We start from the raw sequence: 60,948 nt of genomic DNA, 5'->3' as shown, positions 1-60,948 counted from the left end.
TTCATAGATTTTACACTCACAAAAGTCGAGTACATAGCAAAACGATGTAAAGACACTTCAGGTGTACGGATTGAACAAAAGAGTTTTTTAGTGAAAGTATATATTGCGTCGCTTAAAGATCCTCTTGAAAGATGTTACCTAATTGTATATAGCCTAACCTACTTGCGCCTCAACAATTACAAATGTCCACTTGATGTATTGAAGTATTGTCTGCTAGTAATTTTAAAAGTTGAGAAATGTAACCTTTCTTCATTTCAAAGAGTGTTGCTATCATTACTAGAGTGTACGTTTTAAAACATGTCGCGCTTCTTCTGCGTGATACTGCTGGTTTATGCGTTTTTGATATATTTCCAGAGAGTCAAAGTAAGTTAACTATTAAAAATGATTTTTATAACGTATTTCGAGTGGTATTTCGAATGAATAAACAGTCAAATATAGCATAGGTTATACAAAATATTTCCGATTTTTGGTTAATTATTATCGGTAGCCCATTATCGATATCTACACAAAAATGCAGGTCTTCTCGTAGCTAAAACCCGTATATTTTAGTAAACTATTGCGATCTCATGATATTAACTGCCGAAATGTTTTGTTTTGGTACAGAGCAACGATGTTTTGCTTAATAGGAATCTTTATCCGAGATCTCGTCGGTCCCATGAGCCTGGTCACGCGCCAGATGATCATCTGGAGAAGTCTCCTCAGAATAATTTATCACCGAAGTCACCACATACAGTAATCGAAAACACGAAAGGACAACTTAACGGTCCAAATGCCCCTGATATTCCACAAGATATAAAACGCAATACTACAAGGCAAAATGATCCAATAAATAATGGAGTTGACGGATTGAATGATGTAGAAAACAAACATGAGAATATTAGTGACGATGAAGATAGAGGCGACGGACATGAAAAGGTAGTAGACAGACCACAGCGTGAAACTAGTGAACAGCAAGCTCCCCGTGATCCGTACTCTCGAAATACCGTTCCAGATACAAATCCCATTCGCCCTAATGACAGGCAACCACAGCAGGCTGCACTACCACCACGTCCTATCGGTAGACAACCAGAAAATCCACCTCAAAGACCAGAAATGCCTGATCGAACCGGCAATAGACCACCACGACAACCGCCCAGGCGACCATCTGTCCCTCTGGGACGTCCGGACAGACAACCACCAATTTTAAATCAGCGTCTTCAGCCAAAAGGGCCCGCATCTGAGAATAACCGACCTCCTGGGCGAACTCCTCAAAATTCGAGACCTGAAAATGCTAATCATCCTCAGCCACCACAAAGACCGCAACCACCTAGTTCGCGGCAACCTAATAATTCTCAAAGACGTATGCCAAAACCCCGCCAGCCAAATATGCCTACAATTCCACGAGAAAGCCAAAATCCACCTGATCCACCGAAAAGACGGCCGCAGCCTGCGCAGAGAGAAAGACCACGGCCGCTGCCTGCGTCAAGAGAAAGACCACGGCCGCCTGAAAACAACCGACAAAATCCGCGATCCGACATCACCGTACCGAAAGCGAAGAATCATTCGATAGGTTCACCAGTCTCGAAAAATGGAGACGTTTCGGAATCTGGTGGCGAACAAAAAAGATCCCCCCAGAGGCCCAGAGGTGAGATAACAGGATAGTAGCTTCGGTATTGGATTGTATGTCAAGAAGTTAAAACATAATTACGTACGAATATTATTTCAGGCCAAGTTGATACAAGAAATACCGTCTGTGAAACTGTATGTAATTGCCAACGAGCTGCAGCACAATGCAATGCAGGAAATATAAGGTAATGAATTATAAGTGTCTCGTTTTAAGCAAATCGTGTGTGTTGAATCGTGTGTTCTCTGATTGAACAATTTCCATACTTGGCCTATCTTCTATGCCTTCATAGGAACCCACGTTATTCGGGCCTTGATACCGCGCCCGTCAAATTGTAAATCAGTATGCCGAACGATAAATAAACTATGTATAGGGTCATTGTGATCGTAAACCACATTAATTTCTTCAACTCATTCGAATTTATATTGATATATGATACTACGATACATTATTTGAAATAATAGGATTTTAATAATCGTAATAATTAATTGTAATAAATCATAAAATATATTTTGTTCATTGGTGATTTGGGTAAAACACATTGCTATTCATTTCAGAACAATTCCACAGCCGTTCCCGCAAGGACTTGATACGATAACAATCAAAAATAACCCACTGGACAAAATAGCCTCAAATGATTTCTCAAGACAAGAATTTTCTTCGGTGACTATTTTGAAGCTTGATCAAAACAAAATACGGAAAATAGAGGTTTGTTGGCAATTGGCATTAGTGTTACGAGCTAAATGGATACTCCCGAAGTATGTGAACCAAGATGCGGACAATGGAACGTATAGTATGTCTACCAGTTTAGGGTTAAGCCATAATTTTAAGTACAAATACTACGAAAGCCACTCGACTAGTCCTCGAACTCGTAATAGAACTAAAATAAAAAAAAGTTCGAATAAAATTATGGCCTAGCCCTAACCTGGTACATATACTACGTTCTGGTGTCCGCCATCTTGGTTCACATACTTCGGAAGTACCGCTCAATGTATGTAAACTCATGCCTATGACACACAGCTAGCTTGTGCGAAACGAACAACGCTCAAGATCAATATTCTGAATTTTTTGGTCCTGCAACTACTAGAAAGCCTATGTTAAATATAGATGCAGACCGCGGTTTCACCCAGTTATGTGAAGTTGTGTCCCTTCTGTATAAAAGGTGGCACACCCCTGATTCTGATACTTGATTCGAACCTGCTTTTCAACATGAGTGGTCTTATTATTTATATTTTAGGGTAAAGCTTTCACGGGAATGTCTGGATTACGAGAATTATCAATAAAGAACAATCGTTTGACGACAATTGCTGACAGTGCTTTTTCAGGATTATCGAACCTTCAAACTCTCTCATTGTCATCCAACAATTTGAAAAAACTAAATGTGGTAAGTCTTCTAACTTCTAAGCAATAAAATTACTTTTGATCGAGATCAGAATTTTATCGTTCATTTAAAAATATTTTTAATGGAGTTTATTGAGCAAAGTAGATAATCACAATAAACAAAGTCTGGAAGTAATGGTCGATCTATTCTATACTATGGGAAAATAATATATATTTAAAGAAACCTGTGTATCGGCTTCTGAAATTGAAAATATATAAAAAAAAATGTTTACTATCGGACAGGAGGCATTTAGCAAAAAAATGAACATACGTAGTATCGATTTGTACGGCAATCAGTTGGAGACTTTACCCTCAGAAATTTTTGACACAATGACGTCATTGGAAACATTATCTTTAGGAGGAAATCCGTGGGACTGCGACTGCAAGTAAGAACAAATAATAAGAATTTCACCACATAGTCTACAACCGGCCATTAAGATGCCTTAACGTAAATCTTTAGCAATGTAGGTATTATAGGGAACAGATTTTTAGAGACTACAAAACGTTTGGTAAATTATTCTGTAATCTCAGCTCTCCTTTTCAGATAATTTCGTGCTTATATGTAAAACATTCTGTGGTGAGACAAGTTGATTGTTAACATGGCAAAACTTATCGTAATCGTAATGTTCCATCGTAATGTATTGCAAATTTTGTTATATTAAGGCTACTCGGGCTATTTGTGTGGCAGCAATCGCCGAACTCCCAGCTTCAAGAACCGATTGCAAAATGTTTCAAACCAAAGAAACACGAAGGAAAAAATCTAAACGCCTTTTCTACAAAAGGTAAGTGTAATTAACATGAAAGACAATAATTATTAGTAACAGTAACTTGAGCACCATGTGATGGTTGACCTAATTCCTCCCACTTTCAACACTTCATACAAATCTCAAGTCCACATCCTTACTGGAGTTCAATTCAACGATTCATCCGTCGGTTCCCATTCGGAAGTAAATTCATGCCAACAACAAATATATAAGACAGATTTGGAATTAACGAAAAGCAACAATTGTTAGACATGCAGGAAATTTGTATTGACGACAAAGGAGACGAAGAGGAAAAATCTGTGGAAGAGAAAATTGAAGAGAATTGTTCGGAACACAATTCATCTAACATTGTTAATATATGTTATATATCAGAATCTATATACACGCAGCCAGGGAAGAAAGTAAGTTGTTGGCTTTAGCTTCTTCTGATATTATTTTCAACAGCACAATAATATCACTGATACCCACCCTATTTTAAAAAGCAACCCTGTGATTGTAATAAATGAAAGCAAATTCAGGACGATCTTTCACTATTTAATGTCTTGTCGGTTGATGCTTGTATAGTAAAAGATTACAACTTTCCGAGTTCAATATAATGTACTCGTCATATTTTTAAATATTCTGAATTGATTCACTATGCACTAAATTATAATAACAATACTTAAATACAAACGGGTCAGTTTATCCATTTCTGAAAACGTGCCTGAAATTTCCCAAACTCCAAAGATTGCAAGATTTCGTTTTTATATAAACTATATTACAAGAAGGACATTTATGACATCAGATTAGCTGCAGGTTATTCAATAAAAACTCCATAACACAGAATTGATCTGAAATGGAATATGACGTAAAGCGTAGTCTTGTATTATTTTCTACTTGGTGGCTGTTGTAAAGTCCTAATTTGTATTCTTTAGGTCTGCATTCACTGTGCTGCAACAATTGATGATGAAAAAATCAAGCAACTGACATCAAATAATGGAGCCGAAGACAATTCAGGTTTAATGAACACCCAAACTAAATATACTCATATTAATCAGACGTTTGTGTTGATAGAATTACCAATTGTCTAAAATTATATTTCAGAGGATTTAACGATAGAATGGAAGATTCCTGACGTACCAAATGGAGATAATTCGACGATCAATAATGGGACGTTGTGCATTGAGCAAATACGGGTGAAGTTTTAATTCATTAACGAAACTATAGGCTACATGTATGTCACGGTCCCAAATTAATCGACAATGCTAAGCAAAGACGCAGACACGGCTGTGTAGAAAAGAATTTTCGATAAAAATATAGATTGGGGAATATCTTTGACCAGTTATGTTAATATACTGCTCATATACGGGGGTTACTGTTGGAACAACCACCGAGAGATCCGATCAAGGTTATTCTCGCTAATACACTTTGTACAATATCGATGATAAAATAATCGCTAATTTTGGTGCATTAGGCCGCGGATACTGGTGAATATACGTGTATCGCGAAGTCCGGAAATCACACCGACGAAAAATCCATCAAACTAACTGTAAATGACCTGCCAAACAAGGTAAGTAATATAAAAAAATGACCTTCGAACAAAGGAGATGGTTTGGAAGAGAGTTTTGAGAGAGAAAAAGAGTTTTATAAAAGCTGTGAAAAATCACTGGATACTAAGGGCGAAATAACGAAAACTAACTTTATCGCAAATATGCGTATGTATTAGTAGCTCATCTCACATGTCATCTATTTGCAGGTGAATAGATATAGAAACCAAATGGCTGTAACAAAAGGCGGGCCTATACTAGAAGGCCAGAGTTTCATAAAAACAACCCTCGTGGATTCATGCATATTAATGCATCCAATTGGTTAAGCCCCCAACTTTAACGTGATAACGAATATTGGTAGAAAGCAAGAGTAATATATTTTTTTTTTCAGGTGGCGATTGGTTTGGCTGTGTTCATCGCAGCTTCCATATTACTAGCTACCCTACTTTTGGTGAGATGGTGGTCGGCTGAACTGAGGGCATTAAAGCGCTGATATGAATGTCTGAACATACTGTAATAATTTGTTGTTATCGTGTAATCGTTATAACCATTATTCCTTATTTGACAAACTCATAAGTTCACACTGCCCTAGATTTTTTTAATCCAAGCAACTGGTGAAGATTGACAACCTCACCTGGTAACCGCATAGTTCACAATGTGCAAAAACGATGACACATTCACAATAAAAATTTCAGTAGTAGTATTTTGATAAAAACCTAACTATTATGGCATTGCCACAATTAATTGGCATCATGCTAATTCACAAATATGTGCTATCAACCTACCATGCCTCCCCGTTGTAATGTAATGTTAATAAATCCAATGTTTAGAATGTTAGTTATAAACTTTTGATATAATTGGGGTCCAGTCTGATCTTCTCAAGCGATATTTTGTTCACCCATGGTTGCGTTTAGCGGAGGTGCCGAAACACATTGTTTTTAGACAATGCTTAAACTTGCCTTTCGCTCTGAACAATCCGCCTCTGTTTTCAAACGATGCTTATTCATGCCTCCCGTTCCAAACAAGACCATGTACAAGCGTCACTGATATCTAGCGATATGGGTGGAGCCAGTGATTTCCCTACACCCCCCCTATAGGGGGTGAACACCCCCCCCTAAAATTTCAAACACCCCCCCTAATTTTGAGGTGCGATTTCACACTTTATTTCCTAACTCAAGTATAATTGTATTCAAATATAACGAGTATGGCATATTTATCAGTGTAGATGAGGGGTTCTAAACCGCAGTCTGCGGGCCAATTACGGCCGGCGTGACGATTTAAAATGGCCCGCCGAACTTGAGTGAAGTTCTGAAGGAATACAACATTATGCGCCATTATGATCAATTGACGCGCGTATTTCAAAATTTAATTCATTGCTTAATTCATACAAAAGTCAAACACACATGTTCAAAAAAATGTGAAATGTGTAACAAAACAAGCCATTCATACAATGCCAGATGAGCAAGTAACTTCATTAGTCACTATCAGTTGCAAATTACTTGTTGAAACCTAGTAGTATATATTTACGGTTGAAAGCCGTGCTTGTTATCTATTCCCCGGGAATTCTATCAGCTAAATATTATAATTATTGATTTCATTACATAACAAACTGCGATGTTAGGTGTATCTAAAATCAAGCTTAGAGCCTATTTTGGTGCCTATTTCTCAAAATTTTCTCAGGGCGCTAAAGCGCGCCCTGAACCCCAGCCGTGTCGTCCCGCACTTTTCCTCGCTCCCCTTTTCTGGCCCTACAATTTTATTCTGCTGTGGATTTTGGCTCGCCGTCAATCAACTTGGGGGGCCCCTCATGTACATCTTTTCTTAAATATTATTTACCACCCCCCTAAATTTCGAAACACCCCCCCTAAAATAAAAAGCTGGGGAACATACTGGGTGGAGCTACTATTTTTGGAAGAAACGATATCTTTCTGGTTCGTCATCGCCCATCCCAACGTTCGGAAAACCGCGGCTCGCGAGAGTTTTTACGCGGCTCTTCTGGACAACATTAATTATTACCCAAATTTACTAAGAAAAACTGTAGTGCAACATTTTTTTTTGAAATTTATTAAGCTGTTAATAAAGTTTTTATCAGTGATTAAGACAAGTTATGCTTTGGTATGAACATCGTTGTTGCGTGGAATTTTAAATCAGTCAAGCGACAAATCTTACATCACAATGGTCAAATGTTTGTTGCTGCGTTGGCGGTATTGCAACTCGATTGCGGTTAATCTTCGTTACAGTGCGATACGCATATTTCTGACTTGTGAATGTTGCCCACTCCTGGCTATCCAATGTATTACACCTTGGGTAAGATGGTGCGCATGGGATTTTCAACCCAAAGTTTAACTCGTGATGTCATTGATAACACAGCCAGAATTGCGCAAGAAGGCTGAAAGTAGATACAAGCCACGACTGACAGATGCCAATATGATAGTACAGACAGATTGTTTGAAATAAAAATTAGAATAATATAAATATCCATGGCAAAGCAACATTAACCAAAAATACAGAGTTAGGGACAGAAATATTTTTGAATGAAAATATTAACGAGCACCAGTCTCGGATGGAGAATACATCACTCACAATATTTTCGACTTTGTCAAAGAACAATATAATTTTGTATAAAAATGCGAATATTTGACATTGATACTTCAAAATTACCAATATTCTCTATAAATACCGTTACTAGTGAAAACCCGGTTGACCAGAGCTCATCCTTGAAAAAATGTCTAAGCCACATACCCCATAGAGCAGGGGCCGGCAACCTTTTGTCGCTCGCGGGTCAAAATTAAGGGTTGCAAGTCATTGGCGGGCCGCACATACTTGAAGAAATTTTTTTACAAAAGTGACATTTAATTAGGGTGACCATACGTCCTCATTTTGGAAGATTCGTCCTCCTTTTTCGTTGAAAATTTTGTGTTCTCGAGGACGCTCTAAAAAGTCAAAATGCCCTATTTTTTCGCGGGAACAAATATTTAAAATTCTCTTATGATATACTCAACAGTTTTTGATGTGTTAATAAAAACTTGTAATTAGCATTACACATATGACACGCATGGCGTAATTCATTGCATTGAGATAGCATACGATACCTTTAGGTCAGTGTTTTAAACGTGGGTTCGGTGGAGCTGTTCGCCGAAGGTCCTCTACAATAGTTATATATGATAAAATCTTTCTAGTACCCAGCTTACTAATGAAGAAAAAATATTGAAACTACGATAGTCCATCGAAGATATACAATCTTACATGTTTAAACAACTCGTGAAATGGCTCAGCCGCGTGTAGCTTCGCGCAGATATATTTTTTACTGGACATGTCAATGACCGTTACATCTTGAATTCAGTACATTTCATTAAAACTCATATCAAAATGGCGCTAGTTCATAATGTAGGCTATGTCAATTTCGGCAAAAATCCGTGAAAAAAAAACGCTTTAATCGGCATTCGGATGCAGTTTTGGACACGAATGACTTGAGCTACCAACATTTTTGAGGTATCATTATCATCTTTCGAATCTCCAATATGCAACTTTTATACAACAAAAGATGGTTGCTGCGACACCATTGTGACACAGCAATCACTATCTACACACACAGCGTATTAGTTAGTATCCAATTCTAAGGTTACACCACAATGATCATTTTATATAACCTTGCAAAAAATTAGCTTCCCTTTGTGAAGATCTGATTGCGATCCTAGTTTCAACCGTTGAATGTTCATTTTCGAAAACAATTGTTCGCATGCATATGTACTTGTGTGATTGTGATGTGATTTTTTTTCGAATGGTTTGTAAAATTTGGATGGTGTTTTCCATGAAGAAGATACTTTTTATAATAAAAATAAAGCAGTGATACATATCTTGAATAGAATATAAATTTATTTCCTCATTGCATTGCATCTCAAAAAATTCCATGAATATTTTCTACACCGCTGCGTTTTGTTGCCATTTGTCTAATTATAATTAAATTATAGGCTCATTAAACGAGTGATTGTGAATTATATAATAATTTAGTCTATACCTGTCTCACAATAAATTCTGTTACGTAAAGAATATAATCGCCAAAACAGCTTTTTTGTTACTATAATTCAGTGAAGCATCGCCCGGTTGCCCACCCATGCCATAGAAGCATACCATACATTTTCAAACAACTATATGTAAGGAACATATTTTGCATGCAAGATTTCATATACAGAATTATGTATAACTGTGGATATCAGAAGAGATTACTTTTAACAAAAGTGTTAACAAAACAGTTCTATAGAAAAAACGAGCACTCAACTTATACTTATAACAAACGGTACAAAAATATAGATCTAGAATTGTTCAAAAATCTTCAGTAGAATATATATTTTGGTTCAGAAATAATGGAAAGTCAAATACAATAAGCAAAAGAGTTTCACAATGAAACAAGTAGATAACGGTAGCTAGCTACCATTTTATATGAATTCCAGCTTATGTAAAAAACATATATGTATATAACAGTGGTAGATTACAAACACAAAAAAATATGCACACTTTCACAATGCCACTTTTCAAAAAGATTTAAAAAAAAGCTAGTGCTGATAAAAACTTCACACTTATAAACTACATAAGCTCAAGAACAAAATAAAACAAACTAAAAGGCACAAATACAAGACACAATATATTACGGTATGTGTAATTTTTGGAAATAGTTTTTATGGGTCAATACTGTTGCAGGATGGAATTAGTAAAATAAATATAAAGAATTTACCTCCTAAGTTATTAATCCATTTCTATGAAATCAGATAATCGAGATTATAATTTTTCCATTACTATATCCTATTTTTGCAGTGAAATCATGATTCATGTTAAACTTAACGAGGTAAGATCAATTGAAATGCAGAGAATTGCATGAAAAGATTCTACCCAGATCAAATATATAAATTCTGATCTATTTTTGTCTTCTGCTTGATGACGACATATCAGACATGTGTGAGTTCACATTGGTATTCCCTGAACTTCCTTTGGAGCCTCGCCATGATGAAGATGAGCTTGGTCTTGAACGAGGTTCGGTGTAAGAATAGGTTGGATTCAAGGGTGGTGGAGCTCCACGTGGGGTAAGGTTGGAAACATCTGGGGTACGCAAGATACGGGGTCGACTACTGAAGACAGTAGTATATTCTTTGATTCTAAATGGATATTGATATGTCATTATGTATACTGGATTTCTAAAAAGGAGTAATGATAGCGTAAAGACAAAGTTAGCGCTCTAAGAATAAAAATGAGATTGGGAACAACACACAATGCTGAATTGCATATTCTATATTTTGGCGAAACACATTACTATACGAATACTCTAATTATAAACTTAAATGGTGGCATAAAGGTAGCACAGCTAAATATTTGCAAAATCTACCATACCCTCATTCTAAACACAATCTTCGTGCATGAACCTTCTAGAAGCACAAGCTACAGACTTTGAAAAAATAATAATAACTTTTGAGGCTCATCACATCCTAATTATCAAAACCATGTTAGGTTACCAGAGTGGTCATGAGATTTCAACCTATTATCATAATATAGCCCACTAAAAAAACTCAACTCATCTCTGTTCAATTTAAACATTCAAAATATTATGTATTTAGATTACTATTTAAATACACAAGGTAATTAAAATAAATCACTATCAGGTTCCTCACCCTTCAGGATCTGTATCCATCATTACTACTGATGGCTGTGGTAAATCCTGATTGATAGGAGGAGCCACATTCCTGATGACACCAGTTCTTTCTGCCAAAATTTTACTGCTGTCCTTATCACCAGGTAGCTTTCTTATGCTTCGAGAACCCCCAGATCGTACAGATGATGTACTTGTGGGCCTGAGAGAGAAATGCAACAACATGATTCGAAGTTAACTAAATTGCACTTTATACTTTAAGTTGGGTTGCGCGAGGCCACCTCCCTATCTTTCCTCTATGCCTTTGTGCTAGTTGATCTGTATGGGTATACTGCAAGGGTGCTGTAGCTGGAATAAACATGACTATTATATTCAATTTAAGAGTCCAGCTGCACACTAACACAAATGTATTTCTGTAACGTTTCGTCTGACTTGGACAAAACGTTACAGAAATACATTTGTGTTAGTGTGCAGCTGGACTCTTAAATTGAATATACCGTAATAAAAATTATATGTGGCTCATTCATCATGGCACAAATTACCAAGTTACGAGAAAGATTCATCGTGTATATATCACAATGTCTGAGAGCCAGATTTTAATTTTGAAGCTTTTATTAGTTACATTATGAGTCCTGCAACCACTCCAGAATGACATCTTCTAACATTGGGATGCTGGCCACTAGCATATTACAACACAACTTCTTGTCCACTGCAACAAGCTGAGATTATGATTCTATGGATGAGAGATGTCGGAAAATTCCACACAAAAACCTTATGGGACAAGTCTATTGTGAACCCCAGGCTTGAAATAATCAAAAACCAAACACAGAGTCAAGAAACTACATACAGTGGACACTGTAATCACTGGCAGTTTCAAAAAAGTTATTCGCGGACAGCTAAGCACACTAATAGTCGAGGCATTTAGGAGAAACGAATAACGCCAAAATGTGACAAAGCATTAAAGGAAGTGTTCCTCACATTTTAGATTTTAGTACATACCTGCTTCCATCACCAGTATGCTTGCCAGAACTTTTAAGTCTATTTTGAGACAAAGAAGATTTTGTTCCTGTGCCCGGTCGTGATCCGGCACTGGTAGGTGGTCTAGAATCTTTCATTGTTTCACTTGCAGAAACCAGCTGACGTAAATTAAAAAACAATAACGCTTTTACTTTCAATGTTGAGAGTACAAGAAGAATGTTACATTTAGATACAATTTTGCCTAAAGCAAATTTGCAAACTATTGAAAGACAATTCACCATAAATGGCCTTAGACGTTGGCACATCGGCTGAAGGATTATGAGTACGAGTTGATAAAAAGTTAGTGATGGTTGGCTACTAAAACATTTCCTCGATGCTGTCTACTTAAATTCATTTGCCTAAAAACAATATGGTCAAACGCAAACAGTCTATAAATATATACATCAATGAATAGGCCAAATCGATTACGTAATGACCCCGTAATTGCGATATTTTTTTCACACATTTAAACCTATCATAACAACAAATTTAATCCACTCCTATTCCGAATGGGACATCGAAGTTTGGTTTTCATATTCCCGGCAGTACTACACGCCGGCGACATAGGTTAAAGACAAATATCAAGGAGTGATATTCATCGGACTCAACACAATTCTATCCCTTATCTACGGTTAATATGTACATTGGCCATGCTAGATAAGTTGATAATAGGTTAGTAAATGACGCGTTATGCCTTCCCCATCTGCGTAACAAGAGAGAGAAAAACGGCTGCGAATACCGGAACTCTAACTTCTTCTACTTAAACTTTCAATTTTTTACAATCGACGAAATTGACTGCTTTGAAGTAAGCTCGTTTCAATCGCGAAAGCGCTCGACCAATAATTACGACTTTACGTAATTCGTAACTTCGCTTCCGTAACTCAAAATAATTCCGTAAATCCGTAAATTACGTACAAGCCTATCAATGAACTCACAGTGCTAGGATATGACATGGACAAGCTCATGTTTTCGATACGTTCTTCAATTACATCCATACTACCACTGTGAAGTTGTGATGTATCCCCTCCACCTCCAGTAGTTCGATGATGACTGGGAGTCAAAGGTCGCTGCGGAATTCCTCCATCCATAGCCACTGATCGAATAGCTACACCATTGTGACACAGCAATCACTATCTACACACACAGCGTATTAGTTAGTATCCAATTCTAAGGTTACACCACAATGATCATTTTATATAACCTTGCAAAAAATTAGCTTCCCTTTGTGAAGATCTGATTGCGATCCTAGTTTCAACCGTTGAATGTTCATTTTCGAAAACAATTGTTCGCATGCATATGTACTTGTGTGATTGTGATGTGATTTTTTTTCGAATGGTTTGTAAAATTTGGATGGTGTTTTCCATGAAGAAGATACTTTTTATAATAAAAATAAAGCAGTGATACATATCTTGAATAGAATATAAATTTATTTCCTCATTGCATTGCATCTCAAAAAATTCCATGAATATTTTCTACACCGCTGCGTTTTGTTGCCATTTGTCTAATTATAATTAAATTATAGGCTCATTAAACGAGTGATTGTGAATTATATAATAATTTAGTCTATACCTGTCTCACAATAAATTCTGTTACGTAAAGAATATAATCGCCAAAACAGCTTTTTTGTTACTATAATTCAGTGAAGCATCGCCCGGTTGCCCACCCATGCCATAGAAGCATACCATACATTTTCAAACAACTATATGTAAGGAACATATTTTGCATGCAAGATTTCATATACAGAATTATGTATAACTGTGGATATCAGAAGAGATTACTTTTAACAAAAGTGTTAACAAAACAGTTCTATAGAAAAAACGAGCACTCAACTTATACTTATAACAAACGGTACAAAAATATAGATCTAGAATTGTTCAAAAATCTTCAGTAGAATATATATTTTGGTTCAGAAATAATGGAAAGTCAAATACAATAAGCAAAAGAGTTTCACAATGAAACAAGTAGATAACGGTAGCTAGCTACCATTTTATATGAATTCCAGCTTATGTAAAAAACATATATGTATATAACAGTGGTAGATTACAAACACAAAAAAATATGCACACTTTCACAATGCCACTTTTCAAAAAGATTTAAAAAAAAGCTAGTGCTGATAAAAACTTCACACTTATAAACTACATAAGCTCAAGAACAAAATAAAACAAACTAAAAGGCACAAATACAAGACACAATATATTACGGTATGTGTAATTTTTGGAAATAGTTTTTATGGGTCAATACTGTTGCAGGATGGAATTAGTAAAATAAATATAAAGAATTTACCTCCTAAGTTATTAATCCATTTCTATGAAATCAGATAATCGAGATTATAATTTTTCCATTACTATATCCTATTTTTGCAGTGAAATCATGATTCATGTTAAACTTAACGAGGTAAGATCAATTGAAATGCAGAGAATTGCATGAAAAGATTCTACCCAGATCAAATATATAAATTCTGATCTATTTTTGTCTTCTGCTTGATGACGACATATCAGACATGTGTGAGTTCACATTGGTATTCCCTGAACTTCCTTTGGAGCCTCGCCATGATGAAGATGAGCTTGGTCTTGAACGAGGTTCGGTGTAAGAATAGGTTGGATTCAAGGGTGGTGGAGCTCCACGTGGGGTAAGGTTGGAAACATCTGGGGTACGCAAGATACGGGGTCGACTACTGAAGACAGTAGTATATTCTTTGATTCTAAATGGATATTGATATGTCATTATGTATACTGGATTTCTAAAAAGGAGTAATGATAGCGTAAAGACAAAGTTAGCGCTCTAAGAATAAAAATGAGATTGGGAACAACACACAATGCTGAATTGCATATTCTATATTTTGGCGAAACACATTACTATACGAATACTCTAATTATAAACTTAAATGGTGGCATAAAGGTAGCACAGCTAAATATTTGCAAAATCTACCATACCCTCATTCTAAACACAATCTTCGTGCATGAACCTTCTAGAAGCACAAGCTACAGACTTTGAAAAAATAATAATAACTTTTGAGGCTCATCACATCCTAATTATCAAAACCATGTTAGGTTACCAGAGTGGTCATGAGATTTCAACCTATTATCATAATATAGCCCACTAAAAAAACTCAACTCATCTCTGTTCAATTTAAACATTCAAAATATTATGTATTTAGATTACTATTTAAATACACAAGGTAATTAAAATAAATCACTATCAGGTTCCTCACCCTTCAGGATCTGTATCCATCATTACTACTGATGGCTGTGGTAAATCCTGATTGATAGGAGGAGCCACATTCCTGATGACACCAGTTCTTTCTGCCAAAATTTTACTGCTGTCCTTATCACCAGGTAGCTTTCTTATGCTTCGAGAACCCCCAGATCGTACAGATGATGTACTTGTGGGCCTGAGAGAGAAATGCAACAACATGATTCGAAGTTAACTAAATTGCACTTTATACTTTAAGTTGGGTTGCGCGAGGCCACCTCCCTATCTTTCCTCTATGCCTTTGTGCTAGTTGATCTGTATGGGTATACTGCAAGGGTGCTGTAGCTGGAATAAACATGACTATTATATTCAATTTAAGAGTCCAGCTGCACACTAACACAAATGTATTTCTGTAACGTTTCGTCTGACTTGGACAAAACGTTACAGAAATACATTTGTGTTAGTGTGCAGCTGGACTCTTAAATTGAATATACCGTAATAAAAATTATATGTGGCTCATTCATCATGGCACAAATTACCAAGTTACGAGAAAGATTCATCGTGTATATATCACAATGTCTGAGAGCCAGATTTTAATTTTGAAGCTTTTATTAGTTACATTATGAGTCCTGCAACCACTCCAGAATGACATCTTCTAACATTGGGATGCTGGCCACTAGCATATTACAACACAACTTCTTGTCCACTGCAACAAGCTGAGATTATGATTCTATGGATGAGAGATGTCGGAAAATTCCACACAAAAACCTTATGGGACAAGTCTATTGTGAACCCCAGGCTTGAAATAATCAAAAACCAAACACAGAGTCAAGAAACTACATACAGTGGACACTGTAATCACTGGCAGTTTCAAAAAAGTTATTCGCGGACAGCTAAGCACACTAATAGTCGAGGCATTTAGGAGAAACGAATAACGCCAAAATGTGACAAAGCATTAAAGGAAGTGTTCCTCACATTTTAGATTTTAGTACATACCTGCTTCCATCACCAGTATGCTTGCCAGAACTTTTAAGTCTATTTTGAGACAAAGAAGATTTTGTTCCTGTGCCCGGTCGTGATCCGGCACTGGTAGGTGGTCTAGAATCTTTCATTGTTTCACTTGCAGAAACCAGCTGACGTAAATTAAAAAACAATAACGCTTTTACTTTCAATGTTGAGAGTACAAGAAGAATGTTACATTTAGATACAATTTTGCCTAAAGCAAATTTGCAAACTATTGAAAGACAATTCACCATAAATGGCCTTAGACGTTGGCACATCGGCTGAAGGATTATGAGTACGAGTTGATAAAAAGTTAGTGATGGTTGGCTACTAAAACATTTCCTCGATGCTGTCTACTTAAATTCATTTGCCTAAAAACAATATGGTCAAACGCAAACAGTCTATAAATATATACATCAATGAATAGGCCAAATCGATTACGTAATGACCCCGTAATTGCGATATTTTTTTCACACATTTAAACCTATCATAACAACAAATTTAATCCACTCCTATTCCGAATGGGACATCGAAGTTTGGTTTTCATATTCCCGGCAGTACTACACGCCGGCGACATAGGTTAAAGACAAATATCAAGGAGTGATATTCATCGGACTCAACACAATTCTATCCCTTATCTACGGTTAATATGTACATTGGCCATGCTAGATAAGTTGATAATAGGTTAGTAAATGACGCGTTATGCCTTCCCCATCTGCGTAACAAGAGAGAGAAAAACGGCTGCGAATACCGGAACTCTAACTTCTTCTACTTAAACTTTCAATTTTTTACAATCGACGAAATTGACTGCTTTGAAGTAAGCTCGTTTCAATCGCGAAAGCGCTCGACCAATAATTACGACTTTACGTAATTCGTAACTTCGCTTCCGTAACTCAAAATAATTCCGTAAATCCGTAAATTACGTACAAGCCTATCAATGAACTCACAGTGCTAGGATATGACATGGACAAGCTCATGTTTTCGATACGTTCTTCAATTACATCCATACTACCACTGTGAAGTTGTGATGTATCCCCTCCACCTCCAGTAGTTCGATGATGACTGGGAGTCAAAGGTCGCTGCGGAATTCCTCCATCCATAGCCACTGATCGAATAGCTGGGTTCAAGAAATTCTGAAATAAACAGAAAATGAATAGAATTGATAGAATTTTTTTGCATACAAAACTTATTCAAGCCTTTCACTCCAAACAAAACCTTATACAAACATCCACAGATATCTAAATATACATACCGACGGAGCTACTATCATTTAGAAGGATCGAACATGTTCCCAGTTTAGCACTGCCTACTCAATTTATTATACTTTGGGTGAGATGAGGGCATGGGATTCAAATTGAGAATTACTTGTAATTTACGTTGCCAACATCATCACGTCTAACGCTTTAACCGCTAGGGCATCGCTCCGCCCGCATTAATTTTTTTATATCAAAACTGCTACTTACTGCTGGTTGAGAGTTGGTCATAATTCCCAGATATTCTGAACATAGAAATTTTTCCCCCGACAATTCTCTAGGTCTTAATTGCAAAACTTCATCCTTGTCCAAATCAGCTTCCATGGCATCTTGGTCCTGTTAAATATAGATAAGGGTATGTAAATATATTACATCTGTCTGTCATAGGGAGTGTCTGTAATGACATTATACAGGGAACCCCAAAAACAGAATCCAGCTCATTTGTAACATATTCTAGAGAGAACGTAACTTTTGTGATAAACGTCCTAGATTACTGAAACTTTTGAGTCCAAAAATATCAAAACATAACCTCAAGTTTTGAATAAAATTACTTAATTAGGAAATTTATGGGGTCTGTTTCTAGGTCACCCTGTATTTCCATATTTCATTGGAATTTTTACTTCAAGATGAAGCAAAAACTAATGCAGCATTGGTATACTGTAACTTTATCAAAGGATTAAGCCTAAACAATTGCATTGTTAAGCAACTAGCTACCTCATCATCATCTTCATCATTATCGTCATCCGAATCATTATCAGGGTTATTGTCATTATGAGAATCACCTCCTGCATTCAATTGTCTGATTATAAATTCTAATTGTCTTTTGAATTCAGCTTGCTCTCCTTCCATCAGATCTCTATGAGAATGTAAAATTGTAAATGTAAAAGTGGAAACTCTTATAAGAAAACTTCATGAGATTCCACAAAAAACATTAAGTTAAAACATCACAGGATACATATCTTGAGTCCAAATCCTATGCCTCTCACAGTCTCACCTAATTCAGGGTATAATAAATTGGGTAGGCAATGGAAAATCAGAAAAATATCAGACCTTTCCAAAATAGTACCTGCTTACATATTGCTAAATATTAGTGGATGCTTCTAGAAAGCTTCGAAGCGAAGGGCGCAGATAAGAGTTATATAAAAAGCCTTCACTTCTCATAACATTCAAAAAATTTAAAATAAAAAAAAAGCAAATTTTGATAGCCCCAATGAAATGAGAAAGAGACCAACAAATTAAAAAACTATTTGTTCCTTATTATAACTAATTACCGGTATGTACAGAATGTTTATATTTTATGATTAACAACCTCAAGACATCTTCCAGTCCCATATCTTGTGCAACATATCGAACGACAGGATTACTCAGCACACTGTAGAGAGCCCCATTGACATATGGACGAATTTCAGAATTTTCATGAGCTAGTAATTTACTAAGAACCTGTTTCCAAAAAATACAAAACAAATAATAAAAAAAGAGTCTAAAACAATTTTACAATAAAGTATGAAGCCCAACAAAGAAGAAATACTGAAATATGTACTTTTGGCATAGAGGTGGTAATAACACTGTTTTACGCTACATTAACCAAATTTGTCGTTTTTAAAATTAACTAAAATTGTGGAAAAACGAAGACGAATAATAGTCATAGCTGCTTAGGAGTTGATCTTCAATAAGATAACTAAAAATTTAAGAGTGATTTGACCCATAGGAAGTAAATTTTACCCAACTTTAGTATTAATCTAGTAAGATGACCTATTTGGCCAGCTTGAATCGCAAAATATCCGATTTAAATTAAATATTCTAGTCTAGAGCAACAAGCAAGATTTGTTTACTAACAAGAAAAAAACCTAATTAAGATCAAAACCAGCGAGCATTCTATAGGAACTTTTTCAATTATCAACTAATTCAACAACATTCAAAAAACCATATTTTATATGAAAAACATTATCGATTCTATTTGCACTGATTACTAGACATTTCAAGCATGGTAATTCATCAGTGACCGGAACATAAATACATGATAATTTAGTGCAATTCGACATGTTGTTTGGCAAATTTTACGAGTTACAGATTATGAATTTACTGTAATTAAAACAATATTATATCATCCGAATAACTTGAAGCTTCATTCAAATGAAATTTTTATATACGGTATTCGTAAGAAACAAGATTTCTAACCCTTAAAACATCCTCAGCTAAATCACCACATTTTCGCTTCCCACTTGATCTGAGACATAAATTCATCAACAGTGCAATTGCATATTCCAACATATAGTCTGACAATGTTTCGAATCCCGATAATGTTGTAACTAACCACGCTATCAAGTCACCTGTGAAAAACACAGATTATATAATAAAAGTATAACTATTTCCAAGGTATATGATTCTTTGGGGTAATTTTCTAATTGTCCTAATTTTATTTATTATTTAACAATACTCTGAAATGTGACAACGTTAAATACAAATTTTGTCGCTTCAGAAAAAGACTGCTGGGCAATTGTTTAGACTTGCAGGTCGCATCATGGCCGCAGAAGTTAGTAGAGTGCTGTGATGTTGTGGAACGCATTGATAGCGTTCTAATGAATTCGTTACAAAATTAAAATACATCAGTTATCATTATCAGTCAAATAAATCAATGTAGGCACATTTAACTTTTAAATTCACAACAGCGAGGAAAACGCTTCAATTTTTTTCTAATCAGGAGTCATATTGCTCGCTGAGATTCTCATTAAGGGCTGAAAATCAACATCTGTCAAAGAGCATCTATACTTATTGCCGACTTTCGTGCATTCTTATTTCCTACACTAATATACGTCAGAAAAAGAAATAGAAAACATTTTCAAATCAAATTTCTTCATGCATGGAAAAATTTCAGTAGAAAGCAGCGACCTGCAGAAGTCTATGATGCTCTGCCTAAAACCAAAGAAAGTTCAGTGCATGTTTTCAATAAGGATCTGAAAAAGTTTTCTTACTTAAATACTCAAATTTGTCTCTCGATTTAATAATTATCTTGATTAAAAATCCTAAGTTTAGCTAAACACTGTGCTTTAATACTATAAATTTATCTGTTTCACATGAAAACTGTATATTGAAGATCATTGGGCTCTTTCAATTTTTGTAGAAGTATACTCAAATGTTTTCTCTTTTTTGACACAAACCATTACTCTGTACTTTATCATAGTTCACCTTAACAAAAGTCATTGCTAATGATACTTCCTATCTTTTATTTATTGTTGAATCTGTGATAATCCGATTGCCACATTATTTTCTTTGTGTATTTGAGCCCAATCCAATGAATATTTAATACAAAAACTATTTATTATAATTCATGAATAATTGTAAAAACTAATCTAAGCTGTTGATAATTGTTCTGATTCTATGGACCTGTTGGGACTCCAAACCCCACATGACCTATTAATATCACTACATGCATCTTTAACTTTAATATATTAAATTGCTGACTCACACATATATATTTTATTTCTTCATATGTTTTTATCCGTCATACATAAATAAAATATTGATTGATTTCTTATATACAGCAGTGTTAACTCTAAGCGAATTATGAGTGCGAAAGTGCTTCGCAGTCGAAAAAAAAAGTGCGAAAGTGCTTTTGCCGATTTTAACAAGTTAGGTGCCCTAGCCTTTCATATAACCCATTTAAAACGGCATAGATACTCGAAAAAGTGCTCCTCCGGGTTAATATTATGAATTAAAGAGAAGCCTTTCCGTTAACCTAGTTCCCTTTAAGCGAATTCATGTTTAATTAAAACAAGCGAATTCATCGGCAACGAAAGGACATCTGCTAACACCTGCCGCAGACAAAACTTTCATGCAATGTATCACGGTGTCAGTTGCTTACTCGCGTGAACAGCAAAGGCTTTCACATTTGTTAATCCTTCCATCTAACAGACAGCGATTGATACACGCAGGCTGGAAACCATATTAGTTACAGGGTGGATCATACACCTGCCGCGGACAAAACTTTCATGCAATGTATCACGGTGTCAGGGTGTCAGTTGCTTACTCGCGTGAACAGCAAAGGCTTTCACATTTGTTAATCCTTCCATCTAACAGACAGCGATTGATACACGCAGGCTGGAAACCATATTAGTTACAGGGTGGATCATTTGTACAAATCCCGTGCAAAATATTTCCCCCCCCCCCCAAAAAAAATATAAATAGCAATCAACTAATTAGGCTTAGGTGCGCTGGAAATTCAACTTTTCGATTTATCCCTAAACCTAATCTGATAATTATTAATTTGTGATTTTGAACCACTTTGAAAGTCGCCACCCGCTGTTTTAAAAGATTGGGCAACCTACGTTCCCTCCGAAATATTACGCAGGATACTCTCCTGTTTTAGGAGATAGGTTGACCTACTTTCCTTTCAAACTTTTTTCTCCGAAATATTACACAAGATCACTTTGAAAATCCTGGTTTCATGAGCTAGCGTGACCTAATTTCTCATTTACATTTATATTAGACTATCTCAGAGCTTACCCAAAGACAAGTAATTTTTAAATGTCGACATGCCTTGGTCATCAAATATTCGCATCACAACGCCACTTTCCATATATTTTAATTACACTAATAGGAACGATGACACCAAGGAGTTTTCTTTTGCGAAGGTACACGAAATATAACAAGGGGGATTCTTGAAAAAAAACATGAATATAAAAAATAAACGAATGATATAATAGTGGATCCCAAATAATTTTGAGAGTGTCTCGAAATACCAATCCATTAGATAAATAATTTTTATTCGACCACATGAACGCTGATATCCTGAAAATTAATGTTGAAAGAGAAGTACGCATTCTCAGATATCAGACATCCAGTCGCGATATTCAATCGTTCATATGCACAAATCTCACATTAATAGTAATTGCTACCCAAGTTTGTAAAGTTTAGAAACCAACAAACAGAAAATAACTTATCCTAAAACACAATTAAAATTCAGTCGGCAATAAATTCGTCGCCAAGACGATGCCATACAAAACAAAAAAGATTTGGTCGCGAGAGTTACGTTAGATGACTGCAAAACGACGTTGCTTTTTTAAGCAGAATGTAAAAAAAATTATATTTAATAAACGGGAGTTACGACGCCCTTAACAGATTGTGTGTATTAAACTTCCCCGGTAAGTACTTTGGTAAGTACTATTATTATTATTATAAATTAAACGAATATCAATTATAACCAAGCCTGTCAGCGTGTTTATTTTCTGTGGGCAAGAATCGTAAAATACCATCTTGAGACAAATTCACTTCTATTATAAAATCTTAATTTTCAGTTATTATCGTTATACAAATAACGTGTGGCAACTTTTTAATTTATCGTCGACCAAAAAACCGCCCCACACTCGTCCAAACGTGTGTCGAGCTTGAACGACAGGAACAGATTCATCGACGGCTTTAATTAGGGAAAATATGTATTTTATTGGGAATGCAAAATAAATGTAACAAAACGCATTTTTTTGTGATATAACTTTGTATTTTCGGAAACGGGTTGCCGTGAAAGGTAAAATTTGATCTAAATTAATCGCAAAAATGTTTTATTTTAAATGTAACAAAACACATTTTGCGATATAACCTTGTATTTTCGAAAACGGGTGTCCTGAAAAGTAAAATATGATCTAAATTAATCGCAAAAATGTTTTATTTTAAATGTAACAAAACACATTTTCGCGATATAACCTTGTATTTTCGGAAACGGGTGTCGTGAAAAGTAAAATATGATCTAAATTAATCGCAAAAATGTTTTATTTTAAATGTAACAAAACACATTTTTCGCGATACAACTGTATTTTCGGATACCGGGTGTCATGAAGAGTAAAATATGATCTGAATTAATCGTAAATAATGTTTCATTCCAAATGTATCAAAACGCATTTTTAGCGATATAACTTTGTATTTTCGTAAACGAGGCGTCACGAAAAGTATTAATCTAATGTTTTATCTATCGTCTAAATAACGTCTGGTACACATCATTTTCGGGGAGAACTCTAGCCCGCGAAACGTCATTTAATTTAAAATAGAGAATGTTTCACGCATTCCAAAACGGAAAATCACCAGTAAGTGGACAGGGATTCATTCAACCCTCCGGATTCAGTATTCTATATCCCCTGTGTCAGAACTTTCTGAAGAATGGAACAAAGAACCCGTCAAACTGCCGCGGAAGAAGGGGAGTATTTTTTGCACTAATAATTAGGGCGTGACATTATCAAAATCGTCAAGAAACTGGTGAATTTGCAAATTCCATAAATAAAATTGTGAATTGCTCGGTAACATTTTAGCTATAATTATCGCCGGGGTATTGTTTTGTTGAAAACACGTTGAAACTTGAGGGAATTAGTTACAATTAGCGACTGACCTCTATTAGGCACTCGAGCACTCGAAAAAAAAGCACTCGAGCCCAATCTTTTTAGCATTAAGTCGCATACGTAAAATATCCTGTAAAAGAAGTGCTGTTCATTAACGTCATCTCGTCTTATGACCACGCAGAAATGCCTTTATTGCAGAATTATTCAATCACTATTTTAAATCAACATTCAGGATTGGCACAATTTCAGATTTGCAAAGTTTATCACCATAGAAATACATGAGAAAGTTAATTATCGTCTTAATAAATATCTGCATCATGGTATCGACAATAATATTACCATTCGCATAAAATTGGGACGGTAACTTTATAAATCTTGATAGGTAATATTAAAGCCAACGCAAATGTTAATTTGAGTCCTCAATGTATTCAACAGCTGTTGCCGATGTGAACGAACGGGTAAACCCGAAATATAAAACTTCGATGTCAGCCGACCCGCAAGAATTCATATTTGTAAAAAAGAGAGGGCGGGAATATAGATTACCAAAACCTGGATACCGCCGCCAAAACGATCGGTGACAAGAACAATTAGCGATTACAACGGAATTAACTAGTAAAAAGGCTTTGTTGCCGATTTTTTAATGTTTCCACCGACGTTCCAAAAATATTTGTTATATGGTACTCATTAAAAATATTTGATTCAAAAAATTATTGAATTTTGCCCACCCGTACTCGCATATCAATGAAAAATAGTTGTGTAAATATCGCAAAATTCCGGAAAATGCCACGTGCTTTCAACATTGTGATTACAATAAAATGGCACTTAATGGTATTTTGTGAATTTGGTGATTTTGTAAATCTGTGACATGCTGCTAAAAGTTTCGTCTGATTTGAAAATCGTGCACTTTGGTCACAATTCATTCAAAGTGACTATAACACTTTACTAACACTTTTATAGTCATTTTGAATTCATCTATATCATTGATAGTCACATGACCACTCTTGTTCAAAGAAACGCACTGCGTAGTGCGTAGTATTCCAACATCTTTGCGGGAGAAGCAGAATTGGTGTGCTTGTATAATAATCATATTATAAACAAGAATTTTGCCGTTAATGCAAAAGCTTTATCTCATATGTCTGCATCTCATAGGTTAGAATTCCGGTAAATATCGTTATGATAATATCATATTATGCAGAATTGAGTTACAAAAGTACTAGTATGTTACTTATTTGTCAACTTAATACTCGAAAATATTTGTTAACTTTGAATTTTTATTCCATTCAAAATCGGAAAAAAGTGCTATTTCTCTTCAAAATCGGAAAAAAGTGCTATTTCGCAGTCCCTAAAAAAAGTTGCGAAAGTGCTTCGCAATTTTCGCAAAAAAGTGCGCTAATAGTGAACACTGATATACAGCATGGGCAAGGAGCCTCGGTGGCCTAACTGGTCTTGCATACTGACCCTCACAAATAATGATCTACCAATTATTTATTGTTAAATTATATTTTATTCCATGTTGCTTCAAATGTATTATAGTGTTGACATTGTCTGTGCCCTGTGGTAATAAAATCTCTCTCTCTAATGAAACTTCTCTTTCATTCTTTCGAAAAATGTAATGTTTGTAGGTAACAAAACTCCTTTTGTTCTTGATTGGTTGGAAATTACCCTCACTCATTGCAGCTTGGTGTCATAAATCTAATCTAACACAAATTTCAAATTAGCTTAAGGCTCTTGCTTGCCATACAAACTTATGTTATGGGCCACATGAGACGTGTGAGCAGTAGTTTGCCCCATACACTCGGATAATTTGACACTGTTTGGAATTGATTATACATCCAGCTTTAAAACTGTTTAACTCTTATATTTAAAATACAGCAAATACCTTCGATCATAACAGTCTGTAATGACCGTCTCAAACTCAGCTTCTGCAGACAACCAAGTAAATGTTCCTTACATAATCTATCAGTTTCATCATCTAACCTTGTTAATACTGAAAGAAGTTGTCGAACGCCCATCGGAAAACTGCAGAGATAAGATCTTCCTGTAAAAGTATGAAGAACATATTTTATGATTATACTGTAATCAGAAATAATAGAAAATTATATTTAAAGTCTATATTATAATTATCACCTGATTTTATGACCATTCTACAAGTTATCAATTAATCAAAGAAAAAAGTGTAACAATTGATGAGCACAGGCTCTCTGTTGTGCCATTCTGAATAATATTGGTCATATATTACCGTATTTATTCGATTATAACGCGCAAAATTTTGAACTGAATTTTAGGCAAAAATCAATGCTGCGCGTTATACACGAGGTCTGAGAAATGCGGTATTGAAAATGTGGTTTTAAACATCTGAAACGTGCGTGCGCTCGCGCATGCACATTCCAATGCAGGACGATTTCGTGCAAGCACACGCACATGCGACAGCTCAGCATGCGTTTGACATTCCCGCTGCGTTGAGAATATTTATTTGCCATTATCGTACTGTACTGTAGATACCCATTATATATTACCCATTATCTATTATGGCAAGACAAAAACGTTCTGCATATAGGGCTGCATTCAAACTGGAGGTTGTTGATTATGCGGAAACTCATGGAAATAGAAAAGCTTCTAGAGAATTCAATGTACCAGAGACAAATGTCAGAGATTGGAGAAAGCAGAAAGTTGTTCTAAAAGATATGAACAAAACAAAGAAAGCGCGGCGAGGGAGACAAGCCCGGTACCCAGAGTTGGAGAAGGAGCTTTATGATTGGATAGTTGATCAAAGATCTAGTGGGTACATCGTCACTTCGCTCCATATTAGACTCCGTGCACAAAAGATTTGCAAAGATTCAACCTTTAAAGCATCTAATGGTTGGGCACAAAAGTTTATGAGAAGGCATGGACTTGCACTACGCCAGAAAACAAAAATTGCACAAAAGTTGCCTCAAGATTTAGAAGTTAAGTTTTTTAAAGACGGGCATTAGCAATAGTATGGATGGTACAGAAGACGACTTGTTGTGGGATTCAAAATCAGGGTCAGAAGAAGAGGTTGAAAGTGATGTTCCCGCCGATTGGGACACTGATTTAAACATAACCCAAACAGAAATCGAACAGTTGTTTGGTGAATCAGAGACTGAATCCGATTTTGAAGAGTTTTGAATTACTGTGTGCTTTTAATAAATTTTTGTTCATGCTGTGAGTTGTTACCTTATGTGCTTACCAGTAGTTAGTAGAGAAAAAATAAAAAAAAAGAATTTTATACCAATTTTCATTCAAAATTTAAAGGTGCGCGTTATACACGAGTGCGCGTTATAATTGAATAAATACGGTAAGTCACAATCGTTATTCAAAGCAATAGTATTTGAAGTTTGAGTCAAATGAGTAATGCACATTAGAAATCTCAGACTCAAAACCAGTGGATAGGATAGGACAAACATCCAAATCATATCCCAATAGCTTAATAACATGTCTAGTTGACTGCTGATATAATATAATCCCCTGCTAGATATAGGATTGATAACTTGAAGTTGAACCAAATTCCATACAACGTACACATACTACGGGAGTACCCTACTAAATGCCTCACCTTTTTGCAAAGAAGTGATCGCATTGTACAATCTAGCCGTGTATTGTCGAACAACTGAATCAGGAGATTTCAATAAATTAATCAAAGAATATCCATTAGTTTGGGATCTACATCCAAATAAATCGTTAGCGATGAAAGCATCAACTACTGTTTCACGCTGTTCCCCAGACAAAGACCTGTGGAATCAGAACACAAAAATTAGTTTAAATGATATCACATAAAGTTGACAATGAATAACACTGCATTGCTACCATGAAAAATATTAGTTTTATTAGATTTAGAAACCTATAAATTTCAAGAATAAAATTGTAATTGATAGCTATTGACAGGGTGACTTTAAAATCAGAACAAAAATAGCCTAAAATAAAAATAGTCCAACATCTACTACCGGTATTTAAATCAATCCAAACAATGTCCATCTTAATATTTCTACATTATCATATTTCATATATGCATTGATTTGATGAAGTTCTCTGATTATCATAACCAGGGATGGGCAATTTAGAATACAGAATCCAGAGGATTCATATACCGAAGGGTCCAATTCGATTCCGCCTCTTTAGGCACCATGCAACAATTTTCATATGTGTTTAATCAGAGAGCAGGGAAGGGGAAGCCCACACAAACTCGGCAGACAATCTCAGCTTCCACATTCAGAACATGAAGAGGGCCATGAATACTTGAGGTCCGCTATTGTAACCATTACGTGTATTTCAGCTTTACTATATTCAATAGTATGCTAACTCATGTTCTCGTAGGCCAAATCATTACAAATAATTTGCAAAACCAGCAAAGATAAACTCACCTAGTCAGTCTCCATCTCAAAGCCTGTAAAAGCAATGCCTTTGTTCTGATTGGGCCAGACATGAAATCTCTCTTCAATTTTGTATAATCCAAAGAAGGAAGCAGTGCCACATCTTCAGCTTCATGGATACTATAATTGAAACAAAAAATAAATCTTGGACCAAGTAATTAATATGTACTTATTACTAACTTTGATATTTTGCAAAAAACTCATTTTTAACTCTAAACTGTGGTCAAGATGTTTATTGAAAAGTGTAAGCAGGATGAAGTAAAAATTACTGGCAAAACATTCTTTTCTCATAAAGCCATGGTTTCCCAACGGGGAGGAATTCCGCCTTAGAGAGAAATTTTCAGCTCTGTGGCCGATTTCGTATTGCATTTGCTTTAGTATTATTATTATTATATAGTACTTCAATACTTTGGTACTTATTTATAAATACATCATAAACTGAACATAAGCAGGAGTGCGATAGCGCATAACACTGGCTAATCATAGTCAAGAAGTAATGACGATTCCTAAAATAGGCGAAATAAGGAATTTAAAGAAAATGGTTGTCAAACACTGTCATAAAGTGATATACAATGATAACAAGCGACAAAAAATTACTTACTTATCAGGAGCAATTGAAGCTCTCAGGAGCGAAGAAGCAGTGCCAGGCCGTGTAAAATCCATGCTTGCTATATTTGCTGAATTTCCAACAACTTTGCTGTTGAAAAGTCTGGCACAAACGCTCTGTAGATATTCCACTGTTACCATTCTCCCATGAACTGTCTGCTCGAGTGAATCTACCAATTCTGCTGTGATGCTTATGAGTATGTGATAGTCTGACTGCATGAAATTAATTTGAAATTGAATGATAAAATATGAGAGTCAAGAATGTTGGTGATAGGCATTCAACAAGTTGGTGATAGGCTTTACCTGTAACTTATTAAATCTCTTCATGTAAACTCCACATCTCCTTTCCGCTTGTACAAGTTGCTGCTGTAATTGTGTGTTCGCTTGCGAAGAAACATCTTCATCTAATAAGAGCCTTTCTTTGTTTTTCTTGTTAAAATTAATAAAATTCAAGCATTCAGAAAGTAGAGGCAGTGTTATGGTCTAGCGCAGTGGTTCCCCCAAAAGGGTAATTTGACAATTTTTATGGGGTAATCTAGAGTCTAGACCAGCGGTTCCCAAACTATGGGTCGCGACCCACTGGTGGGTCGCAAAAGGAATCTTAGTGTCCTGTGAAAAGACGTAGTAAGCTTCGATTAATTATACTGGTTATTAGGATCGGTGGCGACTCGAATACGTAAATCTTAAAAAAAAACAAAAGAAATTAATTTGAATTTAAATTCTAATCTGTGAAAGTTTCCTTTTTACGATCTATTGTGGCTTTTTTCGCATAGCAGTTTTGTACACTGTATAGCCTTTCTTACCCTGTTTCCCCGAAATTTAGACCGGATTTAGATTTATTTTTTTTTGAAGAATAACACTATGTTTATTTTAGGAAGAGGTCTTTTGCGTTCATATATAAAAAATAAAATTACATTGTAGAAAATCACAAGATTTTTTACTAAACACTATATAAAAAAACCGACATCCATTGTTTTTATTTGTATTTCCTATACAAAAATCAAGTGACAAATATCATAATTGTGATATCACACAATCTTGAATAGTGGTGTGATCTTCACCTTACCTCAGGCCAATGAACCCTTCCTCTCCCACACATTTTGAAATTTATTTTAGGGGTAGGGTTTAATTAAAATGATTTAGTAAATTCAAATTATTATCTTATTTTCAGGCCAGGTCTTATTTTCGAGGAAACACGGTAGTTTTGCGATGATTAGCCATTGCTGTGTTCTGTCATAAAAAAACAAAAGAAAATTAAATTAGGGGCGGACACCCTTGGGGGGCGGCCGCTCCCCCCCCCCCCCCAATAATTTCGCAAAAATTTTAATACATATTGTTTCTGCCTTACAAAATTATCATTTCCGAAAAGTGCGATAGTCAAGCGCAATTAAACGGTTAATGGTTACCGATATTATAAGTGTTTTTTTACAATAATGTGGACCAGAGCGCCTTCGAAGGACCCCGGTTTTGCACAACTAATTCTTTTTTGTACAATTTAATATGGTTTTCTCATTGTCAAAATCTTTCAATAGTGTTATTGTTGGCACTTGCGAGAGAAGTGAAAGAGGCAAACTGTATTTCATTACAGCAATTAATAATTATCGCTAAAAAATTAAATAGATCTAAAGTTGTTATAAACAATTTTCACCGCTGAACGTATCTTTTCACGTTATGGATTTCGTAGAAGGCCCAGCATAATTTGCGGGCAAAGATCAAAGCATTTACTATGTCGAAACGCCTATTCGACTTTCCAGACCACAGAAACTATCTAAATAAGATACCCCCCACCCCGTGGCGCAGCCAGGGGGGGGGGGTTCGGGGTCGAAACCCCCCCTTTTGAATTTTCCGAAAAGTGAAAAAGTTGCCGATAACACGTGCAATTGCCTTCTGCTAAAATCGCCGTTCGTTTTCATCAACGCGGTATGTTATTTATTCCGTGAACGCCCCATTGGTGTTTATTCTCTTTAAATCACAAATTTGTGCCGCGGGAACGATGATAACTATTTTATTTTTGTACCCGCACGGAAATGTGAAAACTGAAAAAGCGTGCCTTCTGCCAATTGCCTTCTGCTAAAATCGCCCATGTTTTCATCAGCGTGTTATTTGGGCCGTAAACGCCCTTTCGTCGGTTTTTATTCTTTCTAAATCATAAATTTGTGCCACGATAAACAAGATAATTATTTTATTTTTGTACTTTGCACGGAGTTGTGAATTCGTGAGTTATTATACGTTCATCGGTGGCGAGGTTCTAAAGACAAAAGAAGGAGTAAAACCGCGATCTAAATTTGATTGAAAAGCGGCATTATAAAATACTGAAAATAAAACCGTAAACAATATAAGTTTTGTTGAGTTCCGCAACAGTCTAAAAACGCTTTTCTAGTCGCAAAATCGCAAAATTTCGTGTGCCTATGGCGCACATTATGTTTGGTCGCCGTTTCGGAACATACCGTCACTAAAATCGAAACACGGTTAATTGTGGGTGGGATTTGCCTTTTATCCATGACTTTAAAATTGTCGTAGAAAATTTTCGTGTTATCATTAAACAAGGTCGAAAACGCGATTTTTCCCCGGTTTGTGATGATATATAAGATAAGATAAGTATATCCATCAATTTTTATTGTACTGAAATAAATTTTACTCCATGAGAATTTACAGCAGATTTACGGATTTTTCAGGAGGTTTTATCTTTAAAAATAATCGGAGTGTCAGCATTGCGATTGAACGGAGTCAATGTTACAAGCACATCTCAAATTTGTCGAATTTGCAAAATAGAAAAAATACGGATCAAAACAATATATGATAGGCGACGGGCAGTTACCACAAATTTTTATTTTTATGTCGGCAAATGGCAGAGGTATTTTAAAATTGTGAATTGTAAAAAATTGTTTTGTTTTGTGGACGCAAACGCTGGTTAAATTGAAGACAATTAAATTAATGAAGCAAGACATTTTAAATATGCCCTTATCGGTCACGAATTGATTACTTTGCACAACAGAAAAAGCATTTTTCGTTGTAAACGTCGGCTCTTTTAACAAGTGGCGTAATCGCGGCGATGAATATGTATTTTTGATTTAACATATATTTCATACGCATTTTCATTGTACGAAATAAAATTGTACTTTTCGGGATTTTATATCAGTTATTGAGATTTTTCTAACGGCGATAACGAGTTGGCAAGATTCCAAAAATACGTATTAAAATTAAATACACCGTTTATCTCATATTTTTATGTCCACCGATGCCGTGGCATTTCAGAGAACTAATGTTTTAATTTTGACGTAAGAAGAAGCAACCGCGAGTTACGCGAGAATTCCATAAGTATCCATAAGTTGAAAAGCGGCAATATAAAATACCAGTACTAAAAATAAAACTGTAAACAATATAAGTTTTGTTGAGGCCCGCGACAGTCTAAAAACGCTTTTCTAGGCATCGAAAATCGCAAAATTTCGTGTGCCTACGGCACAAATTATGTTTGCTTGACCTTTAAAAACATTTCGTCACTAAAATCGAAACACGGTCAATTGTGAGCGGGATTTGCCTTTTTACCAATTACTTTTAAATTGACGTCGAAAATTTTAGTGTTAACATTAAACAAAGCTGAGAATGCGACTTTTTCCTGGTTTGTGATGATATATAAGATAATTAAAGTATATTCGATAAATTGTTGTATTTATTTATGTATATTTATTGTACTGAAATATCCTTTACTACGTGAGAATTGACAGAAAATTTACGGATTTTTCAAAAAGTTATATCTTTAAAAATAATCGGAGTGACAACATTGCGTGAGCGGAGCCAGTGTTACAAGAACATCTCAAATTTATCGAATTCGCAATAGCAAAAATACGGATCAAAACAATATATAAACGGGCAGTTTACCACACATTTTTATGTCCGCGGATTGCCGTGGTGTTTTAGAGTGGCTCTTGTTTTGTTGACTCAACCGCAGTTTAAATTGAAGACAATTAAATTAATGAATTAAGACATTTTGAATATGCCCATATCGGTCTTTGATTGATTACTTTGCACAAGCGAAAAATCATTTTTCGTTGAAAAAGTCGGCTCTTTTAACAAGTGGCATAATCGCGGCGACTGTTCCGCGTGGATTTCGAGGCGGTGAATTTGTATTTGTGATTTACTTGTATACTTGTTGAAGTAAAATTGTACTATATGGGATTTTGTATCAGATATAGAGATTTTTGTAACGGCGATAACGAGTTCTGAAGAGTGCAAAAATATGTATCAAAATTAAATACATCTGGCAGCTAATCTCATATTTTTATGTCCACATATCGCCGTGGTACTTTAGTTTAGTAATATTTTTATTTTGACGTAAGAAGTCGCAACCGCGAGTTACGTTGCACACAATTAAATTAATATATAAGGACAATTTAGAATCTCGTGGATGTCATGGATTGAATGCGACAGAAAAATCATTATACGCTTATTAAATAGGCGGCTCTTTTAACGAGCACGTAATCGTGATGCTTGTTGCAGACGGCAATGGGAAGTTTCGACTTTGACCCTCCCCCCCACCTTTTTTTTTTAAATCCTGGCTGCGCGCCTGAACTTGTGCATGTTTATTTTCGTATTAAATTATAAATAAAGCCCTGCAAAGTCATTGCGTGAATTCTGAATGTTATTTCGAGTTCAAATGATGATTTAATGAATCGGCAATAATGGCAATTCTACTAGTCAAATGATAATTCCTTGGTAAAATTTAGGAAAAAAATTCGCACAATAGCTTGTTACCTTGTTTTGCATTTCTAATTTTACGAAACAGCGCTAGTGCGCTTTATGCAGAACTAGGAATTGAAACAATAACCTAATACGACTCCTCAAATTTGTTATTTTCTGTTGTTAGCAAGAGCCGTGGGCTAATTCTCGCGGAATTCAAGAAATTGGTTCAGTGACGCGCAAGTCCTGTGTCCAAGCAAAGCAGCCTCGGTACTCAATATATGAGTAGCAAAATGACATTCTAATACTTAGAGAATGACATCGACAGGTTATTGTTACGTGACGATACACGGCGCAGTGTTTTTCGGTAGGCAAACCAAGTTCGCCCTCCCAAAATTATGGAAAGTGTCCGCCCCTGAATTGAAGTTAAGAGGGTCGCCATAAGCTGTGGTAATAAATAGTGGGTCCCGACTCTAAAAAGTTTGGGAACCACCGGTTTAGACCGTCTAGCCGTGATTGTTATCAAACCAGAGACAATGCAAATCACTTACCACAAGTTTTATTAAAATTGGAGGTTCAGAAGCATTCAGAGCTGCTGACAAAAATCTTTCCACTCTAGCCCGGAGCTCTGGAATCCAGTTTGGCTGAATAGAAAAGACGAGGGTAATTGGGTTGGGCTAAATTTCAGATTACTTAAAAAAAATTTGTACACATCACAGGTTACACATCTTGAGTTCAAATCCAATGCCCACCACTTCACGCAAAGTGAAATAAATTAGGTGGGCAATGCCGAACCCAAAAGATTCTGGTTATTCTAAAAGTGGAACATCCTCACATATCATTCAATATCCCTGGCAGCACATAAATGGCCTTGTTCAGAGCAAATGTTTGGGGAAAATGACACGAAAAGTTGATCTACTGGTTACCAACAAAACAAACTAATTTTAAGTGGATCTGGATTGTATTGTAGCCTATGTGACTGATGTTTACAAATACAGATCACACTAAAAAAAAGTTTTTTGTAGACTGAAACAATGACAATGATTATTAACACTAAAAATATCATTTAACATACCGTAAAGAGATCCTTGAATGAAGGATGCTGTATTGGGTTTGATACAAAAGGAAGAGCATAGAATGGTAGAAATTCTGTAGTCTGACTGAGTGAGGATCCTGTAAAAAAAAAAGATAATAAAATATTGCTTCAAAATAAAATTCAGATGGTTTGCCATATTTACTACTGATGTAAAATAGGATGTTATTATCTAACAACAGTTTGTATGTGCAGTGTCGTAGTGATTGAAGCGTCGAACTTAACTATGATGGTATTGTAGGTTAAATATCCCATACCCATCACCTCAACTAGGATGTAATTTAATTGAGTAGGCGATGACGAACCACAAAGATTCCGGTCATTCCAAAATAAAGTAGATTTTACATATCAGTAGCTACTTTGTGCAGAGCCTTGTTCAAAGTGAACAGTATATAAATATGTTGTATAAAACAGTTTATTAAAAAGAATAGGGGGGGGGGGGTATTTGAGTAGTTTTTGACATTTGAACCGGTATAAAATCTGAGTGAAATCGATTCTCCGTTAAATTATGGTTTCAGTGTAACATTCCGACTCTGTACTTCCTTGCATAACAGTTTGAGTCTTATTTAATGTATTCAAGTCACCTAAAAATGCAATTTTTTTTTGGAAGTCAGGATACTCAATTTACCTCATTTTTCGAGGATAATTGAGTATACTGACATCTACCAGTTAAATGAAATCTAAGAAACCCCTAGAACCAAATCAAACCCCTTCATGAGAAACTTGGGTACATATAGTTTATTTAAAAAAATAGTAATTACAAAAACCTTGGAACATAATTATCTGACATCACTTTAAACTTGGTATGATAGATCACGATTATGGTTTCCATAAACTTTTTACCACAAATAGGCTTTTAGTTTAAATACAAGTTCATTATGGACTAGAAATGGGTGGTTTGACTTGGTCAACAACTTCCTTGATAGAGATACTTTTTATGTTCCTATTTTGGGTTAAATCTAACACAAAATCTTTGAGCTCTTTCATACACTGGTATCATACAAAGTTCATTTTATATACATCGGTGAGGACAACTTGGCCAAGGAATTCCCTTTCCCCATATTTCAACCAGCCAATCAAGGTCTTGATTTCATTAATGTCAGAATATGCTACTTATAGTTAGTCCTCTGTTATAATCAGCTGTACTATGTGAGAATTCTGCTTCATATTCTGTCTCGTCGTCAATAAAGCCGAATCTAATTCTGACTCTGTTACTGCTTTTCTGAACTATTATTATGATCTATCCATTGTCTGTTTTTCTTTTTTCTACCAATCATATCCGTTTTAAGTCTATCCTATCAGTATAATGGTGTATACTTTCAATTGACGTTATATAGTTTTCGCCTGAATTTATTTTCTGGCACGGCTGTTTTTTCATTATTACCATTTACCACATGTTTTCGGAGATGACAGTGAATGTGATTTCGTCAACTAAAGCCTTTGTAAATGCACTAAGCTCACTGGTGGAGTAGGACTCTGTGCTTGGCTTGTCCACAGCTTACTTTTTTACTATTTTTTTAGTTACAAGAAAAAAACTGCTTTCTCAAAATCCTACAATCGCCCATTTTGAATTTACACTCATATTCATTAAAAATTGAAGCCTATATTGAAAGATGGACATGATAAAGGCTACAAAAAAGTGTTAGGGCTAAAAATAGTCACACAGAACCTCATATTCCTGTGTTATAGCAGTGGGAGAGGCCATTTATGCATATACCCCATTTACCCCACGGTAAATTTCCGACAGACTCAATTTACCTCGATTTTTTCAAACATCAATAAAACAAAAAGTCAATGAGTTACACAAAAATTATCTACTGGGGCAAAAAGAGTCTCTACTAGGGTACTAAAAGGCATCACAAAAAGTTTAAAATATACTATCAGAAAAGTGTCACGTGAAAGTTTCCAAAACAATTTTTTTCATGCACAAAAAAAATTTCACATACAAACATCTAAAACAATTTTATCATTGGTAGACAAGTGAGTTATACGCAATGAAATGGAAGCATAGGATATGAAATATTGTTGCTACAAAGTACAAACCATTCACTCAACATACAAAAAAGTTAGCGAGGTTTTTATACCTTGTACTCAATTAACCCCATATGCTCAATATACCCCCTATAACACTTACCACTTGTTTCCAAATATTTTTTAAATTTTGTCATTCCCTCATCGAGTTGATTGTTGGCCTGTGAAGTAAAATTCAAATAAATATTCTGATATATAGTCTAATTTTAATACCATAATCAAGAAAGGATAAAAATGTGAATGGGTTATCAGAAGTATATAAAAATTGAAAGAGATATCTCAAACATCAAATATATTGAAAAATATAATAAGGTTGATATAGTCATAATTATCACAGGTACTTAGATTGGCCAAAATTCAGAAATACCGTAATGCTACTATAGCCCTTCTCTCAATTTACCCTTTAGGAGTATAATCAAAATTTATGATAAGAAATTTATGTCTGAAAAATTAAATATTTTACTAATTTCATATGCACAATGACCGAACTAAAAAGATTTGATATCAAACAATGCTAATGATGTCACTATATAAACAAAAACAAACTTCTGAATAGAGATATTTGTCTATTCTGTTCTTTCAAAGAAAACAAAACACACAATTTATTTTTTAAGAATTATTTTAATTTCTGTACAGTAGTTCTAAATTTTATCCATTCACAAAGTTTCCCTAGTTTTTATACGCAGTATTTCCCTTTTTGACATTTTATATCATAGGCTATATCATGAAAAGGTCAATTTTACAGCACAATACATGATTCACTTCATAGAACTTAATAAAATTAAATGATTCTGCACAATGAACGTATTATTCTTTTGTGAAAAATTGCCATTTCGAATGTCTTACAAACAAAAGGCTTTCAACTTGGCAAATTCCATATCCTCACCTCCCCTAATGATGATATACGTATTGGATATACAGCAAAATGAATCTGTATATAAAACTCCAATCTTTGGCAAGTATAATCTTTTGTTCTGATATCAGTCGGCACATGATCTTCCCAGAGTTTCCAAAAAGGTTGATATTGACCAGCATCAAACTCCAGAAGAATGTTATTCTATCAATAAACATGTTTTATTAATAATAATTGCGAATGAATATCAGAAATTATCACTGAGTGAGACAAAGAACTTGGTCTTTATTATAGATATTCTTTTTTTACAGATTTATGGAATTCTGGCACAATTCATTACATTAATACTTAAGTTCTTCTGAACGATTCTTATTTGCATGTATGAATTCTGGAGCAATGACTATTTTACTTTCTGAATATTTCAATAGTACATACCTGGGCTGCCAGTTTTGATCCATCAGCCTGTTGAGAATTCCCAGCAGGAAGAGTTTTCCCCTTTTCTTTGCATTCATTTTGCAGAGCATATGATGTCTTCTCCATTCCGGCGAAAACCAGATATTCTCGAAGTAGAGAATGTATTTCATTTTCAAAGAAAGGAAGATCTGTGTTCATGGCTATGAATATTGAAACCCCCACTAATATAATATTAATAATAACTCCAAAATTATAATCTAAAAGGGAAAAAATTAAAGAGTTTCACAACTAAACACAAGGGAAGAGAATAAGGATTTTATTTCAAACATAAAATGGTTGGAGTTCAAAGCAACAATGCTGTTAATATGGCAGTTTTATAACCAATATCTCCAAACTTGCCAAAATCGAAAAATTTTGTTTAATTGAAGTACCAAGACATTGACGATACTGCAAACATCAGAACTATATTCATAACATGGGCTATAAATAAGGACAACATTCCTGAATTGAAATTCAGTATCAAAATATGTTCTGAAGTTTATCTTAAACAATGTTGTAAAATGACCTTCACTTAATTAATATAAGGTAATTATGATTGTTGTTTTATAGGAGATTGAGATAGTACATTAGCAACCAAAATTTATTCACAAGAACATCAGTCATTGATGAAGGAGTTTCAGTCTTGACATCTGATCTATCACCGGAACATATCAGGTATATAACAAATGACAGAGAAAAGCGACAAGGGTATAATTAGCTCTTTGCAATGCCGTAATAATAAAGATAAACGAAAATTAATATAGGATCTTGGTTTATTTTTCATGCTACTATCAATAACATGAAAAAATTCAGGCAACATACAAAATTGAGAAAAGCATAGCTCAAAAGTATTCTTTCGTGATAATGACAAATTCATCATGACATATTTGTTATTCTCTCTAGTCTACCATTGTGTCACCACATGAATGCATTATTGGCAGGTTTATGTGGACTCAAGTTTAACTTCAGTATTGTCACACAATGAAATTTTTAGAATTTTCTGCATCCTTCCTGAAGCGTTCATCAACATATGGGGTTCTATATGCAATTTTCATGACTTTCAGGATCGACAACTTTGATCATTCTGAAACTTTTTAGTTAAGTGTATAAATGTAACAAAACCGAAAAACTTCCCAAAGAACTCAATTTAGAAATTTTTTGGCATCGATTATAATTGTCTAACCCGACCAGTTACATGATATCTGATTTTACAGATACAGAATTTTATCAAGTCACATTATCCAGTTAGATCGTTACCGTCATATTTTTTTTGGTCATAAACAACTGCTGTAATTTTATTTCCGCCGAACCATCTACCATTCAAAGCGTTGACTGCTTTTTCACAATCATCACTTTTTGCAAATTCTACAAAAATTTTTACTATGATTTCAGCATCAACTTCTTCGCCTTGTTTTTCTTGATAGATTATAACTCGATTCACCCTGCCGAATTTTCCGCATTCTTCTGTGACTTCTCCTTCCAAATCATCATCCATTTCATCGGCTGTAACCATATCTCTAAGCACCATTACATTGCTTTCTGTTTTTCGCATCAATTTTTGCATGATGAGATGCCGTTGAGAACTTCCAGAAATACTTACATTCCCTTCTTGTTGGCTCAATGTCTGGTGTTGAAGTGTGTCGAGTTTGAGTAAAGGATTTTCTTTGGCGGCTGCCTGTGCTTGAAGCTGCGCCATTACTGCCGGGTTTACACTTTGTGTAGGTGTGGCTCCTGTAACAAGACCAGGCTGATTGACAGCCATAACAGCAGGAGCGGCTGCAAGTGCTGGATTCATTAAAGTAACGGGTGTTCCCAAACCAGGATGAAAATTAGGCATTGGTTTATGCATTACAACAGGTTGTGCAGTTGAAGCTACTAATCTCTGAGCAGCTAATAATGGATTTGCTGCTTCTTGTGCCATTATTTTGGAAGTTGCTGCCGCGGCTGCCACTGCAGCAGCAGGAGGTAAGGCAGATGCCGTAGCAGTAACAGCCGCAGCATTCATGGAAATATTTGGGGGCGTGATTGCACGACCTACTCGCAGAAGCTGACCACCAAGATCGAACATGTTCATACTAGATATTGCATCCAATGCAGACTGGAGTTTATCATATTCTATAAATCCATACCCTTTATGCTTTCGACTACCAGGTTCCCGTCCTAGAGAGCATGAAGTTATATTACCAAAAGCTTGAAATACTGATCGAATATCATCCTCATTCAAATCAGGATGTATTGAAGCAATGTACAATCTATTGTACTTCTTTGCTAATTCGGCAAGTTCATTTATTATTGGTGCTGCTTGACCAATGTTACTGGGTCTGCCCACTTTGATGTTTCTTCCAGCCATTTGAAATGATGACATCTGCTCGGTCGCAAGTTGTGCTGCCTCAGGAATTTCAAAATCAATGAAACAATATCCTTTATGCTTGTGAGTGATGGGATCAAATGACATATCCATACTTTTCACAGGACCGAATGGAGTGAAAGAATTCCTAACTTGTTCTTGCGTTATATCATAATAAATGGATCCAACATATACTCTGCACATAATAGCCAGAGCTCTTTGTCTTTGAGCAGCTTCTTGGAGGGAGCTTAGTTGTTGTTGTTGGTGCTGCAATGTTTGTTTGACCAGAACAGTTTTTATACTCTGTTCCATCGCATATTTTTTTGCTTTGGCAAGTGAGGCTTGCTGTTGAGAAGACAATGGTGGCAGTTTCAAGGGAGGAACAACTTCCAATTTTGCCATTCCTGTACCAATTGCAAGCTGATTTGTATATGGAAGAGCCATTAAATCCATTAGAATGATACAGTATCTAATTCAGTTTGGCTTACTACAGTCTGACAGTATTGCCAGTCATCTACGGTACATGCTTCAATTAAACAAAAAATAACCTTTAATTCAGTACGGCCAGAGAGTAGGCTAGTTGTTCAAAAAATAGTATTTCAATGTTCAGACTGTAAGGATGCGATAAAAATTTAATGCTGCCATTGGAAATCGCATAGTCTAATTCATGTTATCATAAAATCATCACTTTCAAAATAACTAACTGAATTCGCAAGTGCCTGGTTTTAGGGAGACCCCTACAGAACTACCGGTAGCCCAGCTACCAGTATTTTCATACCCGACTGCTGGACTGGTAACCGTGGGACAGGCCATGGTTAATGAGCCAGATACCGGTACGGTAATTAATCCGCCATGTATAGCAGTACCGTACCGGTATAGGCTTTCATCTTCCTCGGCATAAAAATCCTATCTCAACCCTGATATTCCATCTGCTAAATGCGGCACTGATTGACTGAAATAACCGCAAAACTGCAGAACAATGCTGGCAGTTTCTTACTTCGGGACAACCCTAAAAGGCTGAAGGCAGAAACGGATGAAGTGGAGAGAAAACTGAAGTTGGAGTGTTCCCAAAGGTGAAAAATTAAAAACACTAAAAAGCTGAACACTAAATAGAAGAAGTGGATGAAATTTCTTCCGGCGAATAAAGAGGCGGTTGAAGTCACTAAAAAGACGAACACTAAAAGGAAAAAGTGGATAAAATTTCTTCCGACGAATAATGAGGTGCTTAAAGTCACTAAAAAGCTGAACACTAAAAGAAAGAAATGGTTGAAATTTCCTCCGACGAATAGTGAGGTGGTTGAAGTCACTAAAAAGCTGAACACTAAAAGGAAGAAGCGAATGAAATTTCTTCCGCCGAATAATGAGGTGGTTGAAGTCACTAAAAAGATGAACACTAAAAGGAAGAAGTGGATGAAATTTCCTCCGACGAATAATGAGGTGGTTAAAGTCACTAAAAAGCTGAACACTAAAAGGAAGAAGCGAATGAAATTTCTTCCGCCGAATAATGAGGTGGTTGAAGTCACTAAAAAGCTGAACACTAAAAGGAAGAAGCGAATGAAATTTCTTCCACCGAATAATGAGGTGATTGAAGTCACTAAAAAGCTGAACACTAAAAGGAAGAAGCGAATGAAATTTCTTCCGCCGAATAATGAGGTGGTTGAAGTCACTAAAAAGCTGAACACTAAAAGGAAGAAGCGAATGAAATTTCTTCCGACGAATAATGAGGTGGTTAAAGTCACTAAAAAGCTGAACACTAAAAGGAAGAAGCGAATGAAATTTCTTCCGCCGAATAATGAGGTGGTTGAAGTCACTAAAAAGCTGAACACTAAAAGGAAGAAGCGAATGAAATTTCTTCCGCCGAATAATGAGGTGGTTGAAGTCACTAAAAAGCTGAACACTAAAAGGAAGAAGCGAATGAAATTTCTTCCGCCGAATAATGAGGTGGTTGAAGTCACTAAAAAGCTGAACACTAAAAGTAAGAAGCGAATGAAATTTCTTCCGCCGAATAATGAGGTGGTTGAAGTCACTAAAAAGCTGAACACTAAAAGGAAGAAGCTAATGAAATTTCTTCCGACGAATAATGAGGTGGTTAAAGTCACTAAAAAGATGAACACTAAAAGGAAGAAGTGGTTGAAATTTCTTCCGACGAATAATGAGGTGGTTAAAGTCACTAAAAAGATGAACACTAAAAGAAAGAAATGGTTGAAATTTCCTCCGACGAATAGTGAGGTGGTTGAAGTCACTAAAAAGCTGAACACTAAAAGGAAGAAGTGGATGAAATTTCTTCCGCCGAATAATGAGGTGGTTGAAGTCACTAAAAAGCTGAACACTAAAAGGAAGAAGTGGATGAAATTTCCTCCGACGAATAATGAGGTGGTTAAAGTCACTAAAAAGCTGAACACTAAAAGGAAGAAGCGAATGAAATTTCTTCCGCCGAATAATGAGGTGGTTGAAGTCACTAAAAAGCTGAACACTAAAAGGAAGAAGCGAATGAAATTTCTTCCGCCGAATAATGAGGTAGGTTGAAGTCACTAAAAAGATGAACACTAAAAGGAAGAAGTGGATGAAATTTCTTCCGACGAATAATGAGGTGGTTAAAGTCACTAAAAAGCTGAACACTAAAAGGGAGAAGTGGATGAAATTTCTTCCGACGAATAATGAGGTGATTAAAGTCACTAAAAAGCTGAACACTAAAAGGGAGAAGTGGATGAAATTTCTTCCGACAAACACTGAGGTGGTTGAAGTCACTAAAAAGCTGAACACTAAAAGAGAGAAATGGATGAAATTTCTTCCGACGAATAATAAGGTGGTTGAAGTCACTAAAAAGCTGAACACTAAAAGGGAGAAGTGAATGAAATTTCTTCCGACGAATAATAAGGTGGTTGAAGTCACTAAAAAGCTGAACACTAAAAGGAAGAAGTGGATGAAATTTCTTCCGACGAATAACGAGGTGGTTGAAGTCACTAAAAAGCTGAACACTAAAAGAAAGAAGTGGTGAAATTTCCCCCGACGAATAATGAGGTGGTTGAAGTCACTAAAAAGCTGAACGCTAGAAGGAGGAAATGTACGGTAAATGATATTTTGTCCTATCGATTTTGAGGCGGTTGAAATCACTAAATACCAAACATTAGGAGAGTTAAATAGCCTAAACATATCCCCACGGAAGAGAGATTGGACGAAGACCCTGAAAGCGGACTGATGAGTAGGCATGCCACTTTTAGATTTATGAATTGAATCGATTCAAATCGCAATTTTTTTCGAATCTGATGTACGCGATTCGAAAGAAAGAGAGCCGTTTAGCGAAGAAAAACAAACACTCCAAAAAACACCAATTGCCAGACGGGAATGTAAACGCATTTTTCGTTATTTACTTTTATTGATCTGCCTTCGTTCAATTTCAAGTTCAGCGCAACACACCCTGATCATCACTCGAGATGCTGACGTGCTGTGTGGGCAATTAATTTCCTTCAATCTGTCAGTTGAGTATTCCACTGAATGACCTAATTTTCTATCACACGCAAATTTAAATGGATCGTGTATAATTTGCAACAGCACACCTTCTCTGTGACTAAGTTATGGTACGCCTTGACATGAATTGATAAACGATCAGATACCGACTTCTAGAAAACATTTAATTTTGATTAAAATTTAATTTAAACTCCGTTGAGAGTGAAATATTTCGCGTATATATTTGAAGAGAACTATTACTGAACAAGTTCATTCGCCGGGCATGTTAATTGACGATCATGTTTTTTATCCTGACATTTACATTTATGCTATTTTATTCTCATTTGTTGTATCTCCACTTGAGTGGCGGTAAACGAAATGAGGGACCACATGGTAGAACACTTCTTGCAGCCGTAATCATAAAAGAAATGTAGTATTTTCTCCTAATTAGCGCGATACAAGCGGGGAATTAAACATTTCGGTTATATCCATCAATTATCAAAACGCACATATGGAAGTAGATAATACCTAAGGAATAGCAACTTGTGCACTGTCTTACATTAACACGCGCCAGATTTCATACCCGGCCGAGCCTAATATGCAAATGTCGTCTTACTTTAACTCCAACGACCGTGTTTGATCGAGATACAGCGTCTACCTATTATCCCTCGTCAGCACCGCGTCTATTATGTACATTTGGACTTTCGGGATTCCGAAATTAAACATAATGAAAGATAATAATGAAGCCCAAGTTTAGTAATAACAGTTTTAGCTAAAAGTATTAGTGTCTTTGATATTTATAGGAATATTTTCATTTTTTCGCAGTCGTTTTCGGTTGGAGGTTTATTTTAAATGGGTTCATTACTTTTTTGTGTTCAAGCAAATTCCTGGAAGCATTTCTTATTTATTGTAATCCAGATGCAATTAAAATGTCTTTGTCTTATTACACTAAGCTGCTAGCATAAATATATGCTCAGTATCTCCTTTTTTAGCAAGCTCTATCGCAATAATGAGCCCATATATCACAGAGATGACAAAGATCTGTGTGTACAAGTTCTCCTTTATGTATAATCCAAAGTCACAAATTATTGTACTAATATTTTGGAGATAAAAAATCTGTAATGAGCCCTAATTTAATATAACAATGAGTGAAATACCACAGTCACATATTCTGGGGTGGGACTGCTGGAACCAGTGCTGTTACTGTTGCAGCACTGTTTATGACGGTACAATAGAATTGTTTCCTGCGCTTATTTTCACAATTGAGTTGCATCAAATTGACTCAGTCCTGAGGAGATGGCCAATACCGAATAGTTCACTATTTCGAATACATTCGAAAATAAAATAAAGTAATTGGGACTTATCTATAGTATATGAAGGAATTTGCATACAATAAAATAATGGAATAACTGTTATCTACAACATGACTATATTACCATGCATTTCATGTTTGCAGATTACTGCGATATATTTTTATATATACCATGAGTTACGTTATCAGAATTAAATTAACACGGCAAGCATTTAAAATAGTGCTATCGGCCATGGATTTGAACATTTTGCGCAACACAAAATCATCCTAGTAAAAGTCCATACTTTTGAATACCAACCATTATCCAAACTATTTGCTAAAAAGCGGGATAAAGTATAAATTATATTTCTGATTTGCGACAATTTTTTCGTGAGTACGTAAATACGAATGAAAAATTAATTATATTCGGGCACTTCAATGTCTGCAAATATATATATTATATTATAACTACGAAAATATGAATCAAGAATTAATTATAATCAGGCAATTTACCACACATATAGGTACATAGATTGCCGTGGTATTGTGCTCGAATTTAATTAATATTTGATTACGTATTGATTCCGTATTCCATTCCTTGAACCTAATATCTGTATTTATAAATTTTGCAAGCAGTTCACGCACGAAGACTTTGAATAATGATGTATTAGTCAAATTGAAGTCCTGTTAGACCACTGGATCTCAACCAATGGGCCATGGCCCACTGGTAAGCCTCAGAGCCATTTTGAGGTGGGCCGCAAACATATTATAAATTACAAGGTTTGTTGATTGGAAAAATTGATTTGATAACAAAGTCAGCTTTACGCGTCTTGAAAAACAAGATATCTATTTGCAAAACATGCCTCGCCGTAACCCACCCAATGGAGCGCAACATACCCATTATACGGCAGGAACAGCTAAATATGAATATATATATATATAGCAATTTGCTTGCACATTACATCAAAATTAAAAAGAATTAAAAACGAGAATGTCATGGCCTTCAATATTCGACAGGCTCGAACTGAGCATAACATATGAAAAATTAACAAAAAACGAATCCACGAGGACATTGTCTCATAAATACGAACAGAACAAACATTAAATTACCCAATTCGTAATATATTAAATTTTCAAGTATTCCACACTATCCGTCGGAAGAAATTTCATCCACTTCTTCCTTTTAGTGTTTAGCTTTTTAGTGACCTCAGCCACCTCACCACCCGTCGTAAGAAATTTTATCCACTACTTCTTTTTAGTGTTCAGCTTTTTAGTTACTTCAACCACTTCATTATTCGTCGGAAGGAATTTCATCCACTTCTTCCTTTTAGTGTTCAGCTTTTTAGTGACTTCAACCACCTCGTTATTCGTCGGAAGAAATTTCATCCATTTCTTCCTTTTAGTGTTCAGCTTTTTAGTGACTTCAACCACCTCATTATTCGCGGAAAAAATTTCATTCACTTCTTCTTTTTAGTGTTCAGCTTTTTAGTGACTTCAACCACCTCATTATTCGTCGAAAGAATTTTTATCCGCTTTTTCCTTTTAGCGTTCAGCTTTTTAGTGGCTTCAACCACCTCATTATTCGTCGGAAGAAATTTCATCCACTTCTTCCTTTTAGTGTTCAGCTTTTCAGTGACTTCAACCACCTCATTATTCGTCGGAAAAAATTTCATCCACTTCTTCCCTTTCGTGTTCAGCTTTTCAGTGATTTCAACCACCTCATTATTCGTCGGAAGAAATTTCATCCACTTCTTCATTTTAGTGTTCAGCTTTTTAGTGACTTCAACCACCTCGTTAATCGTCGGAAGAAATTTCATCCACTTCTTCCTTTTAGTGTTCAGCTTTTCAGTGACTTCAACCACCTCATTATTCGTCGGAAGAAATTTCATCCACTCCTTCCTTTTAGTGTTCAGCTTTTCAGTGACTTCACCCACCTTATTATTCGTCGGAAAAAATTTCATCCACTTCTTCCTTTTAGTGTTCAGCTTTTTAGTGACTTCAACCACCTCGTTATTCGTCGGAAGAAATTTCATCCACTTCTCCCTTTTAGTGTTCAGCTTTTTAGTGACTTCAAACACCTCGTTATTCGTCGAAAGAAATTTCATCCACTTCTTCCTTTTAGTGTTCAGCTTTTCAGTGACTTCAACCACCTCATTATTCGTCGGAAGAAATTTCATCCACTTCTTCCTTTTAGTGTTCAGCTTTTTAGTGACTTCAACCACCTCGTTATCCGTCGCAAACAATTTCATCCACCTCTTCCTTTTAGTTTTAAGTTTTTTAGTGGCTTCAACCACCTCATTATTCGTCGGAAGAAATTTCATCCACTTCTGCCTTTTAGTCTTCAGCTTTTTAGTGACTTCAACCACCTCATTATTCGTCGGAAACAATTTCATCCACCTCTTTCTTTTAGTGTTCAGTTTTTTCGTGACTTCAGTCACCTCACCACCCGTCGGAAGGAATTTCATCCACTTCTTCCTTTTAGTGTTCAGCCTTTTAGTGTTTTTTAATTTTTCACCTTTGGGAACACTCCAACTTCCGTTTTCCCTCCACTTCATCCGTTTCTTCCTTCAGCCTTTTAGTGTTGTCCCTTACTTCGTCACTAGGAGATATGTACGCTTCATTCCGACATTAGAATGTTTTGGATACCGGTAACACAAACAGGCCTACGCGGTTTATGAATGGATTCAGATATTTTATCTCTATCATGCAAGAATCAACACAAAAATTAAAGCACGAAAAACGGTCAAAAGTGTTAAATGACAATCATAAAAAATTTAATTATACACTTAGAAACAGTGATGAGCTGGAAAAATCATAACAACCGGAACGCACCTAATTCGCAAAAATGTAATATATATATATATATATATATATTTTTTTTAATGAAAAATGTAATATGTTTACAACACGACGCGGACGTTTACAGAAAGTTTTGTCCGGCCTAATTTAGAGCCAAAGAACTACAATGAAATATAAAGAAAATATCCGAACCAGGTATATATGGGCTCTGATCTGAAGAATTTCCATGGGGTCAAAGGTCGGGGAAACACATATTTCACGTTACTAATGAGAGAGAGGGATTTATTTCCACAAACAATGAAAAAACAATATTAAATAATATCGATAATTTTTAGAGAGTTAGACTATAATGAAAACAATGAAATACAGTATAAAACAATATCGATGATTTTTATAGAAGTAGTCCAATTTACACATTGTTTTGTGTTGGCCAGTATGCAAGACCGTTGAAGGTCATCAAGGCTCCTTTTAACACTGTTATTGATTAAGAAGTCGGAATTAATTGTCACAATATAAATATAAAAAAGACGGAGAATGAGTCGGCAGATATTTTAGTTCCACGATTCAACACTAAAAGCACATTGTGATAGAGTTTAGAGGACATGTGTAAAATATATATAATACCAGTGCTACATTGTGATCTAGTACATTACAGATCGCCATAACCGAGTCGGGCTCAGTATGAAATATAAATGAACAGAATAGCACAGACACATTTGCACCATGTTATATAAATATTAAGGTAAGACAATTATTGGACACGTAGTGGACATAACGAACAATATTATGTTGTTGTTGTTTTTCGTTAACATCATAATTAAAAAAATCGCTTTACTCTTTGAATACTACCCCAAATGGCATTGAAATTTTCACTGGTTAAATATGGAATTTTTTCCAGGAGGCTATTACTTTTTTTTTTTCTCTATCACGTCATTAAAATTATGTGGCTCTACGTGTCCATATATTTGAGCATAGCTCTCTTGTTAAACAGTATAAAAATCCTGAGGAAATATACACTTATATACAATCGGAAGTTGAAGATATAATGCAAACTGAAAGAATAATAGATATTTCAATATTCAATCATATTAATGACGGATTTAAAAAAAAAAATGTTAACTAATCTGAATACATTGTTAGCAAAAGCTTTTTCATTTTCTTAGTAAAAAGAGATAGAGACACATTTTTTATTTCGCCATTATATTTTAAATATCGCTTCCCAACATCAGTGGAAACCTGTGGTGTAAAATAGGATCTATTTTTTTTGGATCTAGTACCATACTTATGTACATCTTTAAGATGAGTAAAATAGTCCTTGAAAGCAGGGGGGAGAAGCCCATTTTCATGCCGATGCATAAATTTTGCAATTTCTAAAGTATGCATCTCTGATAGCTGTAAAATTTCATTTTGACAGAAAAGTCGGATGTTTGTTATACGACTCCTCTCTGAAAATGATATACACCTAATTATTTTATTTTGTAAGACTTGGATTGGCTGTAATGAAGACTTGGCGGCTGATCCCCAACTAAGGATTCCATATTGCACTCGTGAATGAAATAAACTATAATAAACTACTTTCAGCGTTTTTAAATTCAAAATGTGTCTTAGTCTATAAAAAATACCGACGGTTTGTGATAACTTCTTGGCTAGTTGACTAATATGCGGTTTCCAGCTTAAATTATCATCTATCGTGACCCCCAAATATTTTATACTATTAGTTCGCTCAATTATTTTACTGCCTAAAGAGAGTTTGAAGTTAGTAGTATCTATTCCCTTATTACAAAAAAGCATAAATTTTGTTTTAGAATAATTTAAAGATAATTTATTTGCCTTAAGCCAAATATGAACATTTTGTATTTCAGTGTTTACCACAGTCTCAAGTTCGGACAGAGATGTAGCGGACTTCAAAAGAGAAGTATCATCTGCAAAAAGCGTGGAATAGAAAGAAGATGCAGCCGGTAGATCATTTATATAGCATAAAAAAAGCAGTGGGCCAATTGTAGAGCCCTGTGGCACTTCACATTTGATTATGCCCATTTCAGAAAAAAATTCCCCATTCTGAACATATTGCTGGCGTCCACTTAAATATGACGCAATAAGATTAAGTGATTTCCCTCTTATACCATAATGGCGTAATTTATGCAGTAAGATCGAGTGGTTAACCGTATCGAACGCTTTAGCGAGGTCCAAAAAAATTGCGCATGTTACCTTTTTGTTTGTACTATTATGCATTATCATTTCCTTAAGCCTAGCTATTGCTAATTCAGTAGAATAATTATTTCTAAAACCAAACTGAGAGAGACTTAAAGCACCTGTTTTTTCAAAAAAATATTTGATTCGATTATATAAAATATTTTCATACATTTTGGCTACTTGCGATAAGAGAGAAATAGGCCCATAATTGTTTGGGTCATATTTAATCCCCTTCTTATGGAGTGGCACAACCTTTGCTATTTTTAAAATATCTGGATATACACTTTCATGGAAACTTTTGTTAAAAATTTCAGACAAAATAGGTGACAAGACAAACTTGGCAATTTTGAAAATCTTTATGGGTATGTCATCACTACCTACAGCCTTGTGCACATCCAGTTTGTCAATTTGCTGTTCTATTTCCAGGGGAGTTGTATCACGAAGGAAAAAAGACTCTTTCGTGCTTGTCCCAAGTGTGTGCATATGGTGTGCTGCAACTGGACTCATTCGTGAAGCAAGTTTAGGACCAACTTCTAAAAAATGTTGGTTAAGAGCAGTACAAATTGCATTGCCATCATTAATTTTATTTCCATTAACTATAAGATAGGAAGGTAATTTGTTTTTCTTTGATGAAGTGCCAATAATTTCACGAATCTGAATCCATGTTTTAATGTACTAATTATTTGCATGGTGTGATGTAAACAAAAGTAGGAATCATGATATAACAAAACATAAACTAATAATTAGGTTTACCAGAGTAACTAGACTTTTTGTGCAATAGTTTTATTTTAACAACAGGAACGCAAATGCAATAAAATGTCCTACAACCGGAACGCCGTTCCGGTTAGTCTTGGCTACAGCTCAGCACTGCATAGAAAACAAGAGAGCTATGCTCAAATATATGGACACGTAGAGTCACATAATTTTGATGACGTCATAGCGAAAAAAAAGTAATAGCCTTCTGGAGAAACTTTTTATCTTTAACCACTGAAAATTTCAAAGCAATTGGTCCAGTATTCAAAGAGAAAAGCGACTTTTTAAAAACGTGTCGAAGAACAACATAATATTGAAACGATCGTTATGTCCACTACGTGTCCAAAAATTGATACATGTGAGAGATTCATAGCAATCGATAAGGGGTCGCAAAAGACTGTGACAGTTATCGGGTCAGCGACATCCGTTGGCTGAAGTTTTAGAGAGAATGACAAATGAACCTCGTTTTCATATGTAAAGTTTTATTTATTGTTTAGATATAGGGTTACCATATTTTTAGGACTTCAAATCGGGACGCCTCAAAAGACAACGACCGCTAATAGACTAATTGGTATTGGTTTTACATGCAATACGTCTGCCATCAATGGGAATCAGCGGGAAACAAACGCATTCACCTTCAGTAAGTAGGCTAGCGCTGCGCTGCACAGAAACAACAGTAACGAGAACATGTTTGTGTATTATGCTGAAAAAGCGGGACTTTTGGCTGACTTATCGGGACGGCGGGACAACACGCTGAAAAGCGGGACTGTCCCGCCTAAAGCCGGACGAATGGTAAGCCTATTTAGATATCAAATGGTAGAATATATCAATCATATATATAACCCAAATTTCTCCAACTGCGCTGCGTTGGATTATGGAAATATTTTATTAGGATAGGATATACATATTTATCCCGGGCGAAAGAAAAGCTTAATCAGTTGGCAAACCGCGGCGTCTCGTCCGGTTACCATCATGTCGGGTATGCATGGGATTAGTCACGGTAGCCAGTTATTTGTTTTCGGAGGCTTGGAGTTTAAGGTAGAGGAAGCCGTAAGCGACCATCGGTTACGTGAACCACCCTACTGCGGCGAGAAGTCCAGCAATCCTCTCGCACATAATCATCCTACATGGGAGTCGAACCCACGCAGAGTAATCAGAGGTGCGCTGGCAAGCTCATTCCTAACGCTTAGCACGATGCGCCACACGTAAGTTGAAATAGATCGGGTGAAGCAACGTCTTCTAATCTAGATGTATAGTATAGGAAAGATTTTCGGAATACGCAATTTATTTGCTTTCCTACATCGACCAAACGTAGATTATGCAATTTAAACTTGGTGGTTCAAAGAAACCACACTTCCAAATTGACAATTGGAAGCGAGCCTTCATGTTTGAGGAGCTACTATGTTTTGCTCTAGAATGGGGAATCTTTCCGGTTCGGCGCTACTTACCCGATTAATATACGCTGGGTGAGGTGGCGAGTATGGGTATGTAAACACCAGATGTGTATCTGCCGTGTCAATATATATAATGTATATATATATATATATATATATAAGTCTAACACTCTAATAACTAGGACATCGCTCGCGTATTCGTGAGTGCTTCAGTTGCATGTGGTAATGTGTACAGCTTTGGCTTTCAAGCACCAACTTTCACTTGCTATATAGGATAGGATTTACATAGGAAACCGATAAGACGGCTTAGCCGTATGGCAAGCCACGGCCTTTCGTCCGGTTACCATTTCATGTCGGGTATGGGATTAGTTAGTTATTTGTTTTCGGAAGCATGGACTTGATGGTGGAGGTAGCTTTAGCCGATTAGCGCTTACGTGAACCATCCAACGGCGGCGAGGAGTCCAGCAATCCTATCGCACATAACCATTCCTGCATGGATTCCGAACTCACGCAGAGTAATCAGAGATGTGGTGGCGAGCGTATTCCTAACGCTTAGCACGACGACACCGCCGCGTCGTTACTCGTTGTAAAAATGAAGATGCAACACGAGGATATCGATATCATCGGCATCAGAAATAACATTATCAACTGGAATGGCAGCCGATGAATAACAAGAGAGCTACGCCCAAATATATGGACACGTCTATCGCAGTACAGTACGGTTTATCGTACCGTCAGATCACAGTCTACAAATATATTCACACCAAGCGAAGCAGCACAGTAGGACACAAAATGGCGTCCGATGTCCGCTGAACGTTTAATGACGTCATAGCGAACAAAAACAAATCTAACAGAGCTATCAGAAATATTTAAAATGAATAAAAGTAATAGCCTTCTGGGGAAAAATTTTATCTTCAACCACTGAAAATTTCAAAGCAATTGGTCCAGTATTCGAAGAGAAAAGCGATTTTTTTAAAAATGATGGCGACAAATAACAATAATTTATCGCAGAACAGTTCTTCCCTTGCAAATTTTATTTTCAGTAGAACTGTAATAAAAAACAAAAAGGTGAAAGCGAAATTCACTGCGGTACCTAATGTAGGCACGCTACTGAGTTAGCAGTCAGCCAGCATCTTACCTGTACACTGTAGGCCATATAATTGATCACAGAACAGTTCTTCCCTTGCAAATTTTACGTTGTTTTCAGTAGAACTGTAACAAAGAGCAAAGAGATGAGAGCTGAATACACGGCGGTACCGGTACCTAACGTAGGTGCGGTACTGAGTTAGCAGTCAGCCAGCATCTTACCTGTACACTGTAGGCCATATACGGTAATTGATCACAGAACAGTTGTTCCCTTGCAAATTTTATGTTGTTTACACTTTAGGACAGATAATTGATCACAGAACAATTCTTCCCTTTCAAATTTTATGTTGTTTCCAGTAGACTCTCATCAAAATAAACAAATATAGTAGGCTACAAGTGCTACAACGCTTGCATTACTGCACTGGTAGGACCGTGAAAGAATAAGTTACGGTAATTTCATTGTGGTAAGACACCGGTACCGGCACCAGTACCAGTATCGTACTTACGTACTGAGCTACCAGTACCGGTACCGAACCTGTAGGTCTGATATTCCGTTCCGCATACGATAGGCTATAAAACTTGCATTGCAGCATTAGTAATACCGCGGAAGGAATAAGTCAAATTCACTGCGTTACGGTACCGGTATGGCAACTTACCAGTACAGACCTACAGTAGCTGTAGTACTGAGCAAGACAATCGATCGCGAAACCGCTTGAAATAAGTGTAAAACAGTGTTCCCATGAGTAAAAATAAATACCGCGAAATTTTGTATGAAATATCATATCTCATAGGATTCATATAAAATTTAAGAATAAATAAAAGTAATAGCCTTCTGGGGAAAAATATAATCTTTACTCACTGAAAATTTCAAAGCAATTGGTCCAGTAATCAACGAGAAAAGCGATTTTTTCATAACGATACCAAGAAGAAGACAAATAAGAACAAGAACAACAAAAATACCAAAACGATCGTTATGTCCACTAACGTGTCCAATAATATTTTCCGTTACATCATGTGTCGTTTTGATGTATGATATGCCTCTAATCATTTCGCACGTGTTATTCATTGATAAATATACTCAGCCTGAAACGAAAAGTTTGCGATCTCGGCTGATGTGATAAATTGTTTTCGAACATATATTCCATCACCTGATTAATGAATTACATATTATAGAAGGTTACGCTTGATATATATATGACATTTTGTGGTAAGCGGGCTTTTGAACAATCCGGCAATTGGATGTATCGCGTGTGGCCTTTTAAGGAATAGCAACAATACATCAGTGGGCGATTGCTGTATAGTATCAGTGTATATCGATTCCAGATAATATGATGCCTACCTGGCATAGCTCAAGTGATTGTCTGCACAGAAAATAGATATGTATAATCTTTTCCACATAGTGTATGTCGGAATAAAAAGTTGCACCTTGTTAAAGTGTTGATATATATATCTCGGAAATATTCACGTGGGTGTGGGAGTTGCAACCTTGAGCGTTATTTACAGAGTGTAATACATAAAAGTGTTTTAGTCAAATCTAAGGCAAAATTTAGGTCCTAGTTCACTTCCCAACGGATTTCTCATTCTAATTTCGGATTTTAATGCGATGACCCAAGGGACGAGTTATTTATGATAGAGGGGCGCTTATTAATTAACTCTCTTGGGATCGGCCTTTCGCATATCAACACGTTTGGATTTTCTGTCTGCATTATTGAGAATCCCTCTCGTCTTAGAGAGGCGGAATCAATCGACATTTCAACCATCATTCTTCAAGTTTCACGTTTTCTCTTTTTGTTGAAGTGTATGTATCTTCGTCCGCGCGATTCCAACCCAGTCCGCAAGATGGAATTTACGTTTCTTTCCGCGTTACATGATAAAGCGTCTCGTTGCCAATATACTCGTCATACACTGGAGCCGTTCCCCGCGTATGTCCATAGGCTGACGCTAGTCCATTATTGGTACCTATAGCCCTTTCACTACTTTTGCATTATTTCTTGTAAATAGGTTTCAGTACAACTAATACCAAACTGTTTTTGCAATAAACTCTGTAGATGCGTCCATGGGTGAAAACCTTCATTCGCGAATGGACATGTCTGCAATGGGATAACAGAATACGCTGCATTTTTTCTTTCATTTCTCTTGACGTATGAGTGTTTTTCTCTCTTCCTTGTCTGGTAGCGCTTCAGGAGTGGCCCACGCGCCAGTTTCATTGGGTGTAAAGGCCATTTCAAGCAAAAACAAACGAGACAATCCATCCGAAGTGAATACCTCATTTGTAGATCGATGTATAACCTTAGTTATTTGGAAACCTGATAAATGGTTTAGCCATTGTTCTATGAACATGCGTGGGCTAGGATTCTTTGCATTGTCTTTCATTCTTTTCAATAAACCACACACCCCGGTATTATCCGTTATAACTGTAAATGGGATGGTATGCAATACTGTTTGCCACTTGTCCACTGATTCTTTCAGCGCTTTTAGTTCCTTTGTGCACGGATCATACGATCTTGCTGCGGGAGAGTTCCACTTCTGACTATAGTAAGCTATCGGATATACTTTGTTGAAAGGTGGCTCTACCCCCCTGTCTGTTTAAAATAAAATTGCTCCAAATCCACTCTCGGAATCATCTGTTTCGACAAATAATGGAAGTTCTGGGTCAATATGATACAAAATTTCCGCGCTATCCAATTGGTTTCGAGCAACCTTATGGTCTTCTAATAGCTCTTCTGTCCATAGTACTGGCGTCACTCTTCCGCGTGTGTCAGGTACATTTCCTATTAGTGCGTCAAATTTGGCCAATTTCAGGCTTAGTTTCGGAATATGGTCTGCTATATATCGTAAAGCTCCAATCCAACCGCTCAATTCATATATATTACGAGGTGGGGTCAATTCTTTTAATGCCCTTAACCTCTCTGGTTGTACCTCAATTTCTTCACCGCTCAAGGTCGCTCCCAATAGGTTAATTTGTTTTTTTTCCAATAAAGCACTTGTTTAAACTAATCGTCAGTTTTATTTTTGCTAATTGTTCGAAAGTCATTTAGAGTAACGTTAGGTGGTCCTCGACTGCTTTAGTGCTTAAGAAGATGTCGTCTATGTATGCGAAGCGTGAGTACTTCTCTTCCTTGTGCCATCTGCTTTATGTCGGGTATAAAAGAAGGTGGTATCTCAATCATTTTTATTGACGCATTCAAGGGTTGAAGGATTTGTACTACCCTCCACGTCTGGCGCCAGCCGACTTCCTGCTTTCGGCATTCATTTATTTTTTGTGGAACTACAAATATTGCCAATTTCCATTCCGCAAATCCGTCTCTATTACTACGAGGTCTAGGAAGTTCTTTACGGCTTTTTCGAGTGCTTCTGCTAGGCCTTTTCCTCTCAGGTTGTACAGTCCTGAGACAAAGGGTTCTACAGTGCGAGCTTTTAGTTCGATGTGACACGGATATTTTAGTTCTTCTTTAGACGAGAAGTGCCCCCTCAGATCTTCCAACTCTTTGGCATAAGGTTGATACACTTGCCTCCATTCTTCTTCTGTTATCACTGTGTTTTCCGGTGAATTGAGTTCAGGCGGGACGTAGGTTTCTCTAGCGAGAGCCATCGCTTCGTTGCTGAGCTTTTGCAATTTGTTTTTCACTTTGTGCGGTGTTCCCTCTTTCAACACGTATTCATTCACTGGTCCTTTTCATGACAACTCTTTTGTTTGATATTGGTATGACGGATGATTCCCCTGCATTTCGTGTTTCACCCCGGGAGTCCGACTCTTGCTTTCTACTAGCTTGTTCGGATTTTTGACCCCTGAAACTTCGTTCTCGGTCATTAGTGCTTTGCAAGCCAATACCACTGTTAGGTCTTACGCGCTGTTCCCCCGCCTCGGTACATTCCAGAGGATCGTCACCCTATGGTTCACCGACCGTCATAACTAAATTGGTCATACATGACGATGAATTGTTCATCTCCGTGACCATCGTTGCTAAGGCTTGCACCGGTCCCAACCATTTGAACCTAATTATGTTTAAAGGTATGCCACGTCCCGTTGCAAATGGAACTTTGAGCTCTCCCATGTTCATAAACATCAAGGAATTTATTTGGCAAGTTCCCCCTATTCCTCTTACATTTACTGTGAAAGGTTGGCGGTTTTTCCAACTATTGGGATATGATATTGTGGCGGTTTGCCATGTCATTAAGTTAGGCAAACTACCTGTGTCTGCTTGGAACATAGCTTCAGTTTTGATATCTCCTCAATGCATTAATTCACCTCCAAATACATCAGTAAGGCTTACACCTTCAGTTTTTTCCGGTTTCCCCAAAAAAGTGAATAGAGGTAAGGTTTCATTGTTTATGATTTTTACATATTTACAAGATACCACTTTATCCGGAAGTTGCCGCACCGGATCAGACAACTTCCGTACTAGTTTAAAGATGAGTTTAGTTTTTGTTGCATGTCATGTTCCGTCCAACCATGTTGGACATAATAGCTAGGGGCTGTTTCAGTTTGGGTAAGTGGCGAGTTCCAATGCGTCCTATTCTGCCAATAAGTTTTGTCTCGGCTTTTGGGTCTAAATCCGAAGTATAGCTCGAACAGATTTGCCCTTTTTTCTAATGTTGAGGACCCTTGAAAAATTAGGTATTTGTTTAGGTCATCAATGTCGCGCAATGGAAGTGCTAAAGGATTATTACCGCTTAGGAACTCGGACCATTTTTCCTTGCATTCTCGTCGCAAATTATCTGGCAGTTTTCTTGTTCGCGGCTTGATTACCTAACTTCCCTGGTCTTCCTTTCCCAGGACCTTATCCGTGATCCACATATCCATTTCTCGTAGTACCCCGTGTATAGCGAGCCTTTCTTTCCGGCTATAATTTAAGGCAGAGTCATTAATCACCTTTTCGTTGTTAGCGATGCCTTGTGGGTGAGTTACCGCTAACAATTTCATGACGGTCCTCTCGGCGGTTTGCTTCAATTAGCTCTATTTGTATCGCGTTGGCCAGTAGCCTATTCGGTCCCTTTTTGTGTAGCCTGGACCATGTTCGATAAATATCATCGCGTCTTCTAGCCACTTCAATAGATTTAATCTCCCAAGATTCTTCATGATAGCCATTATCTCGTCTACGATCATGGGTTTGGGAGACCCAATAATTGCCAAGGGTTGGTACAGTGGTTGTGTAATTTTGACGGAGTTCGGCTACGATGGTCTTTGAGCACGCCGTTCTTCTTCTTCGGACGACGATGATGATGAAGAAGTCTCGGTATTAGTTGATAAGTCCAAATTCGGGTCCGCTCGCAAGGATCGCTGAAACTCTAAGTCTTGTTGCAAGAACTGTTCATTGGCAAGGGATATCACGTCAAATCTAAGCCTCTTTGCAGGGAGAACTCTTGAGAACCCGGTCTTTTTCATGACAATGGCGACCGGGACAATTCAGTTCTAGTCAGCACTTCATTTTTTAGCTGCGCCCTTCATTGCTTTCCTCGAGTTAAGCGTACTGTGAGACATTTTCCGTACTCAGTCCCAACTTTATGGAGCTAAGTTCTTCAACTTTTGTATTATCGGGAGCCGGTATTCCCATTCGAGGCGTTATTATTTCTGCCTCTTGATAGGGTCCTTTCCCGTCACCTCGGGCTGTCTTTGAATTCAATCCTAACTGTCTTCTATTTATTTTTGCCGACCTTTCGTCTGCTGGGGTAGAGTAAACAGGAGGCGGTATCAGCTTTGCACTTTGTGAGTACAGCATTCTAACTCCGTAGGGATCTTCGCCCGGTGTAGTTAATAATCGACCTTGACGTATCCTTTTATCGCTGACCACATCTACACCTTCGATCCCAATCGAGTAAGCGGCCATTTCATTTTGCAACCTGGGGTACATAGTTTCTATTTCTTGATGACCCAGTCCCTTTTTTACAGCCATCATTGGTCCATTTGGGATATCTGGGTTAATCGCCCAGGAATTCATCGTGGGTGTTCTGGAAACAAGTGTGGCAGGGTATGAGGGTGGTTCTGAAGACGGTGGTGCCGACGGTTCAACAGCCACAAAATATGCTTTCCTCACTGGTAGACTTTTTGTATAACTTTCCAGCATTGTATTCGTTTTTGAGTACTCCTTAAAGTTCTTCCATTGTGATTTTTACACATTACGCGTGATTACGCGCCTCGTAAAAGTTGGAAGTCTATTGCCAAAACGAGAGAGGCTTCAAATTGTCCCTCGGAAATGAGAGAGAAGCGCACTCTATTTATTCATCTCTGTGAATGCAACCATTGATACCCTAACAATACCTTGTTACCTTGATAAGTCATCAATGATGCAACACGTTGGGGCGGCAAAATATTTGATTGACATGTCGCCGGTGAATTTCCGTATGAGTGTTGCCAGATAACATCGCAGTATAGAGAGATTTATTGCCACAAAACAAAGTCAGCACTATTATAAACGTATTACAATAACGAAAATATTTCAGCAATAATGACAGTGATTAATTATTGCGTTGTGCGGGTCGATGGTCAAGACCGATTAAAGTCATCTAGGCTCCCGAACCTTGTGTATATGCTGTATATAAGCTCATCATAGCATAAAATAGTACAATAGTCCTGCGTAGCGAAAGCGCCGTGGGCGAACTATATTCAGTTAACCATGGTACCGTACCGTAATTTTCGGATGACATAGCATGTGGGGTAAAAGACAGCGCTTGGACATTCAGTTTGAATTAGAAATGCGAAATTAGAAATTAAAATTAGTACTTGCGGTACACAATATATCTTTGTTTATATTTAATTTATTTATTATTTACATATTGAATAATCCACATTGTGGATCCATTTAAAAAAAAAATAAATTAGAAATTGAATGCGAAAATAATGTTATAAGTATAAGTTTATTTCGACTCCATAATCAGCAATAGACGATAAAAAAATAGATAAAAACAAAAGTAAAAGTAACTGATTATAGAATCGGGAAAGCGAACAAAACCTAGAGTAAGGTTTGAAACGTACAGATTTTAGATGGAAAGGTATTGATAAAAGAAGTAGTACGTGTTCGCTCACCCAAAAGTAAAAAAAAAACTAATTAAGGCACACACAATCATCGAGACATGATACAGTCGGAAGCGAAAAAAGCGAGACTTAAAAGTAAAAAGGAAGGAAAATATACAAACAAATAAAAAAAAATGAATAAATTCTTTTGACACACCAAATTAATAATTTTATGAGGATTGCCAAATTGGATACCGAATTAGTCGATGTTACGAATAGAAAAGTATTCCTCAAAAGATATCGTCAAGCTCATTATTGTTGGAGTCACGTAATGCCAAATTGCCCAATCAGAATTGCCAAGTTGGATGTATGAAGAGGTGGGCTAGACCTGCTTCACTCATCAAATAGAAGCCACAACAAGCCAAATAACGTCCAAATTATTTTAAATACTATTAATCAATAACAGTACCGGTAATCAAAATTAATTAGGGCGGTATGATACAGAGGTAGGAATATTGGTTAAGGGAATATATATGGTGTTTAAGGTTCAAGTAAGGTTTCTAGGGTCATGGATTATAGGCAAGTAACTTTAATTGAGGTTGTTGATCACTGCGGTCAGTTCAAATTCATCACGGATGATTCATCAGTCTGCAAGTTTTGTTGATGTATACACCTTTCATGTTGACATAGATAATTAGTCGATTAGTCGATATCGAGTCTAAAAATTCTGACACCGCTCATCTCTGGTGGGGGTTAGGAATGACACGTGAAATTTTTTTCATTCTACGCCCACTAGAAGTAGATAGACTACGTTAGGTACGAACCTACATGAGAGATGAGACCCAGTCATGGAACGTCCCAAAAATGATCGTAGGCGTGAGCCACAC

General features: G+C 36.3%; 5 protein-coding genes and 1 long non-coding RNA gene across 6 annotated transcripts; 2 read left to right on the top strand and 4 right to left on the bottom strand.

Annotated features, from left to right (window-relative positions):
• Window positions 1-221: 221 nt before the first annotated feature.
• Window positions 222-7,091, top strand: LOC144427315 (uncharacterized). The gene is made up of 12 exons (XM_078116327.1): window positions 222-363; window positions 604-1,624; window positions 1,706-1,790; window positions 2,161-2,311; window positions 2,841-2,987; window positions 3,227-3,369; window positions 3,647-3,765; window positions 3,997-4,148; window positions 4,662-4,743; window positions 4,831-4,922; window positions 5,201-5,296; window positions 5,665-7,091. The coding sequence occupies exons 1-12, from the start codon at window positions 298-300 to the stop codon at window positions 5,764-5,766; spliced, it is 2,256 nt and encodes a 751-aa protein (XP_077972453.1). The 5' UTR covers window positions 222-297; the 3' UTR covers window positions 5,767-7,091.
• Window positions 7,092-9,422: 2,331 nt separating this feature from the next.
• On the bottom strand, window positions 9,423-13,025 carry LOC144427348 (uncharacterized). The gene is made up of 4 exons (XM_078116427.1): window positions 12,864-13,025; window positions 11,911-12,047; window positions 10,934-11,113; window positions 9,423-10,423 (listed from the first exon to the last, which is right to left on the bottom strand). Exons 1-4 carry the CDS (start codon window positions 13,014-13,016, stop codon window positions 10,186-10,188), a joined length of 708 nt encoding a protein of 235 aa, XP_077972553.1. The 5' UTR covers window positions 13,017-13,025; the 3' UTR covers window positions 9,423-10,185.
• A 603-nt stretch (window positions 13,026-13,628) lies between these two features.
• LOC120338702 (lisH domain-containing protein ARMC9-like) lies at window positions 13,629-37,974 on the bottom strand. Its single transcript, XM_039406615.2, has 18 exons — window positions 37,782-37,974; window positions 37,380-37,550; window positions 36,597-36,654; window positions 34,445-34,542; window positions 33,921-34,013; window positions 28,996-29,121; window positions 28,688-28,905; window positions 28,078-28,206; window positions 27,273-27,448; window positions 25,578-25,736; window positions 19,554-19,705; window positions 18,685-18,815; window positions 18,090-18,231; window positions 17,586-17,711; window positions 17,070-17,255; window positions 16,117-16,253; window positions 15,140-15,319; window positions 13,629-14,629 (listed from the first exon to the last, which is right to left on the bottom strand). Exons 1-18 carry the CDS (start codon window positions 37,956-37,958, stop codon window positions 14,392-14,394), a joined length of 2,697 nt encoding a protein of 898 aa, XP_039262549.2. The 5' UTR covers window positions 37,959-37,974; the 3' UTR covers window positions 13,629-14,391.
• Window positions 37,975-38,016: 42 nt separating this feature from the next.
• LOC120338703 (poly(U)-binding-splicing factor PUF60-like) lies at window positions 38,017-40,706 on the bottom strand. Its single transcript, XM_039406616.2, has one exon. The coding sequence runs from the start codon at window positions 40,597-40,599 to the stop codon at window positions 39,037-39,039; it is 1,563 nt and encodes a 520-aa protein (XP_039262550.2). The 5' UTR covers window positions 40,600-40,706; the 3' UTR covers window positions 38,017-39,036.
• Window positions 40,707-47,959: 7,253 nt separating this feature from the next.
• LOC144427407 (uncharacterized) lies at window positions 47,960-50,483 on the top strand. Its single transcript, XM_078116591.1, has 3 exons — window positions 47,960-48,818; window positions 49,546-49,641; window positions 50,303-50,483. The coding sequence occupies exons 1-3, from the start codon at window positions 48,775-48,777 to the stop codon at window positions 50,481-50,483; spliced, it is 321 nt and encodes a 106-aa protein (XP_077972717.1). The 5' UTR covers window positions 47,960-48,774.
• Window positions 50,484-52,470: 1,987 nt separating this feature from the next.
• LOC144427357 (uncharacterized) lies at window positions 52,471-53,751 on the bottom strand. The gene is made up of 3 exons (XR_013477927.1): window positions 53,332-53,751; window positions 53,162-53,235; window positions 52,471-53,071 (listed from the first exon to the last, which is right to left on the bottom strand). It is a non-coding gene; the product is annotated as an uncharacterized LOC144427357 (long non-coding RNA).
• Window positions 53,752-60,948: the final 7,197 nt, after the last annotated feature.

This window comes from Styela clava, chromosome 9 (genome assembly GCF_964204865.1).
Source record: "Styela clava chromosome 9, kaStyClav1.hap1.2, whole genome shotgun sequence".
Classification (NCBI taxonomy): domain Eukaryota; kingdom Metazoa; phylum Chordata; class Ascidiacea; order Stolidobranchia; family Styelidae; genus Styela; species Styela clava.
This window is presented reverse-complemented; position numbering and strand designations above follow the sequence as displayed.

Coding starts and splice junctions, on each gene's coding strand:
- LOC120338702 (XM_039406615.2), bottom strand. CDS start 37,958: ATGAACACAGATCTTCCTTTCTTTGAAAATGAAATACATTCTCTACTT. Junction 27,449..28,077: donor TTGAGATGGAGACTGACTAG/GTGAGTTTATCT, acceptor CTGATTCCACAG/GTCTTTGTCTGGGGAACAGC. Junction 17,712..18,089: donor ATGATGAAGATGATGATGAG/GTAGCTAGTTGC, acceptor TATATTTAACAG/GACCAAGATGCCATGGAAGC.
- LOC144427315 (XM_078116327.1), top strand. CDS start 298: ATGTCGCGCTTCTTCTGCGTGATACTGCTGGTTTATGCGTTTTTGATA. Junction 2,312..2,840: donor ACAAAATACGGAAAATAGAG/GTTTGTTGGCAA, acceptor TTTATATTTTAG/GGTAAAGCTTTCACGGGAAT. Junction 4,923..5,200: donor TGTGCATTGAGCAAATACGG/GTGAAGTTTTAA, acceptor TTGGTGCATTAG/GCCGCGGATACTGGTGAATA.
- LOC120338703 (XM_039406616.2), bottom strand. CDS start 40,599: ATGGATTTAATGGCTCTTCCATATACAAATCAGCTTGCAATTGGTACA.
- LOC144427348 (XM_078116427.1), bottom strand. CDS start 13,016: ATGGATGGAGGAATTCCGCAGCGACCTTTGACTCCCAGTCATCATCGA. Junction 12,048..12,863: donor CCATGTCATATCCTAGCACT/GTGAGTTCATTG, acceptor AATTTACGTCAG/CTGGTTTCTGCAAGTGAAAC. Junction 11,114..11,910: donor CATACTGGTGATGGAAGCAG/GTATGTACTAAA, acceptor TTTCTCTCTCAG/GCCCACAAGTACATCATCTG.
- LOC144427407 (XM_078116591.1), top strand. CDS start 48,775: ATGACGGATTTAAAAAAAAAAATGTTAACTAATCTGAATACATT. Junction 48,819..49,545: donor TTAACTAATCTGAATACATT/GTTAGCAAAAGC, acceptor TTTGTATTTCAG/TGTTTACCACAGTCTCAAGT. Junction 49,642..50,302: donor ATAGAAAGAAGATGCAGCCG/GTAGATCATTTA, acceptor TTCTATTTCCAG/GGGAGTTGTATCACGAAGGA.